At 68.2% G+C, this 63911-nt stretch overlaps 5 protein-coding genes across 18 annotated transcripts; 3 read left to right on the top strand and 2 right to left on the bottom strand.

Annotated features, from left to right (window-relative positions):
• The first annotated feature begins 6071 nt into the window (after positions 1-6071).
• On the top strand, positions 6072-34870 carry ARHGEF2 (Rho/Rac guanine nucleotide exchange factor 2). 7 transcript variants are annotated; one of them, XM_080570485.1, is made up of 28 exons: positions 6072-6891; positions 7161-7309; positions 12265-12583; positions 12821-12986; positions 13377-13482; positions 13597-13636; positions 14491-14605; positions 25599-25749; positions 26454-26521; positions 26620-26683; positions 26949-27078; positions 27172-27281; positions 27362-27508; positions 28095-28345; positions 28435-28560; positions 28832-28949; positions 29058-29315; positions 29866-29942; positions 30061-30230; positions 30401-30468; positions 30918-31109; positions 31254-31349; positions 31457-31524; positions 31710-31751; positions 31850-31900; positions 31977-32396; positions 33677-33866; positions 34040-34870. In XM_080570485.1, exons 1-28 carry the CDS (start codon positions 6887-6889, stop codon positions 34123-34125), a joined length of 3783 nt encoding a protein of 1260 aa, XP_080426611.1. In that variant the 5' UTR covers positions 6072-6886; the 3' UTR covers positions 34126-34870. The 7 variants fall into 7 exon arrangements, with proteins under 7 accessions (XP_080426611.1, XP_080426612.1, XP_080426610.1 ...); XM_080570486.1 differs by having other exon boundaries at positions 6074-9179; XM_080570484.1 differs by lacking the exons at positions 6072-6891; positions 7161-7309 and having other exon boundaries at positions 12054-12583; positions 33719-33866.
• Positions 34871-35014: 144 nt separating this feature from the next.
• ANKRD35 (ankyrin repeat domain 35) lies at positions 35015-40705 on the top strand. The gene is made up of 13 exons (XM_080570491.1): positions 35015-35211; positions 35952-36082; positions 36197-36285; positions 36552-36616; positions 37271-37328; positions 37426-37496; positions 37587-37693; positions 38012-38133; positions 38233-38270; positions 38359-39567; positions 40213-40302; positions 40405-40470; positions 40606-40705. The coding sequence occupies exons 1-13, from the start codon at positions 35173-35175 to the stop codon at positions 40687-40689; spliced, it is 2169 nt and encodes a 722-aa protein (XP_080426617.1). The 5' UTR covers positions 35015-35172; the 3' UTR covers positions 40690-40705.
• Positions 40706-43129: 2424 nt separating this feature from the next.
• PIAS3 (protein inhibitor of activated STAT 3) lies at positions 43130-53982 on the top strand. Of its 3 annotated transcripts, XM_080570493.1 has the most exons (15): positions 43146-43233; positions 44350-44407; positions 46162-46624; positions 46955-47039; positions 47354-47404; positions 48073-48163; positions 48433-48567; positions 48805-48910; positions 49526-49599; positions 50012-50172; positions 50570-50706; positions 50984-51155; positions 51417-51550; positions 51974-52011; positions 52112-53982. In XM_080570493.1, the coding sequence occupies exons 3-15, from the start codon at positions 46165-46167 to the stop codon at positions 52379-52381; spliced, it is 1914 nt and encodes a 637-aa protein (XP_080426619.1). In that variant the 5' UTR covers positions 43146-43233; positions 44350-44407; positions 46162-46164; the 3' UTR covers positions 52382-53982. The 3 variants fall into 3 exon arrangements, with proteins under 3 accessions (XP_080426618.1, XP_080426619.1, XP_080426620.1); XM_080570492.1 differs by lacking the exon at positions 44350-44407 and having other exon boundaries at positions 43130-43233; XM_080570494.1 differs by lacking the exon at positions 43146-43233 and having other exon boundaries at positions 43976-44407.
• Positions 53445-57135, bottom strand: NUDT17 (nudix hydrolase 17). 4 transcript variants are annotated; one of them, XM_080570496.1, is made up of 8 exons: positions 57020-57135; positions 56225-56347; positions 55967-56138; positions 55830-55855; positions 55628-55720; positions 55445-55543; positions 54600-54736; positions 53445-54516 (listed from the first exon to the last, which is right to left on the bottom strand). In XM_080570496.1, exons 1-8 carry the CDS (start codon positions 57089-57091, stop codon positions 54342-54344), a joined length of 897 nt encoding a protein of 298 aa, XP_080426622.1. In that variant the 5' UTR covers positions 57092-57135; the 3' UTR covers positions 53445-54341. The 4 variants fall into 4 exon arrangements, with proteins under 4 accessions (XP_080426622.1, XP_080426623.1, XP_080426621.1 ...); XM_080570497.1 differs by having other exon boundaries at positions 53445-53950; XM_080570495.1 differs by lacking the exon at positions 55830-55855.
• Positions 57136-57988: 853 nt separating this feature from the next.
• Positions 57989-63103, bottom strand: POLR3C (RNA polymerase III subunit C). Of its 3 annotated transcripts, none has more exons than XR_013942529.1 (15): positions 62986-63079; positions 62152-62445; positions 61383-61638; positions 61070-61255; positions 60863-60951; positions 60578-60682; positions 60303-60395; positions 60098-60178; positions 59705-59756; positions 59538-59598; positions 59294-59444; positions 59091-59192; positions 58493-58542; positions 58221-58393; positions 57989-58137 (listed from the first exon to the last, which is right to left on the bottom strand). XR_013942529.1 is itself a non-coding variant. In XM_080570483.1 (15 exons), the coding sequence occupies exons 2-15, from the start codon at positions 62296-62298 to the stop codon at positions 58056-58058; spliced, it is 1605 nt and encodes a 534-aa protein (XP_080426609.1). In that variant the 5' UTR covers positions 62299-62445; positions 62986-63103; the 3' UTR covers positions 57989-58055. The 3 variants fall into 3 exon arrangements, 1 of the variants encoding a protein (XP_080426609.1); XR_013942530.1 differs by having other exon boundaries at positions 58221-58318; XM_080570483.1 differs by having other exon boundaries at positions 58221-58370; positions 62986-63103.
• Between the last annotated feature and the right edge of the window lie 808 nt (positions 63104-63911).

Genomic DNA, 63911 nt, shown 5'->3' with positions numbered 1-63911 from the left:
CTCCTGTTACTGCCAGGCTCTCCCGGGCAGCGGGGCAGGGCTCTGTGCGCCTTTTTATTATTATTTATTAGCTTTATTGTGACAAAACGCAGAGTTTTGGGGCTATTTCTGTCAGTACAGGCCAAGACCGCAGCCACCACTCCTCCCGTTACTGCCAGGCTCCCCCGGGCAGCGGGGCAGAGCTCTGTGCGCCTTTTTATTATTATTTATTAGCTTTATTGTGACAAAACGCGGTGTTTGGGGATATTGCTGTCAGCGTGGGCCAAGGCCGCAGCCCACCTTTGAAACTCTAACCCTAACCCGAAAATGCCCCCACGGAGCTATCCCTAACCCTAACTGGAACCCTTACCCTAAGCCTAAGCCTAACCCTAACCCTAAAAGGCCCCCGTGTAGCTGAGGTAACCCTAACCCTAACCCTAATTAGGACCCCAGAAAACACGTACGCCGCCACTTTCTCCCATCCAAAAGTGCTCCCAACGGAAGCCTTTGGGTACACCTGGACTCCCTTGGGGACCCCTTACGCAACCCCACAAGCAACAGGACTCTGCGCCTTCTCTCTTTCCAAACAACCCGAAACGTAACCCTAACCGGAACACTGAGCCGAACCCTAAGTAGGACCCAAGACAACACGGACGGCGCCACTTTCTCCCATCCAAAAGTGCTCCCAACAGAAGCCTTTGGGTACACCCGAACTCCCTTGGGGAGCCTTTACACAACGCCACACACAACACGACCGTGCTTTTCATGGCCGTGCTATTCCAAAATGAAAACTGTTCTGAACTGATGGTTTGCTCCACAAACATGCTCTTAGGGCTGGTTGGTTTGTTTGGTTTTTGTTTCGTTTTTCTTTTTTTTTTTTGAAAACATCCAGAGGCAACAACGGGAGGCTGCAAGAGGAGACGTTCAGGCTGAATATCAGGAAATGTGTCCTTACTTAGAAACGTGGTCTGGCTCTGGAACTAGCTCCCGCTGAAAGGTTGCGTGGCACAAAGGCTGCCAGAGTTCAAGAAGCGTTTGGACAATGATCTCAGACACATGGCAGAGCTTAGTGATATGGTTTAGTGGAGGACTGTTAGTCTTAGGTCCGAGGTTGGACTCGGTGATCTTGGAGGTCTCTGCCAACTTAGATGATTCTGTGATTCTGTGAGTAATGGGTGGTTCTGTGTGGAGCCAGGAGTTGGACCTGATGAGCGTTGTGGGTCCCTTCCACCTTGCTATGACTCTATGATTACAGGACAAAAGAAGGCGATTTAGCCGAACGCCTAATGGGAACGCCATTCATCCTCACAGCATATGAGGCCTTACATCCTGACACCACGCGACACCACACCTCCCAACACCATGAAATGCCAAACACCCCAAGGCAATGGGCGACCAAACATCCCACCAACATGGGGGGCCAACCACCCCAACACCACGGAAGGCCATACCGCCCAGCCCCATATAAGGCCATACCGCCCAGCCCCATATAAGGCCATACCGCCCAGCCCCATATAAGGCCATACCGCCCAACTCCATATAAGGCCATACCGCCCAACTCCATATAAGGTCATGCTGCCCCTTATAAGGCATACCGCCCAACTCCATATAAGGCCATACCGCCCAACTCCATATGACGTCATGCTGCCCCATATGAGGCACACTGCCCATCTCCATATGACGTCATGGTGCCCCGCCCTCCATTGTGAGGTCATGCCCGCACACAGTATAAATTGCACGCGCACGCACCCATGGCCAGTAGCAGACGCTGTCTCCGCACCTGTGCGACTGGGACGGAAGGCAGTAGACGCTACAGGGTCAGGGGCTGCCGCCCCTCGCAGACCCAGCGAAGGTGACCGTCAGTGGCCAACGGCCACAGCAGTCACAGGCCAACAAACTTCCTTCTTGTACCCGCGGCCATGGTGCGGGACGTTGCAGGCCGGGGACTGACGGGGCCCAGCCGCCCCGCGCCCCGACGGGGCCCAGCGCAGCTCCCTGGCAACCCTGCGCAGCAGGAGGAGCGCCGGCAGGAGCTGCAGGCACTGCGGGCCAAACTGGATGGCGAGCGGCTCCACAACCAGGAGCTGCGGCGCCACTTCGCCGCTGAGATCTCCAAGATGAAGGAGGCGGCAAAGAGGGAGCAGCAGCTGATGGTCCAGCAGCTGCAGTGTGAGTGGGAGAAGCAGCAGGCCCTCGACATACAGCGGCTGCAGGAGCTGCAGTGGCAGCAGCGCGCAGCGGAGACCCGGCAGCTGCTGCGGTGGAAGGAGGCCGAGCTGCTGGCGGCGCAGGAGATGCTGCAGCAGGAGCGCGACGCTGCCCTGCACCAAGCACGGGAGCTGCAGCGGCAGCTGGCCGACGAGCTGCGAAGGCCCTGCAGGAGCAACAGGGCGGCCCACGCCAAGCTCCAGGATGTCCTCAAGGAGCTGCGCTGGGAGACGCACGGGGACCAGCCCGCCCGCATCCGCTACCTCCAGCATGAGCTGGAGCTGGAGAAGAGGCTCTTCATCAAATACATCGTGGCGGGCTTCGAGGGAGAGCAAGAGGACAGCCAGGGGACGACGGGCCGAGAAGACAGAGAAGGGCCCTGGGGCAAGGCACAGCCAAAGAAGCCAACACAGGCTCCGTCCTCCCAGAACACACCTCAGCAGGGAGCCAAGGAAAGCTGCAGCACAGAGCAGGGCAGCAGCCGCCACCCTGTGAAGGACGCTCACGGCCAGGTGAGGAAACAGGCTGAGGAAGCTGGGCGTCTTGAGCCTGGGGAAGACAAGGCTCCGGGGAGACCTCAGGGCGGCCTGCCAGTCCCTAAAGGGGGCTACAGGAAAGCTGGGGAGAGACTCTTTGTCAGGGAGTGCAGTGGGGGGATCAGAGGAACGGCTTGAAGCAGAAAAGGGCAGGTTTGGGTCAGGTATAAGGAAGAAATCCTTCCCCGGGAGGGCGGCAAGGCCCCAACGCAGGCTGGGGGTGCCCCATCCCTGGGGGGGCCCAAGGCCAGGCTGGACGGGGCTGGGGGCGGCCTGGGCTGGGGGCAGGGGTGGTGCCCATGGCAGGGGCTGGAACGAGGTGGGCTTTGAGCTCCCTTCCAAGCCAACCTTTGCTCTGATTTGGTGTTTGCAGGTGCCAGAGCCTTCCGACGAAGACCTGGTGCTGCCGGGCAGCACGTGCCCCGGGACGATGAAGCAGCACACCCGCCTCCAGCGTGCCCTGAGCGACCTGAAGAGGCTACGCCAGGCCCTGGAGGCAAAGAAATGCCTCGTGAGAGAGGGAAGCACCCAGGAAGCGTGCCAGGAGGTACAGAAGCTCCAGGAAGCCACAGAAAAACTGGTGGTACTTACCGAGCAGCTGGAGGAGAAATGCAGATCCCTGCAGGAGACCATCCACCAGGCCAGCAAGACTCCAGGGCCTCTGCCCAGCCAGAGCTCCGCCGAGGCGCCGCCACCTTGCGAGAGTGCCCCCAGCCCAAGGGAGGAGGTGCTGGTTGCCCAGCTCACGCAGCTGAGCAAGGAAAACAAGAGACTGGAAGAAGAAAATTCTCGCCTCCGAGGGCAGGTGGACTCAGCGATGGAAGTCCAAGCTGAAAGTGCTGACCTGAAGAGGCAGCTACAGCAAGTGGCAAAGGAGCAAAACTCCGCCCTGCGACAGGTCAGCAAGCTTCAGGCCCAGCTGCAAGAGGCAGAGCGCCAGCTGCAAGCGCTCAAGGAACTTGCAGACAGAGGGCCACAGCTGGAGAGAGAACACCTGGAGGCACAGCTAGCGCTCCAGAAGGAAGAGCAGGAGCTCGAGAGCTTGCAGAGGGCTCAGGCAGAAGGGAAGAGGCAGCACGAGGAAGCCTCGCAAATGTTACGAGCCCAGGTGGCTGACCTGGAAGATCGGTGCCACCACCAAACTGAACAACTCCAGCTGCTCGCTGAGGAACTGCAGCGGCTGAAAAGCGAGCAATCCAGCCCTGCCATTACCCATCTGCCACAGTTACCAACTACCACAGGTACCACCCGCACAGTCACCTCCAAATCCGAGTCGGCAGAGGACAGCCCAGGGCCCTGCCTTCCTTCAGAGGAGGACGCTGCAGATGAGACCCAAGGAGCGGAAACGCAGCAAGAGTCCTTCATCCTGCAGGTTCCAGTGGGACAAGGACCATTAAGGATTCGGAAATTCCTGGCTCGGTACAGCTATGACCCTGCTGATAGTCCCAACGAGCAGCCGAAGCTAGAGCTTCCCCTCACCGCAGGACAGTTTGTTTATGTCGTTGGGGAGATGGATGAGGACGGCTGGTATATAGGAGAGCGGACGGACGGCAGAAGAGGGTTCGTCCCCTCCAATCTGGTGGAAGAAGTTCTCGATGACCTCACCTTGACGCCAGTGCCTCCAGAGCTAAGGGATCTCCTTCTGGACACAGATGATGAGGAGAGTTCCACCGACAGCTGCAGCAGCAGTGGCGAAGCCGGGGATGATCCGGACAAAGAAATCTGTCCCGGTGCGCTGGCTGAAGAGCCCCTTGCAGAAGCCTTCCTGAAGGCGCTGCGTGATGGGCCAATCAGTCCCCGTGCGCTGGCTGAAGAGGCCCTTGCAAAAGCCCTCCTGGAGGAGCTGTGTGATGGGCCAATCTTTCCCGGTACGCTGGCTGCAGAGGCCTTTGCAGAAGCCTTCCTGAAGGAGCTGTGTGATGGGCCAATCTGTCCCGTTGCGCTGGCTGAAGAGCCCCTTGCAGAAGCCTTCCTGGAGGAGCTGTGTGATGGGCCAAAAGAGGAAGAAGAAACCTCCAGCGCAGGAAACAGTTATTCCCGCTACCCTTTCTGTCTGTCACCCATTTTGGAGGACGAGGAAGAAGATCGGGATGGGGGTGCCGAGGCTTTCAAAAATCAATAAACTGTGGATAATGAGGAACCTGGCCTAGGTGATTCTTCTCCAGAATGTTTATAGAAATGGAAAAGCATTTCTTTGCCCTGCAGCTAACTGCACGCTGCAACAGGTTGGCCAGAGAGGCGGTCGAGTTCTTGGAGGCCTTCAAAAGCCACCTGGATGCGGTCCTGGGGACCTGCTCTGGGTGGCCCTGCCAGAGGTGGGGTTGGGACAGGCGCACTCAGAGCTCCCTTCCCTCAACCTCTGATTCTGGGGACGGAAAAGAGACCCCCAGCGAGGCCCTGCAGAGCCTCAGACCTCCTCGGGGCACTCTGGAGGGCCACAGGGCCTGCGGGGCCCCTTTCACGGCTTGTGGAAGCCCCCCATCACCAGCTCGTGTCACGGGGACTTGTAACAGCCCGGGGCAGTGGGCGCCCAAACCCTTCAGAGGCCGGAGCCACCACGCCGAGGGGGAGCTCCTCCTGTTACTGCCAGGCTCTCCCGGGCAGCGGGGCAGAGCTCTGTGCGCCTTATTATTATTATTTATTAGCTTTATTGTGACAAAACGCATGGGTTTGGGGCTATTTCTGTCAGTACAGGCCAAGACCGCAGCCACCACTCCTCCCATTACTGCCAGGCTCTCCCGGGCAGCGGGGCAGGGCTCTGTGCGCCTTTTTATTATTATTTATTAGCTTTATTGTGACAAAACGCAGAGTTTTGGGGATATTTCTGTCAGTACAGGCCAAGACCGCAGCCACCACTCCTCCCGTTACTGCCAGGCTCTCCCGGGCAGCGGGGCAGGGCTCTGTGCCCCTTTTTATGATTATTTATTAGCTTTATTGTGACGAAAATTAGATTTATTGTGACGTTTCTGTCAGCGCGGGCCAAGGCCGCAGGCCATCTCCGAAAGCCCCCGCGGAAGGGATGGGGGGGGTCTGTAAGGGGGAAGAACTACATTTCCCAGCGTTCCAGGGGGTGGATCGGTGACTTCCGGTTTCCGGGGAGTTCTTGGGTTTTCATTTCCGCTACTGCGCACTGGGGGTGCCGGGTGCGGGGGGGGGGGCGGTAAGGGGCGGGTGGGCGACACTGGGGGGTCTGGGAGTTGGGGGGGCACTGGAGTGGGCACTGAGGGGGCTGGGGGCTGGGGAAGGGGGATTAGGGGGTCTGAGAGGCAGGGAGGGCACTGGAGTGGGACACTGAGGGGGCTGGGGGCTGGGGGGGGGGCACTGAAGGGGGGCGCTGAGGGGTCTGTGGGGCAGGGGAGGGGGGTTTGGGGTCCCTGTGGGGCAGGGCCTGCCTCTGACCTTTCCAGCAGCGCCCTGCCCAAATTTTGGTGCTAAGCCCGCCGCCCGCTGCCCGCCCCTTGTCGTTCACCTTGCCCCCTACGTTTGTTGGAGGGGGAAGCGAGCCCGGGGGGGAAAATGGCTAAACCCCCCCCCAGGAAAGCTCCGTTTCCCTTGCGTGTTAACCCTCCCCTGATGTTTAATTGAACCTCGCGGTGGCTGTGCAGGGGGCAGGAGGGGAGCAGGACCCTTGGGGCCGTGAGGAGGGGTCGCACGTAGCTTGCCCTCGAGGTGGGGGGGGTCTCCGGGGGCGTTGCCGGGAGGGAAAACGTTGCTTTTTCCTGCCCTGCCTGCCGCCCTGGGCCGTCGCTGTGCTCCTCAGGTGGTATTTGAGGGGTCCCGGGGTCACTGCTCCCTGCTCACAGACATCCCTCACTGATACCGCTGCCAAGTCCGAGCTGCTCGTGCTCCGCTGCAGGCGTGTGGTCTCGTCCACTTGTCCCCTTCGCATTCTCCTTGCCGTGAAGTCACCGATGTCTCTTTTTCCTCTTGCTTCTAGGCGAAGCTCCTGCCCCTCAGAAGCTTTGCCTTTCTTGTTTATTTTTACCGAGAGGTCCTGGAGGCACCTCCAGAAGCAGCTGTAGGGCGGACAGTCAGGAAAATACCTTCACAAATAAATCCTTCAAATTCAATAACTTCACAAATGAACCCGTCGGTGAAATAAGAGGCAGAGTGAGCGCAGGGGGACGCGTGGAGGGCAGCAGCTGCTCTGCCCGGTGCCCTGCATGAGGTGAGCAGGGCTTGGTTTGGCCCCGAGCTTTGGGCAGGGGCTCTGCGGCATTTCGGTGCCCTTGCCAGGCTCCGCAGCACCAGGGGTCGGACCCCCCTCGGGAGGGCAGTGGTGGCAGCCGAGAATTTGGTGTTGGTGGAGAGCAATCCAAGGCCATGCCGGAGCGAACACTGCGCCTTTGTTACCCGAACAATGTTTCCACGCCGGGATTCCTCACCCCCTCGCCCCAACCTTCGCCGCCACCGGCCGCGGCCTTTGTTTTGTGGCAGGACTCAGGGGACGGGCGCCGCTCGATGCCCAAAGACCACACTCCGAAGGGTGCCAGCGAGCAGGGCTGGGGGCTTTTTGCTGGCGGGTCTGGCTGGCGCAGCCCGCTGCGACGTGCCCAGCAGCAGGGTTTTCCTCCTGAGGCCGAGAGGTAAGGCTGCTCCTGCTGCAGGACGGTTTCTGCCTGGCTTGGCAGCACCAGGGAGGGGTGAAGGTGGGTGACGTCTCTCCCCGAGCTCCGCTCTGGGCTTTTTGAAGGCAGACCGGGCTGGTCGTGCTGGGAGGCTGGCGTAAATGGTGGCGTTGTCCATGCGGGATCTCTAACGGCATCGCTCTCTGAGCCTCGGGTCGTGCTGGCACTGGGAGCGCTGCTCTCAGGTGTGCCTGGTGCTGGTGTATCGCGGGGCTCTGGAGCTGGAGCTGCGATCCAGCCCCGTGGCATCTGCCGGGGCGAGGACACCCCGCACCCTGCCGGCCAGGCACCGGCTCCAGAAAGCCCTCGGAAATACCTGCGGCGATCTCACATTTCGGTGCCCGGGGTCCTCCTGGCCTGCGGAGCCTCCGCGTGTCCGTGGGCTCGGCTCAGGTGCTGGAAAACAAGGAGCCGAAACGGCCGCGGGGCTCCCGTGCGCCCCAAAACCTGCACGTGAGCTGGGAAAAGGCTGTTCCTGCCCTGCAGCCCGCGCCCGCAGCCAGAGCTGCCTCGGGAAGACCCGAGGGAGCCCAGCGGCTGCGCTTTCTGTCCCCAGGTGCGTGTCACCTCCTGGCACCGCTCCCCGGCGTGCTGCGCAAAGGTCCCAGTGCCACCCGAGGGTGTAAAACAAGCGCCCTCCCTGCTCCGATCTGCAGCCCGAGGGATATCGGAGAGGGGTCGGTGCCAAGGGGCAGGCTGAGCGCGGAGAGGGGCCCCGGGATGTGCCCGCGCCACGCTCGGGGGGGGCTTTTTTCTTTGGGTTTTTTCCTGCTGAGCTGGCGCTCTGTGCCCCAGCAGCTCCGGGACGGCGCGGACAGAGGCTGCGTGAGCTTTCCGAGCCTCCCGGCCGCTTCTGGCAGACGGGGATTAAACACGCCAGGGCGTTCATGGCTCACGGGTGCCTCTGGAGCAGAGGCAGTTTGTTCCGTCCACGGCTGCGCCGTTTTCCGGGGAATTCCAGCCCTCCCGGGTCCCGCGGGGCAGGGTTTGCCCAAGGGGTCCGGCACCGAGGGACAGCGCGGTGCCGGCGGGGGACGGAGGGCGGTGGGGAGCAGAGGGCGGCGTGGGCAGCGCGGCGTCGCCGCGGGCCTGAGTCACCCTACAAACGAGCTGCCTCCGCCCGCTTATCGCACCCGTGGGTGCCCTGCTCCGCACCCCGAGCCTCCAGCTCAGCCCGGAGCTGGCGGCGCCTTGGGCAGGGCCGGAGAGCCTCGCGGTGCCCAGGGTGGTCCTCGGTGCCCAGGGGAGGGGGGATAAAAGCTTTGGAGGATGGGGAAACTGAGGCACGGGGCGTCGCTCCTCGCCAGGCGCTCTGCCTCGGGGTTGCCCCGCTCCTGCCCGTGGTACAACCCCTCTGCGGTAACTCCCAGCCCCGTGCGCCCCCAGCTCCCGCGGGAAGGACCCTGGGAGCCCCAAAGGAGCAGCCCGGACCCCTGGAGGGCCCCCAAGGCTGCTCCCGGCCCTCGAAAACCGATGGAGCGGGAGGGCAGCTCTGTGGCGAGGGCACCCGCAGCCCCGCGCTGAGCCACGGCACGTGGCTGAGAGAGGGGAGGAACGGGAAGCGGAGCCAAACTCGGGGGGGTGCCCCCTGGGAATCCGGGTGCTCCACCGCCGGGCCGCGGAGTATCCGCAGCGGTGCAGGGCAAAGGGTTAACAGGCAAAAGGAGCTGATTTGCCAAGTGGTTCCTGGTTTATTCAGTGTGCGAAAGAGGCAGGGACAGGGGAGGGGAGCGCCGGGTGGGGAGCTGGGAGCAGGGCTGGTACCCGCCCGGCATCGCCCACCGCCACCACCGGGTCCCATGGGGCCACCCCACGGCACCGCCGACAGGTACGTCCCCAGCAGCCCGGGGGGAGCCCCGGGGGGGAAACCGGAGCCGGGGGTGGCACAGGGGCCACCAAACCCCCCTCCTGGGCCCTGTGGCACCCACCCAGCCTCCTGCCACCGGTCCCCTTTGTCCTCCCAGCCCCGTGCTGGTGCCTTCTCTGCTCTTCGCCCCGTGCCACGGCTGCACCCATGGGAGCGCAGGGACAGGACCCCTGGGTCCCCGCTGCCAGAGCCCCCCCCCGTGGTGCCAGCAGGGTTTGATGCAAAGCTCGATGTCGGGACCTTCGAGCCTGCTGCCTGTCCCTCCGGTCCTCAGTTTCCCTGTCCCGCAGCGGTGGCCGGCGCGAGCGTCCCCCAGGCACCCCGAAACAAGGCGCTGGTGGTCGGCGGTCACCGGTGTCAGGGAACGCAGCTCTTCCCGGAGAGAAATCCGCGTTGGTGCCCGTGTCCTTCACCCTCGGGTCCTCAGCCGAGGACGAGCTCCTCTGTGTCCTCGGGGTGGGGATTTGGGGCTGGAGCAGCCGTTGGGAGCAAGCTGGCTTCTTGCTTCCTCCCCTGGGAGCTGTGCCTGTGACCTGGCCCTGGCTGGGTCCAAAGTGCTGGGGGAGATGCCTCGAGGCGCAGACTGGGTGCGCTGTGGCGCGGGATTCCCTCCAGCCCCGCTGGCACTCGAGGCATCCGGGGACACTTCTTGTCCCCAGCACCCCGGGGACGGAGGAGCCGGTTGCGTGCCCAGCCCGGCCGCGTGCCCCGCTGCGACGAGCACCGAGCCGAGGGGCTGGGCGGGGGCAGCCCCCCGAAGCCCCCGTCCCCGATGGGGCAGAGCCTGGACCACTGCCCCGAGGAGCCGACCTCTCGCCGGCGCATCCCGGCACCGAGCAGTAACGGCGCCGTGCCGGTGAGAGGCTGCCCACGGTGTCCCCGTGCCGACGGGGCGCACGTGGGGCTGGTCGGGTTCCCGGTGGTGCAAGCGGTGGCAGCCGATGCCCGAGGGTTGCTCTCAGGGGTGGGATTTCATCCCGTGTCTCCATCGCTTCGGGGGACGCTGCGAGGCTGCGAGGCTCCTTCGGGCTCCTGCCGGCCCCTGCGCAGGAGGCTGGGCTCGCGCTGCGAGGTCCCCGGCTGCTTTGTCGCGCTAAAGCAAGAAGTTCTGGGACCTTCTGGGCGCTTTTCTGGGCACCGACAGCTTCACAAAACCCGCCAGGCCGTAAATCACCAGGTGGCCTCTGGGTCGAGCCCTGCTCACCGGTGGCAGAAGTGCCAGCAGCGCCGGCCCCCAGCAGGTCCCTCTCGGGACGTGCCCTCGCCGCGGGTGCTGGGGACACTCGCCCCATCCCAGGCTCAGCCTTACACGGGGTGCCTCTGCTAATTGCCGTGTTAATTGCCAGCTGCGGGCACAGCTCGGCAGTGCTCCGGCTCTGCCTGTTCTCGCCACGAGGCTGCGCCAGGAGCAGAGCCCAGGAGCAGCAGTCCTTCGCTATTTCTTGATTCTTCTGTATTTATCAAAGCCGCCCGCTCGGTCAGGTCCTGTCCTGGGCAGACCACGGGGCAGGTAACGGGCAGACACGGAGGGAAGTTTTTTTATCAGCTGACGGCGCTGGGAATGGAAAAACAGGAAAGCGCCTGAGCTCATCCCATTTCCCTGCCTGGCCCAAGCGGGGCTGGCTGGGGGCAGAGCTGCCTGCGGGGCCGGGGCGCAGCGGGGTGAGTCGGGGCTGGGGGCAGTCGTGCAGCCTGGGACCACCCCGGGCCCCCCCATGCCTGTTGCTGTTGGGGTTTTGGGGACCTGGGCAGGGGTGGGTGGCAGGGGCTGGAGCGCTGGGCTTGGGGTGCTGGGCTTGGGGTGCTTATAGGGTTTGCAGCCCGGGGGCTGCCCGCACCCAGCTAAAGGGAGCAGGAGAAGGGATTTTTGTTTAATGGGGTGTGACGTGGGCTAAATGGGCACTGGAGGGGCCAGGCGTAGCAGGGAGCTGGTTTTGGGGGCTGAAAGCTGCTCCCCACCGTGGCCTCTCCTTAAGGGCTGCTCAGCGTGGGCAGCCCGTGGGGTTTTTGGGGTGCCGCAGGGCTCGGCGGCACGGCACAGCCTCCCCGTGGGGCATGGCCAGGGCTTTGTTCCCCCACGGACCGGGCTCCGCGTGCGCAGAACCCGAGGGAAGGAGCGTGTGAGCAGGGCTGCGCGGCTCTGCCTCGGCAGCGGGAGGGTTTGCTCAGGTTTGGGGCACTGAAGGGCCAAAAACCTCCCCGGGGACCCAGCCGATGCCGTGCCCGGTGCCGACGGCTCCGTGACCGTAATGGCAGCAGCACCGCGGGTCCCATCCTGCTGCTGTCCTGGGACCAGCCCCGGCAAACGCAGGGACTGGGTGCTGGAGGTGAATCCCCGTCCCCAAGCACCTGCAAAGCCCCTGAGCGCCTCCTCCCCGGGGAAACAGCTCCCAGGGGAGGCGCTGAGCCCTGCAGCGGTGAAATTTGGGGGGTTTTGAGCCGCAGCAAAGCGTGCGGGTGCACGGGCTGCATCCTGCGGTGGCTGCCAGTGTGGGGGGGGACAACGGCTCGGCCCCCCCGAGCTGAGCCGTGGTGGAGAGGAGCTGCTCTCGTCCCAGCCAAATTCCTGGGCGCTTAATGAGTAACCGGCAGCGAGGCGCGCGGCTGCGCCCGGCCTCAGGAGGGTGGTTCTGGCGGCTTCTGCGAGCCAGGGCAAACACAGCCGGGGGCCGTCCAGGGGCACCCGCGCAGCCCCCGGCCGTGTTCGTGCAGGGCTGGGGGCCGGGGGGGGGGGGAGGGGATGGGAGCCCTCCACATCGCTCTGCGGGCTCGGGGGCCCCGCATGGTGCTTGGGGCTTGGCAAGGTCAGCGCGGGGGGATGCGGCCGGGACGGGCAGCTCCTCTTTATGGCCACCATCAGCTTTACGGTCTGCTTGGAGCTGTAGGAGAGGCTGTAAAAGCAGCCTGCGGGGGTGCTTGTGGGGTTGGAGGGGCCTGATGGGGTCTGCAGAGCTCAGCTGGGACCACCCCAAGCCTGCCCCATGCCCCCTGCCGGGGCCGAGCCGGCCGCATCCATCCCTGATGCCTCCGCTCCTCTGTCCCGCAGCGCCCGGCCCCGGCCCTGAGCGCGGCATGGACGGCCCCGACATCTTCCTGGGCCCCTGCGAAGGAGCCCTCTGCGGGGTCCCAGGCCAGAAGCGCCGCTGCATGTCGGCCCTGGAGCCCGTCACTTTGCCCAGCCCCAGATCCGAGGCCAGCTGGGAAGAGGAGGAGGAGGAAGACGAGGATGAAGACCGGTTCCGGGGGGTGCCTCTGCGGCGAGCGTGTGCCCTGCGGACCTCGATGCGCAGCCGGGACCCCTTCCGCCGGCACAGCTGGGAGCCGGGCAAGGAGCTGCGCGGGGTCCCCGGCTACGACCAGCTCAGGTAGCGGTGCCCCCACCCCGTGTCCCCACGCCAGCCCCTGCACCCCACGCTCTGGTGGTCAGGATCCTCCGCGCAGCACCCCCGGCACACCCCCTGCCCCGACACGGCACCGAGCAAGGCTCGCCCCACGGATATGGGGCTGCCGTGGGGCTCAGGGCACCGATGGCGCGGCTGCCCCGGTTCGGTGCCCCCCACCCCGGGGTGCCACAGCTCAGGGTACCCCTCTCCCCGCCACAGCGTGAGCCTCAAGGGGCTGAGCCCCGACGACATCGACTCCAGCACGGAGCAGCTGGACGGGCTGGGGAGGCGCCGGCGGGACCCCCGGCGAGCCCCCCTCGTCCACAGCACCGAGTCCCTGCTGTCCCTGGACGAGGAGGATGAGGCCGATCTGCAGCGGGCGCAGGTAGGAGATGCTGCTCCTCTTCCTCCTCCTCCTGCCACCCCGGGGTGCAGCACCCGCCTCCCCCTGCAGCCGGCGGCGCAGGGCTGAGGGCAGGGGACCCCAGGAACCACGGTGGATGGAGACAGCCCAGCAGAGCCCCCGCCCTGGGTGCCTTCGCCATCATCCCAGGGCTGGGCTGCGTTATTCTCCGGGGGGAACTTCATTCTGGGGAGGGGGAAATTAAAGGTCCGTGAGCCCGGGGACCGCCCAGCGCATGGGGACCCTGCTGGCCCTACAGAGGGCAGCCACCGCCCTGCGCCCAGGGACTGTGGCAGGGACAGGGGCCGGTGATCCCGGTGGTCCCAGTGATCCTGGTGGTCCTGGTGGTGCCAACCCCATGCCTGCTGGCAGGAGGACGCGCGGAGGCTGCAGGTGTGCCGGGCCAGGAGCGCTGGCGGCTGCGCCCTCGCCAAATCCGCGTCCCTCGGCGTCATCGACAGCTTCCCCGCGGCAGTGGGTGAGTGGCAGCGCCCGCGACCCCCCCGGGGACGGGTGGAGGTGTGGGGGCAACGGGACCCGGGCCCATCCCAGCCCCTCCTTTAATTCGGGCCCCGTCTCTTTGCCCTTGCAGAAATTTCCCCCTTCGCCTCCCAGCAGAGCCTGGCCAACGGGTGAGTGTGGGGGCACGAGGGGGCTGCGGTGGGTGCGGGTGATGTCCCCCAGCACCCGGCCCCGATTTTGGGGCGCGAAGGCGGCCCCCCCCCAAAGCGGCACCGATCCTGCACCCTGCCGGGCTAACGGCCAGTGGGGTCCTGGCACACATCACGGGGGGCACCGGGAGCAGACCCCCCCAGGCCGGTGGGGACGGTGCCCCCCCAGCGCTGTCCCCACCCTGCCTTGAGGCGCTTTGTGCCCGTGGGGCCCCGCGGCCCCAGCGCCTGTCACAGCCCATTCCCGTCCTCATTAGGGCAGCACGCCGGGGGGGTCAGGGCACTGGGGCTGGCGGGGAGCCACGCGGGGACGGGGACAGGGACGGGGACGGGGACGGGGACAGGGATGGGAGGTCAGCTGGGGAGCAGGGGGGTGCGGAGCCTCCCCCCGACCCTGCTGGTTTCGGAGGGGGCATCTCGCCCTCCGCCAAGCGTGGACGGGACCGAGGTTGGCTTTGCTGTGGGAAACGCACAAAGGGGCCGCGTTGGTCACCCCAGAACCTTGGGGACGTGCCCGTAGCCATGGTGCTGCCCCATCCGAACCTCGTGGGGCAGGCGACGCTGCGGCGTGGCCGAGGAGGGGGCGCAGGCACCGTCCCGCGACGCCACCCCGGGGGTCCCCGCGTTGTCCCCGTGCGGGGCCGGCTCGGCGGGGAGCGAACAGAAGGGCTCTGTGCCGGGCCCAGCTGCAGCGGAGCAGCCACCCCGGAGAAGCCGGGGGGCCGCGGCGGCTCGGCTCGCTCCTCCCTACTTCCTGGCCCGCGGACGCCCGGGGACAGAGGGGGATTGTGCGGCTGATCCTGCTCCTCCTGCAGCTTCGGCACCGGGAGCTGCGGGCAGCTGGCGGCCTCGGGCGAGCCGGGGAGCCGGGAAGAGAGCCCCCTGGGCCGAACCCTCAGCTTCATCAGGAGGATGACGGGGAAGACGAAGGTAGGGGGGAGGAGGTGAAGGGGGGGGCGGGAGGGTGGAGTATGCGTGGCCGGGACCCCTCGAGCCAGGCACTTGAGGCCGCGGGGCAGCGGGGGGGCACGGGGCGCTCCCCAAAATGCTGAGTCGGGGTCGGGGGTGGGATGGGGGCTCGCTCCGGGCTCTGCAGCTGTGGCGCTGGCCGCTGCCCTTTGGGGATGCCGTGCCTCAGTTTCCCCTTTCTGCTTGATGTCATCCTTGGCTGCTTTCCGGGGTTTGGGGTCCGGAGAGGGGAAAAGCTCCGTGTACGCCCAGCGCAGTGCCTGGGCAAGTCCTGGGGTGCTCGCTCTGTCCCCCCAAGGACCCCTCCAGCTCTTGGTGGGCATCTCGGACATTTCCCCTTCCCCAAAACCCAGCGGGAGGTGAAACAGGAGCGGGGCTGCGCTCGTGGAGCTGCGCCAGCGGGGCAGGTACCGGCTCCTGCCCGGGCACCAGGGATGCGGTTTCGGTGCCTGTGCCATCGCCCCCATCCTGGCCGCCCCCGATGTCCCCAGGGGCCGGCTGGCACCGCCGCCGTGCCGCTGGGCGCGATGGTGACGGGGGACATTGAGGGCCGTGGGTGTGCCCGCAGCACCGCTGCGCCCATGGGCGCAGGGGGGGCCGGTGCGAAGCCGCTCGCCCCTCGCAGCAGCCCGGGCTGCCGGTGGCATCGGCTGCTCCTCGTCCCGGTGTGCCGGGGACACTTCGGTGGCCCGGGGCCGTGCTCTGTGGGCACCCTGGGCGCGCTGCGGGCGGCGGGGCTGGGCCCACGCAGCGGCCGAGGAAATGAGGCTTTTCCTGGTGGCGGGCGCTTGTTTGCGCACCGAGCTCACCGCCCGCGCGCCCTCCCTCGGGCTCCTCCGCTGCATCCGAGCGGTTTCCTGCAGCCGCTCATCCATCTGGGCCGGTTTTTTCCCACTGCTTTCCAGTAAATCTCCACGAACAGCGACCGGGAGGGTGCAGGGCCCTGGCGGGACCCCCCCCCGTGCCTCAGTTTCCCCATTCCCACCCGTAGCAGCAGCGACGGGATCCTAGATCCGTGGTTGAGGCGCCCCGGGGGGGCACGCAGGAGCCTCCCTGCGCCCCTTCTGCTGGAGCTGCTTTTTGGGGGAGGTGTCCCCAGCCCCTGGGGCCGGGAGCTCGAGGGAAACTGAGGCACGGCACTGCACGCAGCACCCGGGGGGCGCCGATGGCTTTTCGCTCTCCTCCCCAACCCTTCTGGGGCCGAACCCCACCCGGTCCCCAGAGGCGCGGGGCTTTGCCGTGACGCGAGGCCGTTAATCCTGCTGTCCCCCCCAGCCCCCCCGGGCAGAGGATTAGCAGCCAGCTGTGAACATCACCGGGGGGGCCCGGCCGTCCCCACGCTGGCAGCCACCCGAATCCCCCCTCCTCGGCTCCCTGCGCCCCCCAAACCCCGCAGCCGTCCCCGTTCCGCCCCGCTCGGCAGCTGGCCGCGACGCCGCAAGCGGTTTGAAATCGGCGTTCGGGATTTTTTTTTCTTATTTTTTTTTTAAGTTTTATTTTTGGCAGGGAGGGGAGAAAAGGGGCCGCGGCCGCTCGCGCCGGCCTGGCCGAGTTTTGTTGTGAAAGCGCCGCTGCGAGCGGGGAGGGGACGGGGCCGGAGCCCTTCGCGCAGCGATTGCATCAGGCGCTGCACCAGGAGCGGGGCCAAGCTCCCCCCACACACACACACAGATCGCTCCCCAAACCCCCCCCCAAAAGGGCTGCCGGTGCCCTTACACCCCCCCAGCCTGCTCCTAAGGGACTTTCCCAGCAGGTGGATGGGAAGCCCTGGCTTTCCCAGAAGGGGAAGGTGAGGCTCGGCAAAGGGAAGGGGTTTGGTGGCGCTTTGGCACCGGTCCCGCTGCCTTTGGGGGCACGTCCCTGCCTGGGGGGGTGACACGTCCCTGCCTGGGGGGGTGACATCCCCACCAGCCGCTTGCATGACCCAGGGTGATGGAGATGCAGCGGGGGTGCGAGGCAGAGCCACCCCCAGGGGGACAGCGGGGACATCGCAGGTGTCGGGGTTGCGTTTGGGAGCGGGCAGAGCCCCTCCGCCTCCTGCGTGCCCCCACGGGGACAAAGGGAAACGCAGGGGGCTTTGTCCCAGCCCCCCTGCCACCCCCCCCGTGCTGGGGCTGGTGGCAGTGGGCGCTGCGGGGTGTCCCCCTGGGTCACTGCAGCAGGGGGGTGCTGGTGGCCGAGGGGGGGGGACAAAATCAGGTGGCGGCGACGGAGCCGCTGCTGTGGCCGCAGGGGGACAGGGGTCCCTCGGGACACCACGGGGACAGGAGGGGGGGGCTCCACAGGACGTCGGTGCCACCGTTAAGGGGAAAATCTGAAAGAGGGGACCCCGAGGGGTCCCCGTGCGGCACCCGGGGGTCGGCCGGAGGGGGCCACTCGGGGTTTGGGGAAGCCGGGTGCGGGTCGGGCCGCGGCCGTCGAGAGCGGCGAGGCGGCGGAGGGGAGGGACGGCGCTGAGCTATTTCAGGAAGGAAAAATAATCAGGCGCCGGGGCCGGGCTCGCCGCTGCCCGCGGGCCTGGCTCTGCCTCTTGCCGCGGAGCTGCAGCCATGTACGGCCGTCCTGCCGCGAGGGTGAGGCACGGTGGGGGGCTCGGGGCGGCGGGGGGCTCGGGGCGGCTCCGGGGACCCGACGGTTTCCCGATAGGAAAGCCCCCGACGCCATGGGGCCGGATCCGGCTGGTGGTGATGGTTTGGGGGGCACGGCGATGGCTGGGGGGCACGGCGATGGCTGGGGGGCACGGCGATGGCTGGGGGGCACGGCAAGGGGTGGCCCCCCTCTGGAGCAGGACCACGCAGCTGCGATGCCACGGGGGCTTCGTCCCCGCTGCGGCGATGCCCGGCTGTGGTTTCGGCGAGGGGATGGTGGCGACCTCGCTGGGGACCCCGTGGTTACAGGGGGGGTCCCCGCTCTGCCACCCCATCTCCCCCCTTCCTGGCTCCTTTACGGCTCCGTCCCGCTCGGCCGCCGCTTCCCCCTCGCCACGCGGGGCCCTCTCCCCCCACGTGATGCTCGCGGCGCCGCGGGGCTTTCCAGCGCCCGGATCCGGCCTGGCTGCACCGGGACGGGGCGGGGGGGGGGGGAGTTTGGGGGTGCTGAGCCCTCCCATGCACCATCGGAGCCTCCCCACCGGCCACATCCTGCCCTGTTGGGGAGATGAGGGGAAGCCCGGTGCTCCCCTGGGTAGCCGGCCGCCCCTTCGCCGTTTCCTTCCGTCGGTTTTCGGGGCTCCGTAGGGGAGGCGCGGTGCGGAGGCCGGGGCTGAGGCAGGGTCCGGACGGAGGCCAGCTCCGCGCACCGCGGGGACGGGGTGAAAGCAGGCTGAGATTTGGGGAATTTGCCAGCAAACGCCAGCACGAACGCCGCCGCCCCGACGCTGCCCGGGGGGGGGAAGCAGAAGCAGGCTCCGGCCGGAGGGCTTTGCCCTGGAGGAGGAAATGAGAAAATCGGAACCGGGCTGGAGGTTAAAGGAGGCCCGCGGCCTCCCCACGCCCGGGTGCTTTTTGGCGGCACGAGGCTCGGGTGGCCTCACCGCCGCCTGGCGCGGGTTTTGTGCTGCTCCCCGGCGAGGAGATTTCATCCGAGCCCGGCCTTGGCAGCAGGAGGCTGCCGGGAGCGAGCCCGCCCGGGGGGAAACGTCCGCAGCTGCCTCGACAAAGCGCTGAAGGACGGGGCGGTTAATTACCAGAGCGGTTAATTAAGAGCGAGGCCGTCACTCGCCGTCCAGGAGCGCTGAAGTTTGGGCTCCGTTTCCCAGCGGCGGCCGCCCCGCTCCACCTCCCAGCTCCTCTGCCCTGGCCGCCGGCAGGGAGCAGGATGCGGCCGGGTTCGCTCCCTGCAGGCATCGCCCCCCGGAACTCAGGACCAGGATTCGGGAGCAGGCGCGGCCCTGGGGAAGCTTTTCCCCCGCTGCGAGGCCGTCGCACGGGGCCAGGCGGCCCCTCGGCCTCGGGAAACAATCCCCCTCTGTTGGTGCCGCGGAGGAAACCCCTGTTTACATGGCCTCGCCGTGGGGGAAAGCAAAGCTTTTCTTTGCTCCCTTGCTGGGAACATTTCTGAGCGAGGGCAGCGCGCGGCGGCTCGAGCACAAACGTTTGTCCCCCACGCCCACCCAGGCTCGGAAGGGACGTGGTGGGGGTGGTGGCACCCCCCCGGCTGGCTCCAGCACCGGTGTTTGATATTTTTTTTTGGTTACTGATTAAGCCAAAAGCCGCTGGCGCTGCCTTACGGCTCGAGGCACGGCCTCCGCTCCTCCTGGCGAGCGTCGAGTGCCACCGGCTGGGATGTGCCGGCGAGGGGCCGCTTGTTTGCATGGTGTGCCCCCAGGGGACAGCGGGGGGGGCTGAGTGCCCAAAAATCCTCCGGGAGGATTTTGGAAAGCGGAGGGGCACAAAGTTAACCCGAAACTGCACCAAGTGCCTGGCCAGAGTGAGCAGCGCCCGGTGGAAAGCGCCACCGCTCGCCTGCTTTAACCCCTTGGGGCCGCGGTGCCCGGCACAGCCGAGCATTTTCTGGCCCCACGGGGAGCGTGGCACCGGTCCCCGGCTCCATCTGTGGCTCGGGGCCGTCCCCGTGCCTCCCATCCCGGTGCCTCCCATCCCCGTGCCTCCCATCCCCGTGCCTCCTTCGCCCCGGGAAACGCGGCTGCCTTATCTCCGGGGCAGAGCTGTGCAAATCCCGGGGGAGCTGCACAAATCCCCGGGGAGCTGCACAGATCCCGGCTTCCCCGCGCGGCCAGTTAATGTTCAACCAGGCCGGGAGCTCTGCACCCGCGTCGCCCCTCCGAGGGGGGGACGATTTCCACGGGGATAAAGTGTCCCTGGCGGGCGGCGAGGTCCCGGCAGCGAGCCGGGGTTGGGGGTCTCCAGAGATGCCCCAAACGAGCCCCGTGCCCCCCCCGCCTCCAGGCTCGGCAGCACCCCAGAGCTGCGTCGGGTCAGCTTCTCCCGCTGGGGCCCTTTCTGAAATCGGTGTTTTAAGGGGAAAAAGCAGAATTTCCCCCAAATGTGTCCTCAGTCGGACTTCCTGAACCCTTGGCACCGGAGCGCATCACTGCCCTGTGTGCCAGTGGTGCTTGGCGGGACCCGGCTCCTGCCGAAACCCTGCCGAAAGCCGGGGGGGGGGATGAGATGCATGCCTCGGCCGTGAGCTGGTTTTGGGGCTGTGACTCCCCCCAGAAGTCACGGCCCCAGGAGTGAAGGCGTGGGAGCTGCGCCCCCGGATTTTGGGGCATTTCTCCCTCGGGGAGCGCGCGGCCAGCCTGGCTGGAACCGGGCACCAGGGGCTTCGTCATGGCGTATCGGAACAGACCCACAGGGACCGTTGGGTCCAACACCTGGATTCCCGTAAGACCACCCCAAAACGCTGGGCTCGGTGCCCCCGTGAGCTTTTCCGTCCCACTTTGGGCCCCCAGGCTGAGCCGAAGGCTCCGGCATTGCCCAGCGAGGGCGCGGGACGCAGCGGCTGCAGCCCCCGGAGCTGTGGGACTGCCCGCACGGAGGGCCGGAGCTGGGCAGGGGAAACTGAGGCACGAGAGCTGAGCCCGGCCAAGCCCCGGGGCACCGCTCCGGAGTGACTCCGGGGTGACTCCGCTTAGCACCGCCACCACCTCCTATCCAAGTGCGGGCGCTCCGGGGGACCCCCGGCTCTTAACAAAGACCCCGGGGAGGGGGGGGGGGCTCCACGAGGCCGGCACCGGCGGGGCCCTCCCCGCCGCGGGGCCGCCCCCCGGGAGGGAGGAGCCCGGTGGGGGCCGGAGGTCGCCACCGGGGGGGGGGGCGAGGCCGGGCCGGGCCGGGAGGCTCCCGGCCATGTCCCGCATCGAGGCGCTGGCCCGGGCGAGGAGCGAGCGGAGCAAGGAGGGCGCCGCCAAGGTTTGGGGGGGGGGAGTCCGGGGGGGGTGGGTTTGGGGAAGGGGGCGGGGGGTGGGATTTGGGTTCTCAGCTCAGGTCGGTGCCCCCCCCCCCCCGGCTGGGGGCTCCCGGAGGTTGGCTCTGCCCTTCCCCGCCCAGCTGCGGGGAGGAGGAGGGGGGGGGGGGGGGAAGTTTCGAGCTCCGCTGCTGTGCGCGGGGGGAGCCCAGGAGCCTGCCCGGGTGAGTCGGGTGCTGGGGGGGGGGGCTCCGGGGTGCGGTGCCCGGGGGGGGGTGGGTTTGGGGGGGGGGGGGAGGGCTTTGTGCCCCGCGTGGGGTTGGGATGCGCGGGGAGCCCCCAGATCCTGCCCCGGTGCGCGGCGTGGGCAGGGGGAACAATGAGCCCCCCCCCCCACACTGCACCGACACCGGAGGGGGGGCAGCTCCAACATGCCCCCCCCCCCCCCCCCCAAACCCCCCCCCAGCCTCGGGGGCCCCGTTTTGGCGGCGTGGAAAGCTCCGGACCCCGGCCGCATTGTGCGCGCCGCGGCGGAGACAAAGCCCGGCGGGGGGGGGGGGGGGGGAAGGTTCCCGGGGGGGGGAAACTGAGGCACAAGGCGCCGGCCCCCCCCCCCCCCCCGGAACGCTGGGGGGGGGACGGGGACACAGCAGGGCTCCGGAGCGCGTTTGGCAATCGCTGGCGTGGCGAAACGGTGGCTGGGGGGGGGGGCACCGGGGGGGGCAGCTGGTGCCTGGGCTTGGCAGGGCTTTGTGTGCCTGGGGGGGGGGCCAAGCGAGCGTGCGAGGCTCCGCTCCCCCCCCCCCGTCCCCGTGCCTCGGTTTACCCCCATGCAAAATATTTTTTTTGGGGGGGGGGGCGGTTTTTGGGGAGCTCCCCAGGGCGCGTGGCGGGGATGGGGGGGGGGGGGCGAGCTCCGAGGTGGCCAGGGCTGAGTTTCGCCAGGTCTTTTCGGTCACCCCCGGGGGGGTCCCGGCAATGGGGGGGGGGGGCTCATCCCCGGGGGGCTCATCCCTGGAGGTTTCATCCCCCCCCCAAAAAAAAAAAAGAGGCGTTCTCCAGGGTCCGGTGTTCGGGGGGAAGTGGTTGTTGGTTCCTGCGCACGCAGGCACGGGGGTGTCGGGGGGGGGGGGAGCGGTTTCTGTTTAAAAGCAGTTTCTTCAAAGCCCGCCTGGCCCCACCCGGGGCCGCCGGTGCCCCCCACACCCCCCCCGTGACGGATCCCAGGCGCTTGGAGAGCAGCCACCGGCCCCGGCTGGGCGCCGCTCGCAGGCTGCTGCCGCCAGCTGTCACCCCCCGAGGAACTGGGGGGGCTGGGGGGGGACCCCGAGGGGCTGGGGGGGCTGGGGGGGGGGGGCAGCACCCAGCCATGGGCCCCCCTCCGCTTTGGCTGGGGTGCGCCAGGTGGGATGCGCAGCCTGGTGGGGACCCCCCCCCCGGTGGCAGGACCCCTACTTTTGGGGTGACTCCCAGCAGAGCAGCCCCCCCCCCCCCCCCCCATGCTGCTGTGCCCCGAGTCCCCAAAATGGAGGGGGAGGGGGGGTCCCGCACCGGGTCTGAGCCCCCTCCCCAAAATAAAACCCCGCAGCTTCGCTCCCAGCCGGGAAACCTGAGACGGCTGCGCCCTGGGGTGGGGGGGGCGAATTTGGGGCCATAACGGGGCTTTTGTGCGCAGGGCCGGGAGGAAGGGGCTGGGGGGGGGGGACGGGGGGGGGGGCTTGGGACCCCTCCCTCTGAGCCGGAGCTGCCGGAGGTCTCGGAGCGGTTTGGGCCCCGTGCGGCTCGGAGGCATCTTTTGTTGCAGCTCCGGGAAGAAGCCGGCTTTGTTCGGCGTACGGGGGGGGACGGACAAGGCCCCCCCCCAGGACGAGGCCGACACGGCCCCGAGCCACGCTTCGCAGTGCTTCGCTTCTCCTCCTGCTTCGCTTTCCGGGGGCTGTTTTGTCCCGTCCCGCCTCGGGAAGGCGACTTTGGGGGACTTCTCCCCGGGACGGCGACCGGGGGGGGTCGGGGGGGGGGGGCTGCAGCTGGGGACCCCCCTCCCCGTCCCCCTTCATTTTGGGGCGGGTCGGTGGTCCCCAAATGTGCGTCCTTCGGGGCGGGGGGCCGCGGCTCTCAGCACCCGTCCCCTGGTGAGGAGGAGGAGAAGCTGCGCCGAGCCGCGAAACGTGGCCGGGGGGCTGCTCGGCTTGGGGGGTTTGGGGGGGGGGGGGTGTTTTTTTTTTTTTTTGGCATCTTTGGGGCAAAAAAAGGCAGGGGCGGAGGCAGCCGGGGTTGTCAGCGCGCTGAAGCCTCTCCCGCGCCTCCCCCGGTCTGGTCGGGAGTCACCAAGCTACGGAGGCGGCCGCGGGCGCGTTCTCGCGCAGGAGGAGCAGCGAGCTATCTTGGGCCGAGCCCGCTTCGTGCCAGCACCAATACGCCCGCCGTGGGCGTTGCACCGCCGGCGCTGCCCTAAAAAAAAAAAACCCAAAGCTCCGCTCGGAGCACAGCGACTTCCCACCCACCACCTCCCCGGGGGGGGGGTTTGGCGGCCGGGCACCCTCGGAAACTCGGGCCCGGAGGCGTCCGAGCACGTCCCTTTGTTCCGACGCCCGGCTCCTCCCGGCTTCCCTGCCCGTGGGGGGGCTGCCGCCCCCGTCCCGCTGGGGTTTTGGTGCTGTGCCGGTCCCAAACGCGGCCTCGGCGTCCGGGGTTTCGGCTGCCCGCTGGGTTCGGGGTCAGGCGGAAGGGAGCTGGGGCTGGGCGCGTTTGGGGGCGTCCGAAACTCGGCCATGGGATGCGCCCGTGCTGCTCAGCCCCGGGGGCGGTGGCGGGTGGTGGCCTCTGTTTTCCTCCCCCCGAGTTATTTATAGCCACGTGCTCGCATCCGGCCGCCTCCGACGTCCCCGGGGTGGGGACCCCCCTGCTGCAATGGGGCATCCCCTTTGGGGAAGGGCGCAGCCCCCCCAGCCCCATCCGGCCACCCCCAACCCCGCTGTGGGCACCCCAAAATGAGCCCCCGGCCGGATGCCTCTTGCTGTCCCCGCCGTGCCAGCCCCCGTCGGCACCGCACCGGGACCAGGACCGGGACAGGGACCCTCTGTGTTCCCCTGCGGCGCCCTGCACAAAGGCTCCGTTCATCCCTCGTGGGGCCGCCAGCACCGGGCGCACCCCCTGCCCCGCTGCGGGTTTGGGGCCGCTGCCCCCAAATCTCCCCTCTTTTACCCCAGCGCAGTCGGCGTAAGGTAAAGAAAAAAAAAAAAAACAGCGCTCGACCCCCAAAATACCGCCAGGGCAGCCGGGAGTGATGGTTTTAGGGCTGTGCCCGGCGCTTGGCCCCGGCCACGTGGACCCCGCGGGGTCACGCCATGACCCCGCTGCCCGTGGGGGTCCCGGGATCCGGCTGCGGGGCCGGGGGCGCAGCCGGAGCCGGTGCTGGGGAGCAGCCCCGGCGTCACGCTGGGGTAACGGCCCGGGGACGGCGGCGGCAGGAAGAGAAATCGCCTCCCTCCTTTGTCTCCCGGCTGTTTTGTTTCCTGCGGTTGGGGCCGGGAGGCAGGAACTGCGGGGCCTTTCCTCCCCGGCCTGCGCCGAGCCGCCTTCCCTTTAAAGAAGGAGGAAGAAAAAAAAAAAAAACAAGTGAAAAGCCAAACAAACAACAACAAAAACCAACACAACGGGGCCGGGAACAATCGCGGCACAGAGCGCGGGGCAGATGCTGCGGCCGCGGGCGCCGCTCCCTCCCAGCCGGGGGCTGCGGGGCCGGGATGTGCTGCTGCTCCTGCGCCCCCTTCCCGGAGGAAAGGGACCCGGAGAGACCCCTCTGCGGGGAGCGGGTGAGCACCGAAGCCCCCCCCGGGCTCCCTCGCTGGCTCTGGACTAACCACGGCCCCCCCCCGGTGCCACATGGGAGCAGGGGCCGCGTCCTCGCCACATCCTCTAACGGTCCCCAGGGAGGGGATGGGGATGTTCTGCCCGTGCCTCCGGTCCTCCTCGCCTCCCTCCCGTCCCGCTCAGCCTGCCTCGTCCCGGGGGGGTCTTTGCCTCTTGGTGTCCCCCTCCCAGTCTCAGGGAGCCTCCTGTGTGCGCACCGCGTCCGCCGTCAGCACCTCTCCGTCGGGACGGCTGCGCTGGATGTGGGGAGGGGGTGTCTGTGGGGTGCGGACCCCCTGCTTCTCACCCCCCCACCACCCCCCCGGTGCCAGCTTGGCTTTACAAATCTGCTGCCCCCCACGTTTTGGGGGGCCGGCTCGGCCAGGGCGCGCTTCGCGGGCACCCCGGTGCCAGGCACGGCCGGGGCTGGGCGCGCACAAAGCCGGCTCTGTGCCGGCACGGCCGGGCTGCCGGGGAGCAGCGCCTCCCTGCCCGAGGGGGGGGACCGAGGTGGGGGCGTCGTGGGGGGCACCCTGCAGCCCCCCGCACGCTTGGGGCCGGAGAGGCCTGCAGGAGCTGCTCAGGAAGCCACCAGCTCCCTTCCCTTTTTCGAGAGACCAAAACCGCGGCAACCCGCGGGCGGCCGCCGTGGCACCGGGGTCCCCCGGGCAGGACCCCGCTGCCGTCCCCGCAGAGCGGGAGGGGCACGAGTGGCCTCCGAAGCCCCGTTTTGGGGCTAAACGGTGAAAACGCACACTTTGGCTAAAGGGTGAGGACGTGCAGGGCTGCCCATCGCCACCGCGGCTCCCCGGCGATGCTCCGCGACCCCGTGGGCGCGGGGAAGCGGCCCCCCGCCCGCCGCGGCCCCCGCCGCTCATCCCCATTGGGGCTGGCAACTGCGGTGACGGGGGGGGGGGGGGACGTGTGCTGGGGCGGGGGGGGATTTCTCCCGCAGCCTCACGGTTGTCATGGTTATCGGATGATGGGAAGCACGGGAGAGCCGAGCGAGCGGGGTGGCTTTTCGGCACCCGCCTGCTCCCCGCCGGGGCTGCGGCAGCGCCCGGCAATGGGGGACCCCGCGGGGCGGGGGGCGGCGGGGGAAAACGGGGTCCCGCGTCTCCCCCCGGCCACCAGCCGCAGCCCGAGGGAGCGGGGGGCTGCTGCGCCCGCGGGGGGTGCCGGGCGCCCGCCGTGCCGCAGCCCCGTCACGCGCCCGCCGCGTCTCTCCGGGCAGAGCAAGGAGAAGGAGAAGATGAAGGAGGGCAAGGAGAAGGACGCGCGCTACACCAACGGCCACCTCTTCACCACCATCACCGTCTCGGGGATGACCATGTGCTTCGCCTGCAACAAGAGCATCACGGCCAAGGAGGCTCTCATCTGCCCCAGTGAGTGCCCGGGCGCCCGCGTGGGGCTGTGGGGTTCGGTGGGCGTGCGGGACTGCCCGTCCGGTGGCCCCCAGTCCAGCTGTCGGGGCTTGTGCTGGGATCTGCGGGTCGGGCAGCGTGCCCGCAGTTGCTGCCGCCTCCTCTGCGCCGCAGGACGGGGCAGGCTGCCGGCTCGGTGTCTATTTTGGGGCTGCTCGATCGTGGTGTGGGGGTGCGGGGCTGCGGGGGGGGTTCCTCCCAGGGCAGGCAGAGCCCCGCAGACCCCACTCCAAGCCCGGCGGTGCCCCGGGGTGCGGGCACGGGATGCAGAGAGGCAACGGGTGCCGACCCTGGCGAGAAAATCCCGCTCCTGGGCATGCCCAACATCGTTCCCCTGCCCTTCGGGGTGCGCGGGGGGACTCCTGGGCACCCCAGGGTGCCTCATCCTGCTGGGTGCTGAGGGCTCTGGCTCGGGGGCGCCGCGGGGGCTCAGCTGCTGCCAGCAGCTGCGGTTCCTCGCTCCGGCCACCTCTGCCCAGCAGCAGCTGGCGGGGGCCGAGCGGGTCCCCAGGCCCCCGCTGCAGCTGCGCCCATCGCTCCCGGGACGAGCGCCGGGGGGGCTCCCCATAGCCGGGGAGGGGGGGGGGGGCTCTGGGGAGCAAAGAGGGAGCCCCCCCCCCCCCGGCCTTTTGGGTGCTGCGCCTCCATCTCGCCCTGTCCCGCAGCTTGCAATGTCACCATCCACAACCGCTGCAAGGACACGCTGCCCAACTGCACCAAGGTCAAGCAGAAGGTGAGCACCCACCCGGTGGGGGCACCCGGTGGGGGGGGGGGGGGGGGGGACGCGGATGGGGGACGCCGGTGACGCCTCTGCTTCCCCCCCCCCCGCAGCAACAGAAAGCGGCGCTGCTGAAGAACAGCTCGGCGCTGCAGTCGGTCTCGCTGCGCAACAAGAGTGAGTGGGGGGACGTGACGTGTCCTGGGGGCGGGAGGCGGGGGGGGACACGCGGGGACAGCCCCTCCCCGCCAGCTCCGGGCCACCCCGATCCCGTTCCCAGCTCTGGGGACACCCCCAGGGCGCAATGGGGGCGTGGGGACACGCGGGGGGGCCCGATACGGGGGTGTCCCCGGGGCGGTGAGGGTGCTGCATGCAGGATGGGGGGGGTGGGAGCAGCTTGGGGCCGGGGGGGGGTGCTGAGCCCCCGTGTCCCCCCCCGCAGCCGCCATCCGGGAGCGCCCCAACTCGGCCATCTACCCCTCGGAGAGCTTCCGCCAGACGCTGCTGGGCCCCCGCCGCGGCCGCCCGTCGCTCTCCCTCTCCAAAAGCGTCTCCACCACCAACATCGCGGGGTAAGCGGGGCGAAAAGGGGGCCGGGGGGGCTCGGGGGGGGGGGGCGTCCCCGGGGCGTCACCTCCCTGCCACGTCCCCCCCCCCCGCCCCAGGACGTTGAACGATGAGTCTCCGCTGGGGATACGGCGCATCCTGTCCCAGTCCACCGACTCCCTCAACATGCGCAACCGCACGCTGTCCGTGGAGTCGCTCATCGACGAAGGTGGGGACCCGACGGGGGGGCACGGGTGACATGGGGCCCCCCCGGTGCCACCCCCCCACTTATGCCCCCTGCCCGCACAGGCCCCGACGTGATCCTCAACCAGCTGCTGAGCGACTTCGAGACGGACGAGAAGGATTTCGAGGCGGACTCGTGGAGCCTGGCCGTGGACAACAGCTTCCTGCAGCAGCACAAGATGGACGTGATGAAGCGCCAGGACGTCATCTACGGTGAGCGGGGACAGGGCACGGGGACAAACCGGGGCTCTGGGGATGGGGAGGGGGTTCCAGAGCCTGGAACCCCCCCGGGGTGGGCAGAGACGCGGGGCTGGGGAGGCAGAGGTGGGAGATTTGGGGACAGAGCGGGGGACACGGGCTGTGTGGCGACACGGGGATGGGGGCGCAGAGCTGGGGACGTGGGGACAGGTCGGAGGTGAGGGGATGGGGACGCAGAGCTGGGGGAAGCTGGCCGGGGGTGGGGGGACACAAGTACAGGGTGAGGGCCAGAGACAGGTCAGAGATGCAGGGATGAGGGCACAGGGACAGGGAAAGGGACGCGAGGGTCGGTCAGACACGCGAGGGATGCAGAAACGGGGGCGGTGGGGGCACGGCAGGGGACCCAGGTAGGTGTCAGAGGTGTGGGAAGGGGGGTGCGGAGGTGGGGACGCAGGGACAAGGCAGGGGACACGGGGACAGGCCGGGGACGCAGGGACAAGGCTGCGGAGATGGGGGCAGAGCGGGGGGCACTGGGAGGCAGCGGGGGGCACCGGGACGCCGCGGCTCTGCCCCCTCTCACCCCCTCGCCGCCCCACGGCAGAGCTGATCCAGACGGAGATCCACCACGTGCGCACGCTGAAGATCATGGGCAGCGTGTTCCGCAGGGCCATGCTGGAGGAGCTGCAGCTGGACCCGGGCACGGTGCAGAAAATCTTCCCCTGCGTGGACGAGCTCAGCCAGATCCACGAGCGCTTCCTGGCGCAGCTCCTGGAGCGCCGCCGCGACTCGCTGGCCCAGGACAGCAACAAGAACTTCGTCATCAACCGCCTGGGGGACATCCTCGTGGGCCAGGTGGGGTGGCACGAGGGGTCCCCTGGGGCTGGGTGGTGCTGCCGGGGGGGCTCAGCCCGCTGAGGTGCCCCCCCTCTGCGCCCCCCCAGTTCTCGGGCAGCAGCGCGGAGCAGCTGAAGAAAGCCTACTCGGAGTTCTGCAGCAGGCACACCAAGGCGGTGAAGGAGTACAAGGACCTGCTCGCCCGCGACAAGCGCTTCCAGCACTTCGTCCGGGTGAGGGCGCGTCCCCACGCGGCTGCCGGGGCACAGGGTCACCCCTGGGGCGCCGGGGGACAGGGTGCAGGGGACCCCCCCCCACTGGCTCTGGGCTCCATGCCCGGGGAGAAGCGGTGGGGACGGGTAGGAGAGCCGGTCACCTTCCCTCCACCCCCTCCGTGCCTCAGTTTCCCTCACTCTCCGGTGCCTGCACTGTGGTGGTGAGCCCCTGGGGGGCTGGATGCAGCTCACGGGGTGCCCCCCCCCCGTTGCCTTTTTCCCTCCCCAGAGGATGGCACGGTCCCCGCTGCTCCGGCGCCACGGGGTGCCCGAGTGCATCCTGCTGGTCACGCAGAGGATCACCAAGTACCCGGTGCTCATCGAGCGCATCCTGAAAAACTCCAAAGGTACCGGGCTGGGGGGGGGGGGGTGGGGATGCGCAGCGGGATCTGCGTGCGTGGTGCGAGGCGGGGGGGGGGGGCTCCATCCCTGACCTCGTCCCTCCTGCGTCCCAGACAACGAGAGCGATTCCGCGGACCTGTCCCGAGCGCTGACGCTGGTGAAGGAGCTGATCTCGGCCATCAACGAGGAGGTGCACGCCTGCGAGATGAACGCGCGGCTCTGGGACGTGTACCGGCGCGTGGACGGGCGCGCCAAGGCGCCGCTGCAGTGGGAGAGCCGCGCCGGCCTCTTCGGCAGGGACGAGCTGCTGCGGCGCAAGCTGGTGCACAGCGGCTGCATGCTCTGGAAGACGGCGGCCGGGCGCTTCAAAGGTGCTGCAGCGGGGCGCTGGGGGGGCGCACAGGGGGACGGGGGACGGGGGATGCTCGGGGAGGTGGTGTCAGGGGATGGGGGGTGTTGGGGGAGCAGGGTGCAAGGGGATGGGGATGGGATGGGGGCGGGGTGCAAGGGGATGGAGGTGCTGGGGGACCTGGGGTGCCAGGGGGTGGGGGACCAGGGGGTGGGGGTGCTGGGGACCCAGGGGGTCAGAGGATGGGGGACCAGGGGGTGGGGATGCTGGGGAGCAGGGTGCCAGGGGATGGAGGTACCAGGGGATGGGGGTGCCTGGGGAGTGGGGTGCTGGGGAAAGGGGCAGCGGGGGAGGGAAGTGACGCAGGACGGGGATGCTGGGGGAGCAGGGTGCCAGGGGAGGGGGTACCAGGGGACGGGGTTGCTGGGGGAGCAGGGTGCCGGGGTGCTGGAAGCCAACCCTGGGAGTAGCCGTGGCTCTAACAGTGCCCCGGGGGGGGGGTCACACTGCGGTGCCAGCTACAGCCGTGCCCCCACCCCAACACCCCGCATCCTCCCTGCTCTTCCTCCCAGACGTCCTCGTGCTGCTGATGACGGACGTCCTCATTTTCCTGCAAGAGAAGGACCAGAAGTACACCTTCCCCATGCTGGTGAGCCGCGGCAGCCCCCCTCGCCCCCTCCCCAGACCCCCCCCCTGCCCACAGCAGGACCGCTGGCACCCCATGGGACGGTGACAGCGTGCGCTGCCCCCCCCCCCCGGCCCCGCAGGACAAGCCGGCCGTCATCTCGCTGCAAAACCTGATCGTGCGGGACATCGCCAACCAGGAGAAGGGCATGTTCCTGATCAGCGCCGCGCCGCCCGAGATGTACGAGGTGCACGCCGCCTCCCGCGACGACCGCAACAACTGGATGAAGCTCATCCAGCAGGCGGTCAGCCTGTGAGTGCCGCCCCCGGGGTTGGGGGGGGGCGTTCCCGTGGCTGTGGGGTGCGCAGCGGGGCCGGGATGGGGTGACTGTGCCGGGAGCCGTGGCAGGATGCGGCCTCTGGGGGGGCGGAGGGGGTGCGGTGGGTTTGGGGGAGATGCTCTGACCCCCCCCGCCCTTGCAGCTGCCCCAGCCGCCAGGACTTCCCGCTGATTGAGACGGAGATCGAGGCGTCCCTGCGCAAGCTGAAAGGTGGGGGCGGTGGTGGTGGCGTGTCCCCATGGCCCCATATCCCCATTCCCATGTCCCCACATCCTTGTGTCCACATGTCCTGGTGTCCCCGTGTCCCCACATCCCAGTGTCCCCATATCCCCATGTCCTGGTGTCCCCATGTCCCCATATCCCCATCCCCGTGTCCCCATGTCCTCATATCCCCATCTCCGTGTCCCCTTGTCCCCATATTCCCATCCCTGTGTCCCCATCCTCATGTCCCCACGTCCCTGTGGCCCCAAATCCCCATATCCCCATCCTTGTGGCCCCATGTCCCGGTGTCCCCATATCCCCATCCTCATGTCCCCACGTCCCGGTGTCCCTGTGTCCCCATCCCTGTGTCCCCACGTCCCGGTGTCCCCATATCCCCATCCGCACGTCCCCATGTCCCCATCCCCACGTCCCCCCCCTTACCCCCTCGTGCCCCGCAGACCGCATCCTGCAGCACGACCGGAAGATCGCGGCGCTGCTGGAGGAGAAGGTCGGGCTCTTCGCCGACATGCTGGCGCTGACGAGCGGCTGCGAGGAGCCCTCGCCCACCCTGGCCCCGCGCGCCCTCTTCCGCTCCGACTCGAGCGAGGGCTCGCGGGGCGAGCGCCTGATGCACGACGCCATCCGGGAAGGTGCGCGGGGCGGGGGGGGGGGAACCCAGCCCCGCAGCCCCCCGAGGACCCCCCCCGGTGCCTGGGGTCGCGATGCTGCAGATGGGGGGAAACTGAGGCACGGGGGGGGGTCCCCGCGGGCGCTCACGGCGCGTGTCCCCGCAGTGGAGTGCCTGAAGGAGATGTTGGCGGGCGCCGGGCGCGAGCGGGACCAGGACCACCTCGCCGAGGCCGAGAGCTGCCCCAGCCCCGGCGCGAGCAGTAAGCGGGGGGCAGCCCGGGAGTGGGGAATGGGGGGGGGGCTGCTCCAGCCCCGGGACCCCCCCGCCCCCCCTCCCCGCATCCTCACCCCCTCTCTGTCCCCGCAGACGGTGACGCCGGCAGCTTCAACGGCGCCCCGGAGTTCTGCAGGGCGGACTCGGACGCCGGGCAGCGGGTGAGCGCGGGGGGGGGTGTCCCCACACCGGGGGGGGTGTACCCACACCGGGGGGGTGTCCCCACACCGGGGGGGGTGTCCCCGCACCGGAGGGGGTGTCCCCGCACCGGGGGGGTGCCCCCACACCGGGGGGGGTGTCCCCGCACCGGGATCACCCCGGGGTGACCGCTCTGCTCCTCCTGCAGGACGGGAACGGCAACCAGCTCCTGCAGCGGGCACCCCAGGAGGTAAGGAAGGGAGGGGGGGGGAGACCCCGCGGTGCGAGCGTGCCTCAGTTTCCCCCCCCCCAACCCCCGCGTTGGCTGAGCGCTCCCTCTGCCCGCAGGAGGTGAACCAGCGGCTCATGAACCTCTACGCCCTGCTGCACGGCCTCCAGGTGGGCGCACGGGGACGGGGCTCGGGGGGGGGCAGGATGGGGACCATCCGCCTGACCCCCCCCGCCCCCCCCGCAGGCGGTGGTGAGCCAGCAGGACACGCTGCTGGAGCTGCGGCTGCAGGAGGGCGCCGAGCGGCGCGAGAAGCCGGCGGCGGCACCGCCGGCGTCGTCGTCGACCGAAACGGCTCGGCCGGGCGAGAGACCCAGCTCGGAGCTGGCGCTGCTGCAGCGGCAGCACGCCCTGCTGCAGGAGGAGCTGGCCCGCTGCCGGCAGCTGTGCCACGAGCGGGCGCAGGAGGCGGCGGGGCTGGAGGGGCGGCTGCGGGGCAGCGAGCAGGAGCGCGCGCGGCTGGAGCGGGAGCGGGACGAGGCGCAGCGGCAGCTGGCGGCCCTGCGCCAGGAGGCGGGCGGCGCGCGGGGACGCCGCGGCACCGACCCGCGCCGCAGGAGCTTGCCGGCGGGAGACGCGCTCTATCTCAGCTTCACTCCCCCGCAGGTAAGGGCCGGGGGCTTTTCTTCGTGTGTTTAATTTGATTTAAGCGGGTCGGTCGATTGTCTGGGGGCGCGGTGCTCGCGCAGGGCACGAGTGCGCCGGTGGCACGCTCCAGCTCAGCTTCACCCCCCCGCAGATAGGGGAAGGGACTTTTTTATTATTTTATTTATTTTTTATTTAATTATTTATTTATTTTTTTTATTTCATTTATTTTATCTATTTATTTATTTATTTATTATTTTTATTTTATTTACTGGGGGGGTGGCACGCACGCATGGCACGAGTGTGCCAGTGACACGCTCCATATCAGCTTCACCCCCCCGCAGATAGGGGAAGGGACTTTTTTATTATTTTATTTATTTTCTATTTATTTATTATTTTTATTTATTTATTTATTTATTATTTATTTATTTTTATTTTATTTATTGGGGGGTGGCACGCACGCATGGCACAAGTGTGCCGGTGACACGCTCCATCTCAGCTTCACCCCCCTGCAGATAGGGGAAGGGACTTTTTTTATTATTGTATTTATTTTTTATTTATTTTTTATGTTATTTATTTTTTATGTTATTTAATTTTTATTTATTTATTTTTTTATTTTTATTTATTATTTATTTTTATTTTATTTATTGATTTATCTGGGGGGTGGCGCTCACGCATGGCACGGGTGTGCCAGCGACGCGCTCTCTCTCTGCTTCACCTCCCCTCAGGTAAGGGAAGGGACTTTTTTATTATCTTTTATTAATTTATTTATTATTTTATTTATTTATTTGGGGGGTGGAGCTCACGCATGGCACAAGTGTGCCGGCAGCGCGCTCTATCTCAGCTTCACCCCCCGCTGGTAAGGGAAGGGATTTTGTTATTATTTTATTTCTTTATTATTTTATTTTATTTCTTTATTATTTTATTTTATTTCTTTATTATTTTATTTATTTAATTAATTTATTAATTTATTCATTAATTATTTTATTTCTTTATTATTTTATTTATTTAATTTATTATTTTATTTATTAATTATTTTATTTCTTTATTAATTATTTTATTTCTTTATTTTTTATTTTATTTCTTTACTATTTTATTTTTTATTTATTTATTTAATATTTTATTTATTAATTAATTATTTGTTTATTATTTTATTTATTATTTTATTTATCTGGGGGGGGGGTGGCGCTCACGCATGCCACGAGTGTGCCCGGCCTCACCCCGCAGGGGTCCGGGGGCTTGCAGCTGACACCCCCCCCTCCCTGTGTGTGTCGTCCCCCCCCCAACCACGTCCCCCGCAGCACCTGAGCCACGGCAGCAGCCCCCCCGGCCTCTCCTTCCAGCACCACCACGCTTTCGCCACGTGCCCCCGGGACGAGCTGGATTACCGGGGCGAGCCCCCCCGGCTGCGGGAGGGCGAGGACGCGCTGGAGGCGCTGCTGGAGGACGAGGGCTTGGGCAGCCGCCGCTCCCCCCCCGCCAGCCCCCGAGGTGGGTCCGGATCCGGCCCCCCCGGTGCTATGGGGAGGGGGCGAATTTCACCTTGGGGGGGGGGGGGGGGGGGGGGCAGGGATATCCCGCGGGGCAGGAATTTGGCTCAAGGGTCCCATCCTGAGCGGGGCTGGGGGGTGCTGACGGCGTGGTGCCCCCCCCGTTCCCCGCAGATTTCCTGAGGATGCAAGACATTCCCGAGGAGGTGGAGAGCAGCCAGGAGCTGAAGGAGGGCGACGGGGGCTCCTTGGACAGTTAGGGACCGGCTCCCGGCCCCCTGCCCCCCCCCAAACCCCCCCGCCCCCCAGAGCAGCCCCCCAAGGAGATGGGGGGGGCAGCATCCAGCTGCTGGGGGGGTGGAGGGAGGCTGGGGGGGGGGGTAGCGAGTCCAGGCCCCCCCCCCCCTTTTGGGGAGCTGCTCATCCCACAGGAGCCTTATGGGTCAACGGGGTTTGGGGCCGTCTTCCCCACCCCATCCTACAAGCTGGGGGGGGGCAGTGGTTTGGGGCCGACATCCCCCCCCCCCCTCTGATTAATTTATTTATTTTGTCTTATTGGGGTGGGAGGAGGCAGCTGGCGGGGGGGCAGGGTTGGGGCTGGGGGCTGCAAACTGGCCCCCAGTGCCCCCCCCTCCCCGCCCAGTAGGGCCAGCAATTCCCAAATGTGACCCCGTGTTGGGGAGTGGGGGGGGTCCCAGTATGTCCCAGTACGTCCCAGTGCGTCCCAGTGCGGGGCAGGATCCATCCCCGCTGTGAGCGGCGCTGGGATGGCCGTGACGTCCCCGGGGGGGGGGGGGGGGTGAGCCTGAGCCACCCCCTGCCCCAAGACTCTGGGTTTGGGGTCGGTCGGGGGGTGGGGGGGCACCACAGAAACCCCCCTGGGGTGGGAGCGGCCCCGCCAGAAGCGGCCGCAATCTGTCGTCCTCCCTCGGTTTCACTGAAAAAAAAAATGAAAAAAAAATAGAAAAAAGGAAAATAATTAAAAAAAAAAATTTAAAACAAAAACCTGTTTGGAGCTAAGTTGTGCCGCGGGCGCTGCGGGGTGGGCAGGGGGGAGCAGCGGTTCCCCCCCCAAAAAAAAATATGGGTGCGGGGAGGCGCCGGGGGCCGAGCCCGGAGTGTGCGCGCCCAATGCACCCAGCGCACGCAGTGCACCCAGCGCACCCAGCGCACCCAGCGCACCCACACCACGCCCCGTGCACCCAACGCGCCCACACCCCGCTCGCCGCACCCAGCACCGCCCGGCCTCGCTGCGGGACGGCGGCCTCGGCCTCGGGGACCCCCCCCCGTGCGGGCGCGCAGCCCCCATGAAGCGCGTCTTCTCCTGCTCCAGCTCGCCCGTGGCGGTGAGTCGCGGGGACCGGGGGTGTCCTGGGGTTGGGGACCCCCCCGCCCCCCAGGTGCCCAGCAGGATGTAGGGGGGCTGGGGGCCCCGCTGCTGGGGTGCCTTGGGAGCGCTGGGGGTGCTCCCGTGGGGCACGGGGGGGGTTGCGGGGGTCCCCTGCCACCAGACGGCCCCCGGTGCATGGAGGGGTCACCCCAGCGCGGGTCCCCGTTGCACCCTAATGCTCGGCCCCAAACCCGGTCCCGATGGCAACAGTCTGGGGGCTGGACCCTAATGCTCGGCACCAAACTGGTCCCGGTGCCGGTCCCGGTCCCGGTGCTGGTCCCGGTGCCCACCCACAGCGGTCGCAGCGCCTGGCACGGCGGCACCCCGACAAACCGGGCGTGCAGGCGCAGGCAGCGACACGCTCAGGCGCCACCGCCCGGCTCCCCGGGTGCCACCGGTCCCTGTGCGGTGTCCCCATGTCCCCGTCCTTTTTGGGGGGGGGGCAGGGAGGCTGCTGCGGAACGAGAAGGGAAACTGAGGCAGGGCCCCGTGCCCCCCCCCCAAGCGCTGCGGGGCAGAGGCACGCCCCGAAATATGGCTCAGCCTCAAGGTGTTGCGCCAAGGGACGGGGACGTGGGGGCACCCCAAAACCGGGGCCAGGCTGAGCTGAGCCTTTGGGGTCAGAGCACAGCGGGTGCTCGGAGGGGAGGGGTCCCCCCCCCCCCCCCCCACCCGAGCTGCCCGCCCCCCACCCAGGCTCAGCGCTGGAGCAAGTGGGACCAGAAGCTGCTGGAAGCGGTGGAGAGGGGCGACGTGGGCAGGGTGGGCGCCCTCGCCTCCCGCAGAGCTGCCCGGCCCGCCAAGCTCAACGCCGCGGGGCAATCTGCGTACGTACGGCCCCCCGCACGCCTCGGGGACACGGGGGCGGGTGGGGGGCCGGGGGGGGTCAGGGCATGGCTGCTGGGACCCCTGGGTGGCAGCCGCCCCTCGCCCCCTTGCAGCCTCCACCTGGCCGCCGCCAAGGGGCTGACCGAGTGCCTGACGCTGCTGCTGGCCCACGGGGCCCCCGCCGACGCGCAGAACGATGACGGTGAGCGGGGGGCACCACGGGGACCCCCCCCTTGTGCCCCAGTTTGGGGGCACAGCTCTGCGCTGAGGCCGTGTCCAGTACCCGGCCCCGGTGTCCCCTTGGGGTGACCAGGAGCGCGCGTCTTGCGGGGCCAGGGTGTGGGGTCCTCGGGGTCCCAGGGGTGCGGGGTCCCCGTGTTTGCAGCTGGGGGGGGGTCGCCAGTGGCCACGTCCTCGGTGTCCCCCCCTCGGTGTCCCCGCGGCCCCCGGTGCCAGCCGCTCTTGCAGGCAGCACCGCGCTGCACCTGGCCACCATCGCCTGCCAGCCCCAGTGCGTCAAGGTCCTGCTGCAGGTACCGGCCCCGCGGGGACGGGGATGGGGACGGGGATGGGGACAGGGTTGGGGACAGGGATGGAGATGGGATGGGGACAGGGATGGGGACAGGGATGGGGACAGGGATGGAGATGAGACGGGGACAGGGATGGGGACATGATGGGGTCACGATGGGGACAGGGATGGAGACGGGACGGAGACAGGGATGGGGACACGATGGTAACAGGGATGGGTGGGGATGGAGACAGGACGGGGACAGGAGTGGGGATGGGTACAGGAGCGGGGACGAGGACAGGGATGGAGGTAGAAGGGGATGAGGGGCAGGGATGGGAATGGGGGCGGGGATGGAGACAAGGGAAGGGGTGAGGAAAGGGATGGGGACAGGAATGGGGCTGGAGAGGGAGGTGGGGATGGGGATGGGGATAAACACGAGACTGAGAGTGGGATGAGGATGGGGACAGGGACAGGGATGGGAACAAGGACAGGGATGTGCATAGGGACAGGGATGGGGGTGAGAACTGGGATAAGAGCGGGGACAAGGATGGGGACAGGACAGAAATGGGGCTGATGATGGGGACAAGAAGAGGGATGTGGATGGGGATGAGGATGGGGACAGGGATGGGGGCGCAGGGCAGGACCCCCAGGCCCCTTCCCGTGCCCCCGTCCCCCGCAGTACGGCGCCGACACGCGCCACATGGACGGGCAGCACCGCACCCCCCTGCACTGGGCCGGTGAGTGCCGGGGGGCCCTGGGCTGGGACGGGCGGGGGGCTTCACCCCTCGGCCCCCCCGGGGGAGCCGGCCCCGTGCTGACACTGCCCCCCTGCAGCCTCCTCGGGCTGCGCCTCCAGCGTGCTGCTGCTCTGCGCCCACGGGGCCCCGCTGGACGTCGCCGATGCCGTGAGCGGGGACTGGGGGGTGGCAGGGACCTGGGGGGGTGTCGGGGACCTGGGGGTGGCGGGGGCTGACGGCGGCTCCGTGCCCCCCCAGCACGGCCAGACGCCCCTGATGCTGGCGGCACGGGGGAACCACGCCGCCGTCTGCGCCCAGCTCCTGCAGAGCGGCGCCGACCCCGACCTCACCGACAGGGACAAGAAGTGAGCGGCCCTGGGGACACGGGGAGGGCTCGTGGGGTTTGTGTGTGGGGGGGGGGATCTGGGGGCTCTACTCACCCACCCGTGCGTGGGGACCGCGCTGCTTCCTGGGGCACCCTGGAAGCGCCCTGCGCGATGGCAGCCCCGACGGGGTCCTTGGTCTCCGAGGGGCACCGGTGCGGGGAGCGGTCCCTTGGGCGCGGGGTTACGGGGGGAGTATAAGATATATAGGGCTGGGGAGGGGGCTGCACCACCTTGTCCCTGTGCCACCGTGCCCTTGTGCCCCCGTGCCACCCCACTGTCCCTGTCCCCATCCCTCAGGACAGCCCTGGTCCTGGCCCGCGAGCACGGTGGCACGGAGGCAGCTGCACAGCTCCTGCGCCACGGGGCTGAGGAGTGCGGGGGCCGCGACGCCCGGCCCGGCCGCAGCCACGCGCACCGTGGTGAGCCCCCCCCCGCTGTGCCCCCGCGGCCTCCCTCGGTGGTTTTTTATCAGAAAAAGGGGGAAAAAAGGTCTTTTTTTCTTCTCGTTCTGCCGGCAGAGAACGGATCGGGTGGCGCTGGGGACCCCGAGCCGCAGGTAGGGGGCTCGGGGTGGGGGGCAGCACCCCGGTCCCTGGGGACCCACGGTGTGGCTGGGGGCTGCACCCCGCTGCCTCGGCCCGCAGGTCCCCCCGGGCTGTGGCAGCAGCAGCGAGGAGGAGGAGGAGGAGAAAAAGGAGGAAGAGGAGGAAGAGGAGGAGCGGGGTGAGCGTGGCACCCGGCGGGTGACGGTGCTGCGGCAGGAGCGCACCCAGCGCGCCCCTGCCCCCAGCATCCACCAGCGGGTGCAGGACCCGGCGCGGCCCCCACCCGGCACCAGCAGCGCGGCCGAGGATGAGGATGATGAGGAAGGCCCCTGCCTCGCCCCGCCGGCCGAGCACACGCAGGAGCTGGCGAGGAGGAAGGCTGAGGAAGAGGCCGAGCCCGCGGGTGCTGTGCGCAGCAGCCTGGCGGCGCCGGGGCTGGAGCAGGCGCTGAGCCGCGCCGACGGGACCCACGGCAGGGGGCTGGGGGGGCCCCGCGCCCCCCAGGAGGGAGCGGGACGGGGCGCAGAGGCGGAGGGCAGGAGGCCAGGCTTGGAGCAGGAGGTGCAGGAGCTGAAGGAGCGCAACGGGAGCCTCCTGGGCGAGCTGGCCCGGCTGGGCCGCGAGCGGGAGAGGCTGCGGGAGGAGCTGCGGGCGCTGCGGGAGCGGGACCCCGGTGCGGGGCCGGCGGTGGAAGCGGGGACCCGGGTGGCCGCCATGGCCCGGGCGCTGGAGGCCAAGCGGGAGGAGGCAACGAGGCTGCGGCGGAGGCTGGCGGGGCAGCGGCGGGAGCTGGAGGCGTTGCGGGACCGCCTGGGCCAGGGGGTGCAGGATGAGGCCGGCGGCCCCCGCACTGACGCCTGCGTCCTGCGGGAGCTGCAGCGGCGGCTGGAGGCGCTGCTGAGGTCCCAGCACGAGGCCCTGCAGCTCGTGGCCGAGATGGAGGCCGAGGAGGCCGCGGGGAGAGGAGGCCGCCCCGGCGAGGACGGGGACGGCGGAGAGGGGCCGCGGGGCGAGGGGACGGGGGGGCTCAGCACCGCGCCAGGCACCCGGCCGGGGGAAGCGGAGGCTGCTGGGGGGGCGCGGGTGCTGCAGGAGAGGCTGGAGGAGGCCAGGGCTGAGGCCAGGCGCTGGGAGGCCGCCGCCGCCGCCGAGCGCAGGGCCAAGGAGGAGGCGGAGGCCAGGGAGGCCGAGCGGGAGCAGGAGGCGCGGGAGCTGCGGGAGAAGGTGCAGGGGCTGGAGAGGACCCTGGGGAGGCTCAGCGCCAGGGTGGGCGAGCTCAGCGCCGCCCTCCGGGACAGGGAGGCCAAGGTGAGGCCGGGCTGCTGCCCCCTTCCCGTCACCGTCCCTTCCCCATCGCTGCCCGTCCCCTCCCCGTCCCTGCGCCCATCGCTGCCGCTGGCCCCTTCCCATCGCTGGCCCCGTCACTGGCCCCGTCCCACCACCAGCCCTTTCCCATCACCGCCCCAATCCCATTGCTGGCCCCTTCCCATCATGTCCCCATCCCCATCCCGCTCCCATTGCCATCCCCATCACCGTCCCATCCCCATCCTATTGCTGTCCCTGTCCCAGTCCCATCCCATTCCCATCACCGTCCCATTCCCATCCCCATCACAATCCCATTGCCATCCCATCCCGGTTCCCATCCCGTTGCTGTCCCCATCACTATCCCATTCCCATCCCATCCCATCCTTGTCCCTATCACTATCCCATTCCCACCCCATCCCCTTCCCATCCCTGTCCCCATCACCATCCCGTTACCTTCCCATCCCATTCCCGACCCCATTCCCGTCCCCATCCCCATCCTGCCCCCATCCCCACCCTATTCCCCCTCTCCCCCTTCCCACCCCGCACCCTCCCTTGGGGCTGGGACCCCTGGGGGGGGCCGAGCCACCCCCGGCACAGGGCATCACAGAGCCATGTCCCCATGGCCGTGTCCCCGTGGCCGTGCCCCAGACCAAGCAGCTGCTGGCGGAGGCGGAGGCGCTGGCGGCGGCGGTGCTGGCGGCGCGCAGCGACGGCGCCCGGCTGCGGCTGCAGCTCCAGGTGGGGCCGGGTCCCCGCGTGTTCCCCCCCCCCTCCCCCCGACCCCACGGGGACCCCCCCCCGCAGCCCGTCCCCGTGCCCACCCCGTCCCCGTGCCCCCAGGTCCAGCAGAAAGCCCACCGGGACGTGGTGGCCGTGTACCGGAGCCACCTGCTCAGCGCCGCTCAGGTAGGAGCCCGCGCTCCCGTTTTGGGGGGAATTCCTGCGGGATTGGGGCAGGCAAAAAAAGGTTTTTTGTGTTTTTTTGTTTTTTTTTTTTGGGGGGGGTGCCCCCGCTACCCCCCCTTGCTGCTGCTCCCGCAGGGCTTCATGGACGAGGCGGTGCACGGGCGGCTGCTGCGCATCCTGCGGGCGGAGGAGCGAGGGCAGGATCCGGCCCGGCATTAAAGCGGAGCTGGCGGCCCCACAGCGCCTCGTCCTTGGGGTCGGGGGGAGGGGATGGGGGTCTATGGGGGGGGGGAGGAGACCCTGTGGGGTCTGACACCGGTGGAGGGCTCAGGGCGGCCATTACGGCCCCGCAGAGTCCCGGTCCCCATAGAAGCCTGGCCCCACAGAGGCCCAGTCCCCAGCGTCCTGACCCCATAGGAACCTGGCCCTACAGCATCGCAGCCCTACAGGAGCGCGGCCATGCAGGAATCCAGCTCCGTAGAAGCCTGGCCCCGCGGACAACGACCCCAGAGGCTGACTCCACAGCGTCCCAGCCCCACAGACAACTGGCCCCACGCAGTCCCAGTCCCACAGAAGCCCAGTCCCTACAGAGTCCTGGTCCCACAGGGGGCCGGTCCTCATAGAAACCTGGTTCCCATAGAAGCCGGCCCCACAGAAACCCACCCCATAAAACCCCTCCCCATAGAAGCTCACCCCATAGAAGCCCACCCCACAGAAGCCCACCCCACAGAAGCCCCCCCCAGTAGAAGCCCATCCCATAGAAACCTGGCCCCACAGAAGCCCACCCCATAGAACCCCTCTACGCTGCTCTCCAGCGTCTCATCGCCCAGTCTGTACGTGCAGCCAGGGTTTCCCCGTCCCAGGTGCAGGACCCGGCACTTGCTCTTATTGAACTTCATGCGGTTGGCGATCGCCCAGCTCTCCAACCTATCCAGATCCCTCTGCAAGGCCTTTCCACCCTCATCCGAGTCCACAACTCCTCCGAGTTTGGTGTCATCAGCAAACTTGCTCAAAATACCTTCTATTCCTACATCCAGATCGTTTATAAAAATATTGAAAAGTACCGGCCCTAAAATGGAGCCTTGAGGGACCCCACTGGTGACCGCCCGCCAGCCTGACGCAGCCCCATTTACCATAACCCTTTGGGCCCTGCCCGTCAGCCAATTGCTCACCCATCGTATGATGTTTTTATTTAGCTGTATGGTGGACATTTTGTCCAGTAGGATCCTATGGGAAACCGTGTCAAAAGCCTTGCTGAAGTCCAAAAAAATCACATCAGCTGGTTTCCCTTGGTCCATCATACGGGTGATCTTATCATAAAAGGAAATCAGGTTAGTTAGGCAGGACCTGCCCTTCACAAACCCATGCTGGCTGGGACCGATGACTGCTTTGTCCCCCAGGTGAGCCTCAATAAGTTCGAGAACCATCTTCTCCATGATTTTACCAGGCACTGACGTGAGACTGACAGGCCTGTAATTGCTAGGGCCTTCTTTCTGACCCTTCTTGTAAATCGGCACAACATTTGCCAGCTTCCAGTCTACCGGGACCTCCCCAAATTCCCAGGATCGTTGAAAAATAATTGAGAGAGGTTCCGCCAGAAACCTGGCCACATAGAAGCCCACCCCATAGAACCCCCCCCCATAGAAGCTCACCCTTTAGAAGCCCACTCCATAGAAACCCGGCCCCACAGAAACCCACCCCATAGAAGCCCACCCTATACAAGCCCACCCCAGAGAAGCCCAGCCCCATAGAAACCCGACCCCACAGAAACCCCCCCCGGAAACTCGGCCCCATAGAAGCCCCCCCACCCCATAGAAGCCCACCCCATAGAAGCCCTCCCCATAGAAGCTCACCCCTTAGAAGCCCACTCCATAGAAACCCGGCCCCATAGAAGCCCACCCTATACAAGCCCAGCCCCATAGAAGCCCGACCCCACAGAAACCCCCCCCAGAAACTCGGCCCCATAGAAGCCCCCCCCCCAGAAGCCCACCCCATAGAAGCCCCCCCCATAGAAGCCCCCCCCCATAGACGCCCACCCCATAGAACCCCACCCCATAGAACCGCTCCCCATAGAAGCCCACCCTATACAAGCCCAGCCCCATAGAAACCCGACCCCACAGAAACCCCCCCCGGAAACTCGGCCCCATAGAAGCCCCCCCCCCCCCCCCAGAAGCCCACCCCATAGAAGCCCCCCCCCATAGAAGCCCCCCCCATAGACGCCCACCCCATAGAACCCCACCCCATAGAACCGCTCCCCATAGAAGCCCCCCCCCCCCAGAAGCCCACCCCATAGAAGCCCCCCCCATAGAAGCCCCCCCCCATAGACGCCCACCCCATAGAACCCCACCCCATAGAACCGCTCCCCATAGAAGCCCACCCTATACAAGCCCAGCCCCATAGAAACCCGACCCCACAGAAACCCCCCCGGAAACTCGGCCCCATAGAAGCCCCCCCCCCTCCCCATAGAAGCCCCCCCCCATAGAAGCCCCCCCCATAGACGCCCACCCCATAGACGCCCGGCCCCCCAGCCCCCCCCAGCCCCACAGAATCCCCCCCATTCCCCCCCCCCCGTTGCGGCAGCGCCGTGCGCGGAGTTTCGCGACGCTCCCTGCCCGCCCCCCCCCCCCCCCCCCTTTCCTTCCCCCCCCCCCCCCCCCAATCCCCGCCCCGCTGCGGCCGCGGCCGGGCGCGGAATTTGCCCCCGGTCCCTGGGCCCGGCCGCGGCCGCCATGTCCCAAGATGGCGGAGGCGGCGGAGCTGAAGGTGGGGGGGGGGGCGCGGGGGGCCGGGGTTGGGGTCGGGCAGGGGGACGTGTGGGGCCGGGGGGGGGCCGGGGGGGTCCGTGGGGATGGAGACAGGCAGCGGGGGGACGTGTGGGGCTTGGGGGGGGGCTGAGGGGCCGGGGACAGGCAGAGAGGGGACGTGGGGTTGTGGGGCTGAGGGGCTGGGGACAGGCAGCGAGGGGTTGGGGGGCTGTGGGGTTAGGGTCAGGCAGTGGGGGGACGCGTGGGGCTGTGGGGCCGGGGAGGGGGGATCAGGCAGCGAGGGGATGTGGGGGGCCAGGCGCAGGCAGCGAGGGGTTGGGGGGCCGAAGGGACGGGGACGGGCAGTGGGGGGCTGTAGGGTTGTGGGGCTGAGGGGGTAGGGTCAGGCTGTGGGGGGGCTGTGGGGCTGTGGGGGGTTGTGGGGATGGGGTCAGGCTGTGGGGGGCTAGGGTCAGGCTGTGGGGGGACGTGTGGGGCTGTAGGGACGTGTGGGGATGTGTGGGGCTGAGGGGACGTGTGGGGCTGGGGCCAGGCAGTGAGGGGCTGAGGGGTCTGCGGGGCTGGGGTCGGGCGGTGGGGGGGCTCCGGCAGGGTCTGTGGGGCAGCAGAGGGCTCTGTGGGGCTGGCAGCGAGGGGATGGTGGTCGAGCGTAGGGTACGGAGGGGGATCTGTGGGGCTGGGGGGCTCCGAGGAGACGTGTGGGGCCGGGGGGGGGGAGCGAGACAGCGCCGGCAGGCAGCCAGAGGCAGGTGTGGGGCAGCTTGGGGGGCTTTTTAGGGGAGTGGGGGTGAAGAAGGTGGGCGCAGGACCCCCGGGGAGGTGGGGACGGGGCTGGGGTCCCGTCCCGGAGCAGCAGCGGGAGCCTCGCAGCCCCTCCGCGGAGCGCCCCGGGGGGGCTCGGGCACGCGGCGGCGGAGAGCAGCGAGGCGGTGGCGGTGCGGAGCCCCCCCCCCAACCCCCCGGCCCCATTGCGGGGGGGGATTTCTGTGGGGCAGCGCCGTGGGGCGAGCAGGAGGAGCGGCGTGGCGATGCCACGGGCACGGCGCGGGACCCCCCCCAGCGCCGGCGGCCGGCCGGGTTCCAGCCCCCGCCACTCTCTTTTTCTCGTTTTTAGGAGTCAGAGCGTGTAACCGCCCTTGCCCACCCGGCTGCGGAATAGGAAATTGCCCCCGGTAACTAATTCCAAAGCTGATTTTTTTTTTTTTATTATTATTATTTTTTTGGTCCTCGCTGGCGTTTCAGACGTTTTCCCGCAGGCCGTGCTGTAGGTCCGAGCTGGTCCCTGCGCCGGGACCGCCGGGGCACCGGCACCTTTCTGGCAGCAGGAGCGTGGTTCCCCGGAGCAGTGCCTGCCTCTGACCTTTCCAGCAGCACCCTGCCCAAATTTTGGTGCTGTTTCATGGCCCGGTTTTCCTCCTTCCCCTAAAACCGTGCGTGGCTTCGCCGGCTCGGCGGTAGGCGCCCTGCCGGGCGGCGCGGCGTTAGTGACACCGGCACGGGGTCCGAGCTCCAGCCCCGGCGCTCTGCGGTTTGGGGACGGGGCTGGCAGGCTGGGGGCAGCCCCCCCCTACCCGTCTGTGCCCTCAGAGGGGGGGGCCAGGCACCGGTTTTGCTATTCCCGGGCGTTTTTGGGGCTCCCGCTCCACGTCTCGGCTCCTCGGCCACCTCCCCGAGCCCCCCCCTTCGCCCTCCCAGCCCAGCGCTGCTTCGAGCCGTTCCCCATCTGGGTCTCGTTGTGCAAGCGAGCCGAGCCAGCCGAAAACGAGCTCATTTCTCCTTATAAAGCCCGCGCTTGGCCCGGACCCCTTCCTTTCTTCGGAGGCCAAAACGCCGGCGACTGCCCTGCGAGGAGAGGAGCCGGCGGCGGCCGCGGGCTCAGCCCGTGCCGGATGCGGCCCCGGGAGCGCGGGGGGTGCTTTCCCCCCCGCTCTGCCCTCGGAGCAGCGATCCCGGCGGGTGCGGAGAAGAGCCCCGGGGTGGGGGTGACGGGGGCATTTTGTGCCAGCGCCGGGGGCGTTTGGTGTTAGCGTCGAGCCGCTGAGCACCGCCGCTATCCTGCTGCGGCTCCCCGGCGGCGACGGGCCGGTCCCGCGGGACCTCGACGTCCCCCTTCCTCGGCTGCTCCGCTTCGGGGGCGCACGGTGCGTCCTGCAGCCGTGGGGTGCCTCTGGCAGCCCCAAACCCTTCTTTTTTTTCCCCCCACGGTCGGTCGGTGGGTGCCGTGACCTCCCCGTGCAGCTGCCCTGGAGCCTTCCTGGCGGGCCGGCAGCAATTAGTGCCGTAACGACCCCGCGCTGCAACGACCCCGAGTCTGGGAGCTGCGCGCCCTCCGCGACCACAATTCCCCGTGGAACTCACGGGGGGACCTCGGTGCTCTTTGGGCTCTGCTCCGGTCGCTTTCCGAATCGGCCCCGCCGCGTGCCGGCGGGGGCAGCCCTCGGTCCCCGTCCCGCGCGTCTCGTATCGGGGCCGAGGCAACCCGTACGGCTCCGGGTGCCCCCGGGGTCCCTTTGCACTGCGGGGAGTCGCCGGAGCCCCGCGGGCAGCAGGAGCTGAGCCCCGCTGGGCATCGGTGGGGCCCGGGCACGCGTCCTGCCGACGTGGTGGGTGCTGGCAGCGTGGTCCCGGTGGGCTCAGCCTCCCTCCGCCGGTCCATGGTGGCCTTCGAGGCTGTGCCGGTGCTGGAGGGCGACAAAACCTCGAGCTCTGAGCGCAGAATTGGCCCTGAAAGCAAGAGTTTGAGGGGAGGCCACCCAACCGACCTCGGGGGACAGCGACGCGGCGCTTGGAGCTCCAAGCCCGGAGCAAAGCGCCCCAAAACCCACCCCCTCCCCCCGAATATTTCCACCTCCGCTGCCTCCCGGCTGGTCTGGCCGCGGCTCGGGGCCGGCGCGGCGGTGACGGCGCCCGTTTGCGTCTCTTGCAGCACATGGTCCTGAGCTTTAGGGTGTCGGAGCTCCAAGTGCTCCTGGGCTTCGCCGGGAGGAACAAGAGCGGGAGGAAGCACGAGCTGCTGGCCAAGGCGCTGCAGCTGCTCCGCTCCGGCTGCAGCCCCGCCGTGCAGATGAAGATCAAGGAGCTGTACCGCCGCAGGTTCCCCAGGAAAGCCCTGGCCCCCTCCGACCTCCCTGTGCTCCACGTCCCCCCGGGGCAGCTCCCCGCCGCCGCCGCCGCGCTGCCTCCGAGCGCCGCCTGCCCCCTGCCCTACGAGCGCGGCGCGGCGCCGCTGCCGGCGGCCCTGCTGCCCCCGCTGCCCGCGCTGGGACCCAAGCGCGAGGCGGACGCCCCGCACCTGGCGCCGCCGGCCCACCCGGTGCACCCCGACGTGACCATGAGGAGGCTGCCCTTCTACGACGTCTACGACGAGCTGATCAAGCCCACCACGCTCGGTACGTGCCACCGGCGGCCCCCCCGGGGGTGGAGGAGTTGGTGACACGGCCGGGGGAGCTTTGGGAGCGTGTCCTCCCCCCCCCCAAAGCCCTTTCGCGGTGGTGCCCGCGGTGCAGGGCGGCTCCACGTGGGTTTGTTCCCTCCCGATGCCCCCCCGGGGGGGGGTTTGGTCGGAGGGAGGGCAGGGTGCTGGGTCCGAACGGGCAGGACTGGGTCGATATTGGCCCAAAAAGACGAGGCGTGGTGTCCCCAGGGGGGTTCTGGTGCAGGCCCGTGGGCTCCGCGAGCTTCGTGGTGCCCGTGACGCTGAGCGCCTTCGTTCCCCGCAGCGTCCACGAGCAGCCAGCGCTTCGAGGAGGCGCACTTCACCTTCGCGCTCACCCCGCAGCAGGTCCAGCAGATCCTCTCCTCACGGTGAGCGGTGTGGGGAACCCGGGGGGGGTCCCGGGGCGAGGGGGGGGAGCAGGTCCTGCGTCCTGCCCACCCCTCGGCTCCGGCACCGGGGGGCCGGGGCAGGTGCTGGGCTGGTGGGAGGCGTGGTGCTGGCTCTGGCAGCCCGTGGAGAGGGATTAATGGGAAAATGGGGTGAAAAAATGGTCCGGGGGGTAAAAAAAAAAATGGTCCTGGGGTAAAAAAATGGTCCTGGGGTCAGCGCCTGGCACCGGTGAGGTGTCGGGCTGCTGGGGCTGCGGCCACCGCCGGCGGGCTGAGCGCCTTCCTTCTCGCAGAGACCTCCTGCCGGGTGCCAAATGTGATTACACCGTCCAGGTGCAATTAAGGTAAGGCCCTAATTAAGCCCGCGTCCTCCTGATGAGCGCCCCCCCCCCCCAGCCCGCTCCCCGAGCTGGTGCTCGCTTGTGCCGCGCTGCGGGGCCGGGGGCGCTCGGCACGGCGTGGCGGTCACCCCGGGCACCAAACCCGGGGGTGCTGAGCCCCAAACCCGGGGGTGCTGAGCCCCACGAGGCCAAGGGTGCCTGTCCTCGTCCCTCCCCCTGCCCCGTGCCCCCGCACGTGCTCGTTTTTGAATAATTTCGGTGCAGCAGGGCCAGGTCTCGCTCCGAGCTTTGCACCCTCGTGCACGGCGCCCTCCGCTCCCCTCTCCATTTTTTTGACCCGTTGCAAAAGGCAGCGCAAGAGGCCAGAAAAAAGCTTAAAACGTGAGCGTTTTTCACTGTCCGACCCAGTCACTGCCCTTAAAGATGCGAGGAGAGCAAGCAGGGAAATAAAAAAGGGAAAAGTGGAAAAAAATGAGCGGGGCCGGGGAGGCTCGCGCCCGACGCTCACCCCCTGGCAGAGCTCCCCCTTCCCCAAACGCCTTCCCCTCCCCAAAACGCCTCCCCTCCCCGAAATGCCACCCCAAAATGCCTCCCCAAAACACGTCCCCCCTCCCCGCGATGCCTCCCCGTTCCCCCAAAATTCCCCTCTCTTCCTCCCCCCTGCCCCGCAGGTTCTGCCTGTGCGAGACCAGCTGTCCCCAGGAGGATTACTTCCCTCCCAATTTGTTCGTCAAGGTCAACGGCAAGCTCTGCCCCCTGCCCGTGAGTAAATCTGGGATCCCGTGGGCCGAACCCTGCCTGTTCCTCACCGTGATGCCCGGGGGGGGCACGAGGCCGCGGTCGTGGCAGCGCTCAGGGACCCAACTTGGGGGACCCGGGGAGGATTTGGGGTTAAGAGGCTCCGGGATGCGTTGCGAAGCATCCAGGGGTGTGCCGTGCCATGGGGACGCAGGGCTGGGGGTTCTCCTACAGGGCCTGACCCCCCCAGGGGGGGATTTCCCTCGCTGTAGGAAACCTTTCCTTCCCGGCAGGGCTACCTCCCGCCCACGAAGAACGGCGCCGAGCCGAAGCGCCCGAGCCGCCCCGTCAACATCACGCCCCTGGCGCGGCTCTCGGCCACCGTCCCCAACACGATCGTCGTCAACTGGTCCGCGGAGTTCGGCCGGGTGGGTGAGCAGCGCCTGGGGAGGGCGATGAAATGAGCCCGGATAAAATTAAATAACGACAACCCCCCCCCCTTCCCTCCCCCCCCCCCAGGCAGCGGCAGCAGCAGCGCTGCCTCCGCGCCGCACGCTGCGGACGTTCCCCACGGGGTGCTGGCGCCGGGGAGGGGGGGGGACGGGACGTGGGGCTGTATTTAGGGGCACGGCCCCCGGGGCTGAGCCGCGGCGCCTCTCCCGCAGCACTACTCGCTGTCGGTGTACCTGGTGAAGCAGCTGACGTCGGTGACCCTGCTGCAGAAGCTGCGCGCCAAGGGCATCCGCAACCCCGACCACTCGCGAGCCCTGAGTAAGTGCCTGGAGGGGGGAGCGTGGGGCGGGTGGGGGTTCCCGGTGCCCGTGGGGCAGGGCAGATCAGTGCGAGCACGCAGGGGCTCCCAGTGCCCGTCCCTTCCCAGCCCGCCTGCCCCTTAAGCCCCCTTTTCCCGAGCGTGGAGGCTGCGAGGACCACGGGTTCCTTTCATCCTCGAGCAAGGCTCTGAGCCCAGCTGCCCCTCGGAGCGCCGCCCGGCCCCGGTTTTATTTCGGGCACGTTTTTGGCCCCTGCGAGGGCCGTGGGAGCGGTGCCGGGGTGCGCGCAGCCCCTCTGGGCACCGTTTGCTCCATCCGAACCTTTCCTTCCGCGCTGCCCCTCTGCGGGCAGCCTGCAAAATCCTGCCTGTAAGGGCAGGGGCTGCCAGAATCCGTGGGGCAGGGGCTGGCAGAATCCGTGGGGCAGGGGCTGTCTCCGTGCCGCGGCCGTTAGGGTTAACCCTGTTAACCCTGTTACCCCTGCTGTTAACCCTGCGGTTTGGGTACCGAGGGTCACGGTGCGAGTTCAAATCATGTCTCTGCGTACGCGTGTGGGTAAAAGAAGGCAGGCGCTGAAGCAGAGCTCTTTTTTTCCCCCCCCCTCTCCTTTCAGTCAAGGAAAAGCTGACGGCCGACCCCGACAGCGAGATAGCCACGACCAGCTTGCGCGTCTCCCTCATGTGCCCGGTACGTCCCGGCGTGTCCCCCCCCTCTATGAGGCCACGGTTCGTGCTGCTGCGGCCCCCCTCCAGTGGGAAAGGCAGCCCCGAGCCCCCCGTGGCAGCGGAGCCGTCCCTCCGTACCCTAAAATTGCCAGAATCGGCCCAAACTGCCGGGCTAACGCCGCCGCCCGCCGCCCGCCCCTTGTCGTTCACCTTGCCCCCTACGTTTGTTGGAGGGGGAAGCGAGCCCGGGGGGGGGAAATGGCCAAAACCCCCCAGGAAAGCTGCGTTTCCCTTGCGTGTTAACCTTCCCCTGATGTTTAATTGAACCTCTCGGTGGCCGTGCAGGGGGCAGGAGGGGAGCAGGACCCTTGGGGCCGTGAGGAGGGGTCGCAGGCGGCCAACCTCACTCATTTCCCCTCCTGCCCCCCCCCCAGCTGGGCAAGATGAGGCTGGTGGTGCCCTGCCGAGCCACCACCTGCACCCACCTGCAGTGCTTCGACGCGGCGCTGTACCTCCAGATGAACGAGAAGAAGCCCACCTGGACCTGCCCCGTGTGCGACAAGAAGGCCCCGTACGACAACCTGATCATCGACGGGTGAGCCGGGGGGGGGGCACAGCTCCTGCTCCGGCCGCTCCCCCGCTGCTCCCGTACGTGGGCTGCAGCCCCGAGTGACCGAAAACCCGATTTCCGTCCCCTGAACTGCTCTCGTGCCAACGTGGAGAGGTTTTCCCCGGAGAACAAGGAGCCTTTGTCCGAATCTTGGCCTCCTTGCCGCGGTCCCTGCGGGGGCAGCGTCGGGGGGAGCTGCTCGGGCAGGGCCCTGCCGTGTGCCGGGAGCCGCGGGCTGGGTTTCGGGGCTGTGATTATTTGTCTTACCTCTTCGACCACCAGCTCAGGGTCGTCCCAGCCCCGTGTGTCCCCGTTTTTACGCCTGGGTCCTGGTGGCGTCTGCCCTCCCCACCTCACCCTCTCCCCCCCCGCCCCCACACAGGTTGTTCATGGAAATCCTGAACTCCTGCACGGACTGCGACGAGATCCAGTTCATGGAGGACGGCTCCTGGTGCCCCATGAGGCCCAGGAAGGAGAGCCAGGAGGTGTGCCAGCCGGCTGCCTTCAGTGGGATCGAGGGTACGGGCGCTGCGGTCACCGAGCCCTTCTCGGACACCTCGTTTTTTTGCCAAAGCCGCTGTTACAGAGAGCCTTCGGGGACCTCAGCTCCCCCCCTGGGGTGACAAAAATGCTGCTAGGAGCGGGGACCTGGCCCCGGGAGCGAGGGTGCCACTCCTCTGGGCCCCGCCGCCGGCCTGGTGCTGGCTCTGCAAGCCCTGGGACGGGGCCGTGGTGCTTGTGGGGGGCAGCACCCCGCCGGCCTCCGCTTCTGAGCCTCAGCCCTTTGCCTCCGCAGCCGCCTCCGTGTACACGGTGAGCCCCGAGGGCAAGAACCCCGCGGAAGGCAGGAGGAAGGTGGAGGTCATCGATCTCACCCTGGACAGCTCGTCTGACGAGGAGGAGCCGCCCGCCAAGAAGCAGCGCCCGGCCTCCGGCGGGGCTCTGCCCGCGGCGCCCGGCCCCAAGGGGTAAGGCAGCGCCGGGAGCCCCCCAACCCTGCCCCACTGGGACCCCCCTGCCCCACCAGGTGCCCCCTGTGTGCCTGGTGCTGAGCCCCCGGTGCCCTGAGCCCTGCTCGTCCCTCCCGTGCCCCCCAGGGGGTAGAGGCGGGGGTCGTCCTCCACAGCGCCGCCGAGGCCGGGTTTTTATTTCCCTGCGAAGCGCCCGGGGAGCTCTGCCCTCAGCCTCCTCCTTTCGGGGGCTCCTCACCCCTTCTCTCTCTCTCGCAGGGTGCTCAGCGTCGACCCCCGGCCGTCCTCCGTGCTCCGCAGCCCCCCCGCGGCCGCGCTCGGCAGCGACTACCTCCCCGGCCTCCCCGGCCACGAGTACCGCACGTCCTACCCGGCGCCGGCGGAGCTGCAAGGTAACGGGGCCCAGGGGCTGCTCCTGCACGTGCACGGCCGTCCTGGTGGCCGCACGGCCATACTGGTGGCCACACGTCCATACTGGTGGCCACAGGGCCGTCCTGGTGGCCACACAGCCATACTGGGGGCTGCCCGGCCATCCTGGTGGCCACATGGCTGTACTGGTGGCCGCACGGCCGTCCTGGTGGCCACACAGCAACCCTGGGGGCCACACGGCTGTATTGGTGGCCGTACCAGTTTACCAGGTTGCCGAGCTGCCAGGTACCGGGGTCGTAGGAGCAGAGCTGGTGCTGGTTCCTGGGGCTGGGAGCAGCCCGAACCCGCCTGCTGCTGTCCCCGCGTTGGCACCGTTGGGCTCCCCCTCCTGCCAGAGGTTTATTCACCACCAGGAGATTTATTTCCCCCCCTTTCTATTTCTCTAGGTCTGGATTTGTTTTCCTTCCTTCAAAGTGAAAATCAGGTACGTTTTTTTTTGGTTCCTTTTTCCTTTTTTTTCTTTTTTTTTTTTTTTTCCTCCTTGCCTGGTTTCTCCTGACGCGGGCTTTCCTCCCGCTCGGCAGCACTACAGCCCCTCCGTCATCACCTCCCTGGACGAGCAGGACGCCCTCAGCCACTTCTTCCAGTACCGAGGCGCCTCCGGCCACTTCATCAACATGAGTCCCCTGGGCCCCGTCATGGGGACGCCGCACGGCGCCGGCAGCCCGGCCGCCGGCCGCATCAGCAGCATCGTCTCCGCCGGCGCGCTGCGCGAGAGCCACGGGCACGGCGGCACCGTGGGCGGCAGCGCCGCGCTCCCGGGCTGCCGGCCGGACATCATCTCCCTGGACTGACCCGCGCCGTGGCTGCCGTTCCTCTGCCGGGGCCGGGAGGCGAGGGCAGGCTTCCAGGAGCTGCCTTGGGGGCTGGACGGACCCCGCCGCGTGCCCCCGCCGGGCCGCGGCTCTTCCCCGGTGCCCCCAGGGCTCGTGCCGGGGGCTGCCGGCGTGCCCGGGCCACAGCCGTAGCTGTGCGCACACTCCTTAGCCGGGGAGCGCCCCTGGCCGGAGGTTAGCCGCCCCCCCTGCCTTTAAGGAGGTGTTTTAGGGCCGGTTATATCCCGTAGGGCCCTGCTCCGCGGAGCTGGGGGTGACGGCTCGCCTGCCCTCGCCCCACTGGCCGCGAGCGCTGCAGCGGGTCCTGCCCTGCCCCGGCTGCGCCTCCGGCCGTGCTCACCCCCCCGGGTCCTGGGAGCAAAGCGAGCTCCTGCCGGGTGCAAGGAGGAGGAAGCAGGGGGAGAAGCTCACCCCTGAGACGTGGCAGCCGTGGGGCTGAGCCGGTGAGGGTTTGGCGAAGGAACGGCCCCGGGGGGGCACGGGCAGGGCGGGGGCGCTGCGCCCCGGCCAGAATCGGGCTCTGCTCGCAGGACCAGAGGCGCACGAGGGACTTGGTCTGGTCCTGACCCGTGCCAGGGCCTTCGCCTGCATCGCTCCCGGCGGACGCTCGTCTGTCCTGGCGCTCGTCTGTCCGTCCTCACGGGGAGCAGCGGTGGGGAAGGCGTCACCGCCCCGTGGCGCTCCTCCTGCCCAAGCCCTGGCTGGAAATCCCTCGGTTTTAATGAAAAAAAGGCAACGAGGGCAGGGAGCAGACCCTGGGGGGGCCACGCTGGAGGAGGCTGTGCTCCCCCCGGGAACAGCCACAGCCCCTGGCTGCGGTTTCAGCCCCAGGTTTGTGTTCTGCAGATTTTTGGGGGGGGTCGGGGAGCCCCACAGAGCCCCACGGGCAGGAGGGCGGCAGCGCAGCGCTCCGACCACGCCGCCACCCCCAGGCTCAGCGCTGCCCGGTGTAATTCCGCCATATTTTTTTCAAAACTGTAGATTTGTTTCCCCCTCCTTTTCAACATTTCCAGCACAGACCTGTACAGAGAGCAGACGATCTATATTTTCAGTTGCAGCTTTTGTACATAGGAAACTCCAAAGACTTCCCTCGTGGCGCGCCTAGGCGAGGACTGAAGGAAGGCTGCGCTGACCCCGGCGGGGCTCGCGCGCGGCGCCCATTGCACAGATTATTTATGTATTTAAACTTATTTAGTTTGTAACCCTCACGGCGACGTCCCCGCCGCCTTCTGCGTGTCCTGGCTGAACTGGGGCTTGCTCAGCCCCGCCAGCTCCCCGTGGCCCTGCTCCGGTCCCGATTTCTGGAGCAAGAGGCCCAGGGACATGGTGCGAGGCCAGGCTGGCGGGAGGGGGGGGACAGGCAGCACAAGTAGCAATTTTTTCTTTTTTTTTAGCACTTTTTTTAACTGCTCCTTGGCTGAGTTTTAAGGCAGAGCACCACCCGTGCCCGTTGTGTTGGGCCGGGGGGAGCAGCGCACAGTATTCTGCTTGGAAGGTTTCTTACTTCTTGTATCGTCCCCGCGGTGACTATGCCAATGCAATAAAATCAATAAACCACGGCACCGAGCTGGGGGGGGGGGGGCAAAATCTCCCGAAATCCCATTTTGGGGGGTGGGGGGGGAATCTGTGTGCAGCCAGCGTCACACCGGTGCTGCCCCGAGGGTCCCTCTCCAACTGAGGGGGCGAGGGCAGGAGCTGCCCCCTGCCCCTACCCCACATCCCGGGGGGCAGCATCGTGGGGGCACGTCCCCCGTTGGGCCCCGAGCCGTGTCCCCTCTGCCCTCCCCCCCCCCATGTCACCCCCCATCCTCCCCTCTCCCTCCCCACACCAGGATGGGTGCCCACCACCCACGGCCCCGGCGCAGCAGAGCGCAGCCCCTGGGTGCAATCCCTTTACTCCCGGCCCCGCGGCGCTGCCTCAGGGCCCTGCTGGCCCCCGCTCCCCCCCCCGGGCCTCCAACCAGAGCCCAAGGGCGAACTGGGTGCCGGTGCTGACGCGCTCCACGTCCTCCCCCTCGGCCGGCGCCGTGTTCAGCAGCGTGGCCGTGGGGAGCTGCGTGGCGCGGGGCGAGCCCCCGCTCACCTCCGTGATGCTGGGGGGGGGACACAACGGTCACGGGAGCTGCTCCTGTGTCGTGTCCCCCCCCCCCAAGGCTCCCTTCTCCCCCAGCCTCACCTGACGGAGGCCGGCAGCGTGCCGGGGACGCTTCCCGAGCTCCCCGCGCCGTCCTCGGTGGCTGCGATGGCCTCCAGGACGCGCGGCTCCAGCCAGGCGTAGGCGCTCACCTCGCTCTCGCTGGGGCTGAGCCTGGCCTGAAAGCCAAAGCAGCGCTCGGAGTTGGGGGGGGGGGCAAGGAAAAAAAGGGAAAAAAAAAAGAAGAAGAAAAGGAAGAAAAGGAAAAAAAAACAAAAAAAAAAGGAAGAAAGGAAAGGAAGAAAGGAAAGGAAGAAAGGAAAGGAAGAAAGGAAAGGAAGAAAGGAAAGGAAGAAAGGAAAGGAAGAAAGGAAAGGAAGAAAGGAAAGGAAGAAAGGAAAGGAAGAAAGGAAAGGAAGAAAGGAAAGGAAGAAAGGAAAGGAAGAAAGGAAAGGAAGAAAGGAAAGGAAGAAAGGAAAGGAAGAAAGGAAAGGAAGAAAGGAAAGGAAGAAAGGAAAGGAAGAAAGGAAAGGAAGAAAGGAAAGGAAGAAAGGAAAGGAAGAAAGGAAAGGAAGAAAGGAAAGGAAGGAAGAAAGGAAAGGAAGGAAGAAAGGAAAGGAAGGAAGAAAGGAAAGGAAGGAAGAAAGGAAAGGAAGGAAGGAAAGGAAGAAAGGAAAGGAAGAAAGGAAAGGAAGAAAGGAGAAGGAAGAGCAGGAAGAGAAGGAAGCGCAGGAAGAGCAGGGAAAAAAAAGGAAGAAAAGGGAAAAAAAAGGGGAAAAAAGGGGAAAAAAGGGGGAAAAAAGGGGGGAAAAAAAGGGGGGAAAAAGGGGGGAAAAAAGGGGGGAAAAAAAGGGGGGAAAACCCCAGGGGACTAAAAGGGGGCTCACCTCCAGCTCCTCGTGGGGCTCCTCGGAGCACAGCAGCAGGTAGGCGACGACGTGGTGGCGCCGTGGGGGCCCCCAGCTCAGCATGGGGGGGTACACGGACTGCGGGGGGGGGGGTGTCAGCAGGGGGGGGGGGCACCGCGGCGAGGCCGGGGAAGGGGGGACGGGGGGGGACGAGGCCGTTACCTCCCAGAGGCCGAGCAGCCTCCAGGTGAAGGTGCCGGCCGCCAGGCGCAGCCCCGTCTCCTCCTGCAGCTCGCGCAGCCCCACGGCCAGCAGCTGCGGATGATTGGGGGGGGGGGGGGGGGGTCAGGCACCCGCTCAGCCCCCCCAGGAGCCCCCCAGGAGCCCCCCCAGGAGCTCCCCGCGCTGTCCCCACCGGCCTCACCTCCTCATCGGGCTCCGCGTGCCCACCTGCAGGGGAGGGAGAGCGGCTTGGAGGCACCCGCGGAAGGGGATTTGGGGGTGTGGGGGGGGGTCCACACCCCTGTGCCCCCCCCCACAACCCACCCCCCAGGGGCTCACCGGGCGGCACCCAGACGTTGGGGAAGCCGCGGAGGCCGGCGGCGCGGCGGGTGAGCAGGACGCGGCCGGTGCCCGCCTGCAGCAGCACGGCCACCGCGGCCTCCACGCCGCGGCCTCGCAGCTCGGCGGCCGGCTGCGCCCCCAGGAGCTTGGCGGGGCAGAACGGGGGTCTCTGGGGGGGGGGGGTGTCAGGGGATGGATGGGGACACCCAGGGTTTGTGTGTGTCCCCCCCCCCCCGCCCCCCGGCCGTTACGCACCCGCAGGACGGTCTCGGTGGAGCCGGGGAAGGCGGCGTCGGCCAGGACGAAGCAGCCGCGCTGCAGCCCGCAGCTCACGGCCGCCGCGTCCTCGTGCGGGGCGCAGAAGGCGCCGGTGACGCTCTAAAGAGGGGGGGGGGGGGGAGCCCCCAGCAATGAGGGGGGGTCAAGGGGGGGTCGGGGGGGTCAAGGGGGGGGTTGGGGGGGGTCGAGGGGGGGTCAAGGGGGGGGTTGGGGGGTGTCGAGGGGGGGTCAAGGGGGGGGTTGGGGGTGTCGAGGGGGGGGGATTGGGGGGGGTCAAGGGGGGGTTGGGGGTGTCGAGGGGGGGGGGTCAGAGGGTCGAGGGGGGGGTCGAGGGGGGGGTTGGGGGGGTGACACCCACTGCCTCCTGTGCACCCCTCGCCTGGCGCCCCCCTGCTGCACCCCCCCGCTAGGTGCCACCCCCCCCACTGCACACCCCCAAGCTGTGCCCCCCCCCCCGCTGCACGCCCCCAAGCTGTGCCCCCCCCCCGCTGCATGCGCCCCCCAATACATGCCCATCCCCAAGCTGTGCCCCCCCCATGCCCCCCCCCGTGCCCCCCCACCTTGCTGCACCCCCCGCGTTGCACACTCAGAGCCCCCCCCGCCAATCCGGCCTTGCACCCCCCCCGACCCCCCTCCCGCCCAATGCCCCCCCCTTTGCTCCCCCCCCAAGGCCCCCCCCCACCCCAAAAGCCCCTCCCTTACTCTCCTCCCCCCAAAGCCCCCCCCCTTTGCTCTCCCCCCCCCTTTTTCTGCCGCCCCCCCCCCCCGTACCTGCCCGAAGCGCGCCGCCCCCCCCTCCCCGCCGCGCCGCACGTGCACGAGCACGCGCCCCAGCCCCGCCATGGCGCTGCCCCCCCCCCGCAACAACACCCGGTGGGCGGGGCTTCCGGCCGGGTGGGCGGGGCTTCCGTCCGGGTGGGCGGGGCTTTCCAGGCGGGATGGGCGGGGCTTCCGGCCGGGGTGGGCGGGGCTTCCAGCCGGGGTGGGCGGGGCTTTCCAGGCGGGGTGGGCGGGGCTTCCAGGCGGGGTGGGCGGGGCTTCCAGGCGGGGTGGGCGTGGCTTTCCAGCAGGGGTGGGCGTGGCTTTCCAGCAGGGGTGGGCGGGGCTTTCCAGCAGGGGTGGGCGTGGCTTTCCAGCAGGGGTGGGCGTGGCTTTCCAGCAGGGGTGGGCGGGGCTTTCCAGCAGGGGTGGGCGGGGCTTTTCCAGCCGGGGGTGGGCGGGGCTTTTCCAGCCGGGGGTGGGCGGGGCTTCCAGCCGGGGTGGGCGGGGCTTCGCCCCACGGGGAGGGGGCGTGGCCTCCGAGTGGGGTGGGCGGGGCGAGGGCAGGCCCGGGGGGGCACAAGGGGGGGACAAACGGGGGGGCCACACAAAAGGGGGGGGCCACAAAGGGAGACAAGGGGAGGGGGATGGGGGGGACACAAGGTGGGGGGGCACGAGGGGGGAGACACGAGGGGGGGGCAGACAAAGGGGGGCCACAAGGGGGGGGCACAAGGGGGGCAAGGGCACACACAAAGGGGGGGCCACAAAGGGGGACAAGGGAAGGGGGACGGGGGGGACACAAGGCGGGGGGGCACGAGGGGGGAGACACAAGGGGGGGCCGACAAGGGGGGGCCACGAGGGGGGGGACAAGGGGGGGGGGGGCACTCGGAGCAGGTGGGGGCTGTCCCCAGCCCCCCGCCCCCCCCCCCACAGGACGCTGCGGTGACACTTGGGGTCCCTGTGCCCAGCAGGCAGCAGCTCGGGGGGGTCACTTTATTGTCCTTAAAGGGGGGGGGGGGGCACAAAGTGGGGGGGGGGGGCAGCGCGCTCAGGGCTTCCTGACGGTGCTGCCGATGAAGGACTCCAGCACGAAGACGGTCTCGTCCACCTGGTTCTCGCTGGCATCCAGCCTGGGGGCGACAGGGGGCGGTTGGAGGGGGGGGGCGAAGGGCTGGGGGTGCCCCCCCCCCACCCCCGGGGGGGGGTCACTCACTTGTTGACGTTGCGCTTGAGGTTCTCCAGCTGCTGCCGCTCGGGGGCCGTGATCATCTCCTCGATCTCCTGCAGCTGCGCCGCCTCCGCGCCCGTGGCCTGCATGGAGGCCAGGATGGCCTCCACCCGCTGCGACTTCTCCAGCAGCCGCCTGCGGGGGCGGAAACCACCCCGCTGGGGGGGGGCAGAGCTCCTCGGGTGTGTCCCGTCCCCCCCCCCCCCACAGGTTCTGCAGCCCCCCCCCCCCCCCCCCAGCCCCGTGGCCCCGCTCACTTGTTCTCCTTGGTCTCGAACTGGCGCCGCTCCATCAGGTTGGCCACGCTCTGCGGGGGGAGGAAGGGGACGGGGGGGGACAGAAAAAGGGGACGGGGGGAGGAGGAAGGGGACGGGGGGGGAGGAGGAAGGGGGGGGGGGGGGGAGGAAGGGGACGGGGGGGGAGAGAAAGGGGACGGGGGGGAGAGAAAGGGGACGGGGGGGAGAGAAAGGGGACGGGGGGGAGAGAAAGGGGACGGGGGGGGAGAAAAAGGGGACGGGGGGGGAGAAAAAGGGGACGGGGGGAGAGAAAAAGGGGACGGGGGGGGAGAAAAAGGGGACGGGGGGAGAGAAAAAGGGGACGGGGGGAGAGAAAAAGGGGACGGGGGGAGAGAAAAAGGGGACGGGGGGAGAGAAAAAGGGGACGGGGGAGAAGGGAGAAGATGGTGGGGGAGCTGCTCAAGGCACGGGGGGGCTGGCAGTGGGGGGATAAAAGCCCTCAGGCCATTCCCCCCCTGCTTGGGGATGGGATCGGAGGGGATCGGAGGGGATCGGAGGGTCCTGGTGGCTACTGGGGGGACAAGGGGGGGGGGGCGCGGGCAGCACCGCGGGGCCGCACCTTGTAGCAGCGGTGCAGCAGCATGCGCGCGGCCGACGGGACGTTCACCGTGTAGAGGTAGAAGGTGCGCGAGGGCGCGTGGTCCGGCGTCTTGGGAATCTCCTGGGGAAGGGGGAGGGCTTCGCGGGCGGCCCGGAGGGGGGGCGCGCGGGGCGTTTTCCTCGATGGCGGCGTCCCCGGTCGCGGAGCTTGGCCCCACTCACCTGCAGGGCCACGAAGCTCTCGGACAGCATCCTGTACAGCATCTCCTTGGCCTCCTTGGCCGGGATCATGGCGAAGTCCTCCACCTGCTTCTGCTCCAAGTGCTTCTTGCGCAGGAGCAGGCGGAATATCCGGGCGCAGCGGGACCCAAACCTGGGCGGGGGGGGAAGGGGGAAGGGGGAAGGGATGGGTGGGCGCAGGCGGCGGCAGGAGCGGGTCGGGAAGTCCCCGGATTTTTCCCTTCACCTCTCCTCCACGACGGACTCCAGCGTGGCCGTGGCCAGCGAGGCGAGAGCCTTGTGAAGATCTGCGCGGGGTGCGCGTCAAGGGCCAGCAGCAGCGCTCGGGGCTCGTTTTACACCCAGGGAGACCCCGGCGGGGCTGCCCCCCCCCCCGCCCCCCCAAAAGGATACTGACGGTGTACATGCCCCCGCCGCTGTCCCCCGATTTGCCCACGAACTCAAGCTAGGAGAAAAGACAAAAAAAAAAACAAAAAAACAAGAGCTCAGCGCGCCCCGAGGTATTAAAAACCTGACTGGTGTAAAACCTCGCTTACAACGGTCACTTGAACAGATTCCCCCCCCCCCCCCCCCCAAAAAAAAACCCTCTTTGATCTTAAGAGCCTGAGGACATTGCCCCAGTTTTTTTTAACGCGATGAGCTTCGCTTTTTGTATCCGTTAAGAAATGGCAGAAAAAAGGTTTTTCCCTCAGCCCCGCGCCCCCCCGGCACGCCACGAGGGGAGGACACGGAGCGGGGGCATTGCGGGGACGCGGGGGGGTTGTGGGGGGGGGGGGCGTCCCTCACCGGGTCGTCGGCGAGCAGGGTGAGGTACTGGTCCAAAACCTGCTTCGTGATGTTGTACCCGGCTGGAAGCGACCGGAAGATCTGCGAGAGGGGGGGAAAAACAGCAAAAAAAGACAAAAAAAAACCAAACAAACAACAAAATCAGAGGGAAATCAGCCGAAGCGTGAGGGGGGCGGGGGCGGCTCCCCCCGGGGCGGGCACGGACCTCGTTGGAGGAGAGCGGCTGCGTGTAGGGCGCGCCGGACGAGGTGGTGACCTCGCTCATGCGCAGCATCGTCCGCACGATCTCGCTGCTGGTCTGCGCGGGGAGGACGCGGCCGTGGGCGAGGGGGGTCCCGGCCTCACGGAGCCCCCCCGACGCCCGCCGGACCCCGACCCCCCCCCCCATAAGCCTGGGCCAGGGCAGGGTTTGAAGCCTCCCCCACCGCGGTTCCAGCCGCGGAGCCCGGCAGCAGGAGGCTTCCAGAAGCTTCCCCGGACCTGATCCATGCGGTTGGCCACGGCGCTGACGATGGCCTGGTCGCGGAAGTGCTGGTGGAAGCGCTCGAAGTTCACTTGCCAGTAGATGCCGTCGTCGGGCGGGGGCTGCGGGGACAGGGCCAGCAGAGGGTCCGCAGGACGGCGGCGGCGGTCCCGGCCCCCGCGAGAGGCCGGGGCTCGGAAGGTGCCGGAACACCCACGCCCTCGAGCTCGGAGCCAGGAGCTCTGATGCGCGGCCCCCCCCGGAGCCGAGGGAGCTTCGGGGCTCGAGACCCCCTCCAGTACCTCGGTGCCCTCCGCATCCTGCTTCTGCTTCTTCGCCCCGCGCTCGCCGTCCTCCTCCTCGTCGCACGACCGCCGCCGCTTTCCCCGCCCTGCCAAAAAAAAAACGAAAAAGGACAAAGGGGTTTGCTTTCCCCCAAAAAAAAAAGCCACACAGCGTCGGTGCCCAGCGGTGCTGAGCTTCCCGAGCACCCCGGGGCGCCCGCTCACCGGTGAGGTTGAGCCGGGGCACGGCGTACATGTCCTTCTCGTTCAGCACCAAGGTGGGCGCGGGGGCGGGCGGCGCCGCGGGGCCCTGGGGGGCGTCGGGCAGCAGCGGGCACCTCTGCACCAGGTGCGTGTCCGCCAGGCGCACGAAGGTGCTCGAGACGTCGGCGTAGTCCATGGTCCTGCCGTCTGCGGGGACGGAGCGGGCGGCGTCGGGCCCCGGCACCCTCAGGCTCCAGGGGCGCGCCCACCACGGCCAGGAGCAGCCCGATCCCAGCGGGATTTTCCACGCCGGCCACGCTCACGCCGCCCCCACCTTCCATGGTTTCGGTGAGCCTGTCGGCGACCTTTCTCACCGCCGCGCTCATCGTCATCTTGCCGTTGAGGAGCAGCTCCTCGACGAGGAGCTCGCCCGTGTCGCCGTAGAGGGTCTTGGCGGCGTAGATGTACCGCGGGTAGCGGAGGATCCTCAGCACCCGCTCGCCCCGCGCCTCGTACTCCACCGCGCCGCGCTTCTGCAGCTGGAAGGTCGCCAGGTTGTGCTGGAGGAGGACGCACAGGGCCTTCTTCACCTGCAAATGGGGGGGGGGTCTCGGTTACGCGGGAGGAGCCCCGAACGGCACCCTTGGGGCTCCTCGTCCCCGCTCAGGGCGGTCGCAGCGCGGTTCTTCCACCTACGGCCACCAAAATTCCCCCCCCCGGGGCACGGCTCCGCAGGTTGACCGCGGGGGGACCCTGCGGGGCCCCCCCCCCTCGCTGCCCCGCTGGGTGAGGCAGGGGAAACGGGAACCTTCTGCTCCTGCTGCCGCCCCTTCGGGCCTCCCGCGGCCCGCATGCATCCCCCGCCCCTCCGACAGGCACCCCCTGCCTCCGCTCCCTGCATTTAAACCCCGCTCCGCTCCTCCACGGGCCCTTCGCGGGGGAGGCCGCGAACCCCCTCTGCCCCTGCAGAAACCCTCCTCGGCGTTCTTATACCCAGCCAAGCCCGGCTTTGCCCTTTCCGAGGCGTTCCCAGGAGTTTCTCCGGCTTCGCGCCGGCCCCCGAGGGGACCAGGCCACCTCGGGTGGCGGCGCCGGGGCCGTACCTGCTCCAGCGACAGCCCCGTGTCGCCCGCGAGCATCCGCAGCGGCTGTGCGCCCGCCCTGACGAGCAGCGTGCCCACCCGCTCCACGATCTCGCCGAAGTGCTCCCGCAGCAGCAGGGAGCACAGCTTGATCTCGGCCTGGGTCATCCCCACTGCGTCTCCACGGGCACGCGGGGGGGGTCCGGCGGGGTCAGCAGGGTCTCGAGGGGCCTGGACGGGCGCACGGAGCCCGGTGGGGTCGCGCTGCTGCTGCCTGCAGAGCCCCGGGACGGCCGGTCCCAAACGGAGGCGACCCTACGAAAACAAAGCTTTAGGGAAAGCAGCCGGTGCCACCGGGTGTCCCACACGCCGTGGTACCCCTGTCCCCGTGTCCCCCACCCTGGGGTGTCCCCGTCCCTGTGTCCTCCACCCCACTGTGCCTCTGTCCCCGTGCCCCCCACCCCGGGGTGTCCCCGTCCTCGTGTCCCTGTCCCCATGTCCCTCACCCCGGAGTGCCCCTGTCCCTGTGTCCCCCACCCTTGGGCGCCCCCATGCCCCTGTTCCCGTGCCCCCCATCCCCTTGTGCCCCTGTCCCCGTCCCCAAGTCCCCCACCCCGGGGTCCCCCTGTCCCCGTGTCCCTGTCCCCGTTCCCCCCACCCTGTTGTGCCCGTCCCCATCCCCGTGTCCCCCACCCTTGGGTGCCCCCATCCCTGTATCCCCGTCCCTGTGTCCCCCACCCCACTGTGCCCCCGTCCCCATGTCCCCCACCCCGGGGTGCCCCCAACCCCGTGCCCCCCCCCCCCCCCCCCCCCCCCCCCACCGGGGCCGCCGCCCTGCCCCAGGCCCGCTCTCACCCAGGCCCAACTCCTAGGCCCCGACCCGCCCCATAGCAACCACCACTTCCGCCCTCCCTCCCTCCACTTCCGGCCCCCGCACCCTGCACTTCCGCCCTCCCTCTGCCCCTCCCTTCCCCCCGCCCTCCGCGCCTGCTCTGGAGGACCGCGGAGCAGTCGAGCGGCCCGGAAGCGCGCGGCTAGAGCGGAGGCGGCCGCCGGGGGGGCGCTCTAGCCCCGCCTCGGTGCTCCGGCCGGAGGACTGACGGCAGGGAGGCGCGGAGGAGGGGGTGACAAGATGGCGGAGGCCTCGGCGGCGGCCGCCGTGTCCCAGCACCGCTTCTTCTGCCACAGCTGCAAGGGGGAGGTCAGCCCCAAGCTGCCGGTAAGCCCCGAGGGGGGGGGGCCTCGGACCCGCCCCCCCGGCCCCTCGGAGCCCCCCCCCGAGGTTTTATTGGTTATATTTAAGGGGGGGGCTGCGCCCCAATGGCTGCGGGCAGGGCCGGGGCGCCCCCACCCCCCAAAACTTGGCAGCCCGGTGGGGAGGGGGCGACCCCGAGGACACCCCCTCCAGGAGCCCTGAACGGGTGGGGACCCCCCCCCTAGGGATGGGGACCCCCCCCTGAAGGGATGGCCCCCCCACCCCCAAAGGGATGCGGTGCCCCCCCCCCTCCCCAGCTCCTGGGGGGGTTTGGGGGGTTTCGGGGGGGTCTCGGGGGTCCTCGGGGTGTTTGGGGCCTGGTGTCCCCCACCCCGACCCCAAATCCTTCGGGGGGCTGGGTTCGGGGGGAGATGCCCCTCGTTGAGGGTCGTGGGGGTGAGGTGCCCCCCCCTCCCCGTCCTTGTTGTCCGCCAGAGCTGCGATGCCCCCCCAAAAAAAAAAAAACAGGAAAAAAATGGGGAAAAAAAAGAAAAAAACGCCAGCCTCGCACCGTGACCGCACAGGG

This window comes from Anser brachyrhynchus (genome assembly GCF_964034855.1).
Source record: "Anser brachyrhynchus genome assembly, chromosome: 28".
Lineage (NCBI taxonomy): Eukaryota > Metazoa > Chordata > Aves > Anseriformes > Anatidae > Anser > Anser brachyrhynchus.
This window is presented reverse-complemented; position numbering and strand designations above follow the sequence as displayed.

Bases quoted from the DNA above. Each gene is read 5' to 3' on its own strand.
- ARHGEF2 (XM_080570485.1), top strand. The intron at 29,943-30,060 runs GTGAGCCGCGGC...CCGGCCCCGCAG, and splicing joins AGTACACCTTCCCCATGCTG to GACAAGCCGGCCGTCATCTC. The intron at 31,525-31,709 runs GTGAGCGCGGGG...CTCCTCCTGCAG, and splicing joins ACTCGGACGCCGGGCAGCGG to GACGGGAACGGCAACCAGCT.
- ANKRD35 (XM_080570491.1), top strand. From the start codon at position 35,173: ATGAAGCGCGTCTTCTCCTGCTCCAGCTCGCCCGTGGCG. The intron at 36,617-37,270 runs GTACCGGCCCCG...CGTCCCCCGCAG, and splicing joins GCGTCAAGGTCCTGCTGCAG to TACGGCGCCGACACGCGCCA. The intron at 38,134-38,232 runs GTGAGCCCCCCC...TTCTGCCGGCAG, and splicing joins CCGCAGCCACGCGCACCGTG to AGAACGGATCGGGTGGCGCT.
- NUDT17 (XM_080570495.1), bottom strand. From the start codon at position 57,091: ATGGCGGGGCTGGGGCGCGTGCTCGTGCACGTGCGGCGCGGCGGGGAG. The intron at 55,721-55,966 runs GTGAGCCCCTGG...AATCATCCGCAG, and splicing joins CAACGTCTGGGTGCCGCCCG to CTGCTGGCCGTGGGGCTGCG. The intron at 55,544-55,627 runs GTAACGGCCTCG...CCCCCCCCGCAG, and splicing joins GGCTGCTCGGCCTCTGGGAG to TCCGTGTACCCCCCCATGCT.
- POLR3C (XM_080570483.1), bottom strand. From the start codon at position 62,298: ATGACCCAGGCCGAGATCAAGCTGTGCTCCCTGCTGCTGCGGGAGCAC. The intron at 59,757-60,097 runs GTGAGGGACGCC...CTTTTCTCCTAG, and splicing joins CCCTGCTCGCCGACGACCCG to CTTGAGTTCGTGGGCAAATC. The intron at 58,543-59,090 runs GTGCGGCCCCGC...CTCCCCCCGCAG, and splicing joins TGCTGCACCGCTGCTACAAG to AGCGTGGCCAACCTGATGGA.
- PIAS3 (XM_080570492.1), top strand. From the start codon at position 43,210: ATGGCGGAGGCGGCGGAGCTGAAG. The intron at 51,156-51,416 runs GTAAGGCAGCGC...TCTCTCTCGCAG, and splicing joins GCGGCGCCCGGCCCCAAGGG to GGTGCTCAGCGTCGACCCCC. The intron at 52,012-52,111 runs GTACGTTTTTTT...CCCGCTCGGCAG, and splicing joins TCCTTCAAAGTGAAAATCAG to CACTACAGCCCCTCCGTCAT.